General features: G+C 34.7%; 4 protein-coding genes and 2 pseudogenes across 5 annotated transcripts; 2 read left to right on the forward strand and 4 right to left on the reverse strand.

Annotated features, from left to right (window-relative positions):
* Positions 1–23,344: 23,344 nt before the first annotated feature.
* On the reverse strand, positions 23,345–25,901 carry LOC120120364 (60S ribosomal protein L9-like). Of its 2 annotated transcripts, XM_039140025.1 has the most exons (4): positions 25,888–25,901; positions 24,376–24,771; positions 23,692–23,814; positions 23,355–23,565 (listed from the first exon to the last, which is right to left on the reverse strand). In XM_039140025.1, exons 2-4 carry the CDS (start codon positions 24,748–24,750, stop codon positions 23,479–23,481), a joined length of 585 nt encoding a protein of 194 aa, XP_038995956.1. In that variant the 5' UTR covers positions 24,751–24,771; positions 25,888–25,901; the 3' UTR covers positions 23,355–23,478. The 2 variants fall into 2 exon arrangements, with proteins under 2 accessions (XP_038995957.1, XP_038995956.1); XM_039140026.1 differs by lacking the exon at positions 25,888–25,901 and having other exon boundaries at positions 23,345–23,565; positions 24,376–24,784.
* A 2,746-nt stretch (positions 25,902–28,647) lies between these two features.
* On the reverse strand, positions 28,648–29,115 carry LOC120120440. The gene has a single exon (XM_039140078.1). It carries the CDS (start codon positions 29,113–29,115, stop codon positions 28,648–28,650), a length of 468 nt encoding a protein of 155 aa, XP_038996009.1.
* Positions 29,116–35,668: 6,553 nt separating this feature from the next.
* On the reverse strand, positions 35,669–37,942 carry LOC120120441 (annotated as a pseudogene).
* A 1,870-nt stretch (positions 37,943–39,812) lies between these two features.
* Positions 39,813–41,442, forward strand: LOC120120442 (annotated as a pseudogene).
* Positions 41,443–45,304: 3,862 nt separating this feature from the next.
* LOC120120375 (heavy metal-associated isoprenylated plant protein 30-like) lies at positions 45,305–46,614 on the forward strand. The gene is made up of 3 exons (XM_039140040.1): positions 45,305–45,618; positions 46,046–46,121; positions 46,206–46,614. Exons 1-3 carry the CDS (start codon positions 45,466–45,468, stop codon positions 46,526–46,528), a joined length of 552 nt encoding a protein of 183 aa, XP_038995971.1. The 5' UTR covers positions 45,305–45,465; the 3' UTR covers positions 46,529–46,614.
* A 7,878-nt stretch (positions 46,615–54,492) lies between these two features.
* On the reverse strand, positions 54,493–55,871 carry LOC120120373 (B3 domain-containing protein Os03g0120900-like). Its single transcript, XM_039140039.1, has one exon. It carries the CDS (start codon positions 55,854–55,856, stop codon positions 54,618–54,620), a length of 1,239 nt encoding a protein of 412 aa, XP_038995970.1. The 5' UTR covers positions 55,857–55,871; the 3' UTR covers positions 54,493–54,617.
* Between the last annotated feature and the right edge of the window lie 16,218 nt (positions 55,872–72,089).

A 72,089-nucleotide genomic window follows, 5' to 3' on the forward strand; every position in this document is an offset into this window, starting at 1 on the left:
CTAATTGGTTGAATTAAGTATGCTCTGATTGATTTTGGTTATGGTGGTCAGTTTATGTAACTAAACCACTTTTACTTTAATGAAATGTTTAAATTTTCTTTGAATTTTGTCAAGAGTCAAAGTTTGAAAAGTCAATGTGACACCTCATACTCGTATCCGGGTCGGATACGGGTTAGGGGTGTTACAACAAAAATATCAAAAGAAATCCATTTTAAACACTCAAAATGCTAAATTAATTAGCTCTAGTGGTATTGGCAACTCATATATTGAAAATTAATCATGTTCAATCAATCAATTTAATCCTTAAACTACATTTGAACATAAAATTAATTTTCACTAAGAATCATAAACTCCCCCTAACTAATAGCAAAAAATGCAATAAAAAAATATTATTATTATAAGCATTTTTCATTTATTCTTAAAAGAGCTAAAATTAATTTAAACACTAAGTGAGGAAAGTTCAGTTAAACCTAATTCTCTCCTAAGTGTCCAAAAACTTTCTTTGTCTAAAGGTTTTGTAAAGATATCTGCTAATTGGTGTAAAGTATCAAAAAATTCTAGAACTACATATTCCTTAGTGACATGGTCTCTAATGAAGTGATGTATAATTTCAATATGCTTAGTTCTAGAGTGTTGGATGGGATTTTTTGCGAGACAAATAGCACTAGTATTGTCACACTTGATAGGAATGGTACCTACTTCAATTCCATAATCAAAAAGTTGTTGTTTCATCCATAAAACTTGTGCACAACAACTACCGGCTGAAATGTATTTCGCTTCAGTGGTAGATAATGCAACACAATTTTGTTTCTTTGAAAACCAAGAAATCAACATATTTCCAAGGAATTGACAAGTATCGGAGGTGTTTTTCCTATCTAATTTGCAACCTCCATAATCCGCATCAGAGAAGGCATACAAGCTAAAGCTAGAGTCTCTAGGATACCAAATTCCTAAACTAGGAGTGTCCTTAAGGTATCTAAAGATTCTCTTAACAGCTAGAAAATGTGATTCCTTAGGACATGATTGAAATCTAGCACATAAACAAACACTAAACATAATGTCCAGTCTACTTGCGGTTAGATAAAGCAAAGAGCCAATCATTGACCTATATAATTTAACATCCACAAATTTACCTCCTTCATCTATGTCAAGCTTTGTTGATGAGCTCATTGGAGTGTCATGAGGTTTCCCATTTTCCAGTCCAAACTTCTTGAGCATATCTTTGACATACTTAGCTTGATTGATGATGATACCATCTTTTCTTTGCTTGATTTGGTGTCCCAAGAAAAATGAGAGCTCCCCCATCATGCTCATCTCAAATTCACTTTGCATTAGCTTAGAAAATTCTTGGCAAAGAACATCATTAGTAGAACCAAATATTATATCATCAACATAAATTTAAACTACTAATAAATCTTTACCTTTATGCTTTAAAAACAATGTAGTGTCAACCTTCCCTTTTGAAAAACCTTTTTCAATTAAAAAATTTGGCAATCTTTCATACCAAGCTCTAGGAGCTTGTTTTAAACCATAAAGAGCTTTTGTCAATTTAAGAACATGATTTAGAAATTTTGAGTCTTCAAAACCAGGAGGTTGTTCCACATACACTTCTTATTTTATAAAACCATTTAAAAATTCACTTTTAATATCCATTTGATATAATTTAAATTCATTGAAACATGCAAATGCTAATAACATTCTAATTGCTTCCATCCTAGCTACGGGAGCGTTTGTTTCATCATAGTTTATGCCCTCTTCTTGAGTATACCCTTGAGCAAAAAGTCTAGCCTTATTTCTCACTATATTACCACTTCCATCAAGCTTATTGCTAAATACCCATCTAGTGCCTACAGTAGATTTATTACTAGGCCTTTCAACTAATGTTCATACTTTACTTCTCTCAAATTGATTTAACTCTTCTTGCATAGCCATAACCCAATGTTCATCATTTAATGCTTCTTTAATATTCTTAGTCTCTATGCATGAGATAAAAGCAACATAATTACAAATATTTCTAAGAGAAGATCGAGTTGTTACCCCTTTGGATAGATCACCTATTATTTCACCATCTTTGACATAGTTGTATTCCCTTGGGTAAGAGACTTCCCTTTCTTCAATGGTTGGATTCTCGAGAGGATCTTGAGTTTCCTCATCTTTTGTTTCTTCCTTTGATGATGGTTCTCCAACGTCATGTCCAACGTCATTTATGTTTATAATGCCTACATCATCATTCATACAAGAATTCTTCCTCGGAAGGGGATTATCATCGAAAACAACATGTATAGACTCTTCTACAACTAAAGTTCTTTTATTAAATACTCGATAAGCTTTAGAATTTAAGGAATAACCCAGAAAAATTCCTTCATCACTTTTAGCATCAAATTTGCCAAGATTGTCTTTATCGTTGTTTAAAACAAAGCATTTACATCCAAAAGGATGAAAATAACTAATGTTAGGATTTTTATTTTTAAAAAGTTCATATGGAGTTTTCTTCAAAATATGCCTAATCATTACTCGATTAATAACATAACAAGCGGTATTTGTGGTTTCCGCTCAAAAATATTTTGGCAAATTATTTTCACAAAGCATGGTTCTAGCCATTTCTTCTAAAGTTCGATTTTTCCTCTCAACAACTCCATTTTGTTGAGGGGTTCTAGGTACTAAAAAATTATGGCTAATACCATTAGAATTACAAAATTCAGTAAATCCAAGATTTTCAAATTCAGTTCCATGATCACTCCTAACACTAGTTATAGAGTAACCTTTTTCGTTTTGGATTACTTTTGAAAATGTGATGAATTTTTCTAATGCTTCATCTTTAGTACTTAAAAATAGAACCCAAGTATATCTAGAATAGTCATTTACCAAGACAAATGCATAATGTTTTCCACCCAAGCTAGTAGTCCTAGATGGCCCAAAAAGATCTAAATGGATCAATTGTAATACTCTACTAGTGGATACGTCATTAATGGATTTAAAAGAAATTCGCTTTTGTTTTCCTTTATCACAAGCATTACATATTTTGTCATTATCAAATTTAAGTTTAGGCAACCCTCAAACTAAATCTCCTTGAATTACCGTTGCAAAACACTCATACTCTAGTCTCCTATGCCATAACCAACTATCATGCTCATCCTTAGCAACTAGGAATAAATTAGTCATGTCTATGGAATCTAAATGCACCATGTAAATATTTCCTATTCTATGACCAACAAGCATAATCCGATTAGATGAAATGTCAATGACTTTACAACCATTTATATCAAACATGACATTGAATCCTTTATCACACAATTGACTAATACTCAATAGATTATGCTTTAATCCATTCACATATAAAACATTCTTAATTTGTATGGAAGATGTATTACATATAGTGCATATACCTTCAATGTGACCTTTTAAGTTATCACCAAAAGTTACCTCTCCTCCATTTTTGGCATTGAGCTTTATTAAACTGGATTTTGTCACCAATCATGTGTCTTGAGCATCCACTATCAAGGTACCATGAGTTTGAATTTGTTTCCCGTTCCTTGTAGCAATGATTCTTTTCCTATAAACATGATTAATTTTTTATTTTTGGTACCCAAATTCTTTTGGGTCCATGTAACACCCCCAACTCGTACTCGACCTGAATACGAGTCTGAGGTGTCACATTGACTTTTCAAACTTTGACTCTTGACAAAATTCAAAGAAAATTTAAAACTTTCATTAAAATAACAACGTTTTATTTACATAAACTGACCACAATAACCAAAAATCGATCAGAGAATATTTAACTCAATCATTTAGTACATGCCAACTATAATCAATTTAACTAAACACCTTTAAATCATCTATTTTCTGATATGAAATTTTGTAAGGGAGTTGCTAACATGTCTTGCTCTTTTTCGCTTCTCTTCTCGCTTCTTTAACCTACGTGTGAAACAATCACACGCTAAGTCGATGACTTAGTGAGGCATAAACAAACTGACTATAGCATATCATAACTAATTTCTATTATGCACATTTCATGTAATCATGATAAACCATTGTTTCACAAAGAAACACACATATCATCATATAATTCTATTAACATATTTCATATTACAAAGCATATAAAGCGTATGTAATAAATTTCTCATTATCTCTTTAATAATCTTATTTTCATTCTTTATCTTTTAGTCATATGTTCTTGTACCTATTCTTCTTAACCAAGCTATATACACATCTCCATCATATCACATATATCATTTCACACCATAAAGATTACAAACAAAGCACACAATATCATACAAGATTCTTTTATATCATCTTCTTTATTAGCCCATGTACACATGTGAGAACTATAGATATGTGAGTCTATAGAGGTTGTGCACTAATGCTGTCACCACAGCTCGTATAAATGCACCGAAGTGCCACGTAGAATTGCACCTAAGTGCCACGTAGAAATGCATCGAAGTGTCATATAAGATGTCCCTAAGGACCACGTAGAAAATTTCTTAAGAATCATATACATATGCTAAGGACCAAATATGTGTCTCAAAGAACTCATACATGTTCCAAAGAATATATATATATCTCGAAGGACCGCTTAGACCCTCGACTCTTGGCATGCCAACTATACCCCTAGCTCTCATGACACATATCATGGGCATTATCTTTTATATCCTTTTTCATATTCATGTAAACATATCACATATTCATATAAACTCGTAGCTTCATTCACATATACATGTAATCACGTAGTTCATGTAAATTCTCATATCATTTCGTATTCATTGTATCACATGGCATATAACACTTCTCTTGTGTTCCTATAAACAAGTCATATCCTATAACTTATATCTTTTCGTATAGTTTATGCTTTAATCTCTTATATTCACTTGATTTAATATCATTTAACTTGTTTCACTTTCTCATATCACATATACTTTCTCTTTCATATATCTAATGTCTTGTATCATATCTTGTAATCGTGTAAACATGTCTCTATCATATAATTTATTTCATGTTCTTTCATTATTACATTTTAGTGTTTTACACAAATCGTATAGAATATACAAAGCATATCAATATTTTTAGTTATGCATACATACAATTAATGTAAAACATATAATCTTATTCATGACTTCATGCATATTATTCTAGGAAATAGACTCATCGCAAGTCCTATTTCCATTAAACAATATATGTCCCTATTATGCACTCACCTGGCCTCACTAGTCACCGATATGTTATCTTTTCCTTGATCGATCTTACTTGCCAAGTTCCGAAACTTGTTTAAGCTTTGTATCTATATAGTAATTCATTGATACTTATCAGTATACTAATTAATATATTCTAAACTATCATTCCTTGGGCTAAAAGAAAAGTTATTTTCATCTTTTAATGAAGGTATGCATCGATGCACCACACCCTGCATCGATGCATAAATCCTATTCGATGTTTACATTTAAGGGAGTGCATCGATGCACTGATGGCATTCGATGTTCGTATTTTTAAAGAGTGCATCGATGCACTTCAGGTGCATCGATACACCTTGAACAATTTCTGGGATTTATCTTTGATGCATCGGTGCAAATTGAATGTGCATCGATGCACATTGAATGTACATCGATGTACATAGCCCATAAATGTTATTTTAGCACGAAAATCTCTTTATAATCCTCTCAACACTTTATATTTCACCTCCTTTTATATCCCTAACTTGCATACACTTACTTAAACTAATTATTATCTATTCAATATTCTAAAACTTAGAAATCCAATTCTCCATATGGAATTTAAGAATCTCACTCAAATTCCAACATATTCCAATTTTAATTCTAACACTTCCTATTCCTTAATTAGCTTGATGACAAGTCAAATCCCACTTCCAATTCTTATTATGAACTCTAATCCAAGATTTCACTTTTCTACTTCCTTTCTTTAATTCTTCATGTACTCCTCATCTTATTGTTTTAAGATAATCTAAGCTTTCCTTAAGCTTAGTTATCGTCTAATGATCATAACCCAGTCTTAAATTCAGTTAAATATTAACCAACAAGAAATCTTACCTTTGTTCTTGGCTTCCACACGTGAAGAAGAAAGGAGAAGAAGAGAACTCTAGAACTTGAATCTTGTCTCTCTTCATTTCCACGTGTTATCTCCTATGTAAAGGAGGAAAAAAAATCTTCCTTGTGAAATTACTATTATACCCTTCAACAGTTCCATAATTATCATCTAATCCAATAAGGAATTATTCCTATTTAAGTCAATAAACTTTTAACTTGATTCGAAATTGAGCACATAGTTTTCAAAATTTACAATTTAGTCACTTACCCTGATTTTGGGATGTGACAAATCTCCCCTCCTTTAAAGAAAATTCGTCCTCGAATTTTCACTGCATACCTTTATAATATCATGCCTTCTAATATTTTCATGTTGCTTCCTTTCTTAATCTTTCTTGTTACCACTAGCAAACTTACCATTTCCTCATACTCAATTCTTCATATACGTCCATATCTTTATAAGTCCATATAATATTATTTATTATATAGACAGTAACCTCAATCCTTATTCCTCAATATTATGGATCAATTGATCTTTTTCATCATTCTCTATGGGTTTTGCACATAAATCAAGCTTTTGCTCATTTTTGAATCCTTGTCTGCATTACTATACACATAATCTTTTCATATAACCCCATGTATTTGTTCAAAGAATCCTCATTCATTCTCGTCCTTCTAATAATTGAAAACTGTATCATTTCAATATCAAACTTATAATTTATACCTCAATATACCTCTTGTTCTTGTCATATTTGATCTTTTAATCTCCATCTTTGATTTTTCCTATCACTTTATTCTTTCGTTCCTTTAAAATCAAAATCTTCTTATGCACATATCATATATATATATTCATATATTCTTTTCTTATCATTTATACTCATCTCTGATTACCAATCTTTATCACATCTTCATAACTTTGATAATCCATTTTACTTATACAGAACCTCATTCTTTACCATCTCTTGTACTGGTATTTCCTTCCTCAAAGCCCCTCTCTTTAAACATACAAATACTTATTTCCTTGCCTACTTCATATCTATATGATCAAAACCATATCCAAATCCACATCATACTTGATTAACTTAACTTTATCTTTTCTTCAAATCTTATAACTTTACTATCCATACTATTACAATTAATCAGTAATAATTTTCCAATTTAGGGCATAAACCCTAATCAGACTACTCATATTCATCTTCTTAGTTAAAATCTAACCAGTGTAATTTACTCACTTATTCAACCCACTCTTATTCATATACATTACTATTCTCTTGTCTCTTCCATTACCTTACATTTCTGTGATCAAAATACATAATCATGTCGTAATTAACACCATACTTAGTTAATTTACCCTGACGTCATCTTTTGATCCTTTAACTTTAATACACTTATCATCTCATAATTATGTTAGTCAGCACCAATTATTCCAATCTAAAGCATAAACCTTCATCGAACCATTCATATACATTCCTTTCATTCAGAATTATCTCAGCAATAGTTTACTTAACTTATCAAATCCACATTTACTCTCCTACTCCATGAAATTTCCGTTGTTCCAACCCAATATTCTAACTTCCTTTATCTTATAAACTGATCACTGATGCACCCATTCTTAAACTATTCTTATCAATCCTTAGCTTTACTCAAACATATGAATCCTCACCTTCTTCACTATGTCACATTATTATGATCAAAATACAACTGTATCCAGATCCACCTTATCTTTAGTTATCTTATCCTGACAATATCTCAAAATATTAAATTTCTATACCTTTTCCATCACATAATCTGGTTAGCCAACACTAACTCTTTCCATCTAAAATAAAAACCCTTATTCTATCCACATTCTTGCTTATACACAGTACTATTCCTTTATTTCAAACTCATAAACTCTGGCTGTATATATCTTATACGCTTGTAACTGATGCACTTATTCTCGAACTCTCTACAAATTCTAACCACATCCATAGATCTTTTAACTTTCTTATGGTGACACTTGTTCACCATATTCTATCGTATCCATGAAATAATAAGAATACTTCATATCAATTTTTCGATTCAAACCTGTGAAAACTTTCTATCACTATTCTAATATGATTTCAACTTTATAAAATAGTCTTTGGTCTTATGAGGCACTTCCTGAGGTGTCCACCTTTCATCCTACCTGGCCAGGGCAGGTGAATTGCTAATACCATCAGGTTCACCCCTCGCTTTCTTTAAAATTCCCATAATTAGATTTCTACTATATTAAACTAATCTTATTCTATTAGCAAGACAACATACTCCTTACACTATCAGATTAGAAATTTTTTACTCTGTGTTGGCAAGTACACATTTTATGACACTTTGGACTTCGGTTTATGCCAAGAATCGGCTAAACCTTAGCTCTGATACCATTAAATGTAACACCCCCAACCCGTACCCGACCCGAATACGAGTATGAGGTGTCACATTGACTTTTCAAACTTTGACTCTTGACAAAATTCAAAGAAAATTTAAAACTTTCATTAAAATAACAGTGTTTTATTTACATAAACTAACCACAATAACCAAAAATCGATCAGAGAATATTTAACTCAATCATTTAGTACATGCCAACTATAATCAATTTAACCAAACACCTTTAAATCATCTATTTTCTGATCTGAAATTTTGTAAGGGAGTTGCTAACATGTCTTGCTCTTCTTCGCTTCTCTTCTCGCTTCTTTAACCTACGTATGAAACAATCACACGCTAAGTCGATGACTTAGTGAGGCGTAAACAAACTAACTATAACATATCATAACTAATTTCTATTATGCACATTTCATGTAATCATGATAAACCATAAAATGCATCCAAACATATATATATATATATACTTATTGCATTTTGCATATCATATACATACATATTGTTTCACAAAGAAACACACATATCATCATATAATTCTATTAACATATTTCATATTACAAAGCATATAAAGCGTATGTAATAAATTTCTCATTATCTTTTAATAATCTTATTTTCATTCTTTATCTTTTAGTCATATGTTCTTGTGCCTATTCTTCTTAACCAAGCTATATGCACATCTCCATCATATCACATATATCATTTCAAACCATAAAGATTACAAACAAAGCACACAATATCACACAAGGTTCTTCTATATCATCTTCTTTATTAGCCCATGTACACATGCGAGAACTATAGATATGTGAGTCTATAGAGGTTGTGCACTAATGCTGTCACCACAGCTCGTATAAATGCACTAAAGTGCCACATAGAATTTCACCTAAGTGCCGCATAGAAATGCACCGAAGTGCCATATAAGATGTCCCTAAGGACCACATAGAAAATTCCTTGAGGATCATATACATATGCTAAGGACCATATATGTATCTCAAAGACCTCACACATGTTCCAAATAATACACATATATCCCAAAGGACCGCTTAGACCCTCGACTCTTGGCATGCCAACTATACCCCTAGCTCTCATGACACATATCATGGGCATTATCTTTTATATCCTTTTTCATATTCATGTAAACATATCACATATTCATATAAACTCGTAGCTTCATTCACATATACATGTAATCACGTAGTTCATGTAAATTCTCATATCATTTCGTATTCATTGTATCACATGGCATATAACACTTCTCTTGTGTTGCCTATAAACAAGTCATATTCTATGACTTATATCTTTTCGTATAATTTATGCTTTAATCTCTTATATTCACTTGATTCAATATCATTTAACTTGTTTCACTTTCTCATATCACATATACTTTCTCTTTCATATATCTAATGTCTTGTATCATATCTTGTAATCGTGTAAACATGTCTCTATCATATAATTTATTTCATGTTCTTCTATTATTACATTTTTAGTGTTTTACACAAATCCTATAACATATACAAATCATATCAATATTTTTAGTTATGCATACATACAATTAATGTAAAACATATAATCTTATTCACGACTTCATGCATATTATTCTAGGAAATAGACTCATCGCAAGTCCTATTTCCATTAAACAATACATGTCCCTATTATGCACTCACCTGGCCTCACTGGTCAATACCGATATGTTATCTTTTCCTTGATCGATCTTACTTGCCAAGTTCCGAAACTTGTTTAAGCTCTGTATCTATATAGTAAATCATTGATACTTATCAATATACTAATTAATATATTCTAAACTATCATTCCTTGGGCTAAAAGAAAAGTCATTTTTATCTTTTAATGAAGGTATGCATCGAGGCACCACACCCTGCTTCGATGCATAAATCCTATTTGATGTTTACATTTAAGTGGCATTCGATGTTCGTATTTTAAAAAAGTGCATCAATGCACTTCAGGTGCATCGATACACCTTGAATAATTTATGGGATTTATCCTTGATGCATCGATGCACATAGCCCAGAAATGTTATTTTAGCACGAAAATCTCTTTATAATCCTCTTAACACTTTATATTTCACCTCCTTTTATATCCCTAACTTGCATAAACTTACTTAAACTAATTATTATCCATTCAATACTTCTAAAACTTAGAAATCCAATTCTCCATATGGAATTTAAGAATCTCACTCAAATTCTAACATATTCCAATTTTAATTCTAACACTTTCTATTCCTTAATTAGCTTTATGACAAGTCAAATCCCACTTCCAATTCTTATTATGAACTCTAATCCAAGATTTCACTTTTCTACTTCCTTTCTTTAATTCTTCATGTACTCCTCATCTTATTGTTTTAAGATAATCTAAGCTTTCCTTAAGCTTAGTTATCGTCTAATGATCATAACCCAGTCTTAAATTCAGTTAACTATTAACCAACAAGAAATCTTACCTTTGCTCTTGGCTTCCACACGTGAAGAAGAAAGGAGAAGAAGAGAACTTGTAACTAGAACCTTATCTCTCTTCATTTCCACGTGTTATCTCCTATGTAAAGGAGGAAAAAAATCTTCCTTGTGAAATTACTAGTATACCCTTCAAGATTTTCATAATTATCATCTAATCCAATAAGGAATTATTCCTAATTAAGTCATTAAACTTTTAACTTGATTCGAAATCGAGCACATAGTTTTCAAAATTTACAATTTAGTCACTTACCCTGATTTTGGGATTTTACAGTCCATATTCATTAGTTTCCAAAATCCTAGTCCCCTTAGGTATCCATTTGTGCGGGATATCCTTATCTTTAGTAGTAATGAGTTATTTAGGAACCCATATACTTCTAATAATTTTTCCATTAGAGGTTTTTTGGGGACCTCTATGATTGTAGTTTCTAAAACTTTTTCTAACAAAGTTGGTTTTTGAATTTTCTCATTTTTCAAAACGTTTTGATCCAACTTTATCAAAAGAAGCTTTAAGATCATCTATTTCCTTTTGATGATCATCATTAACTCTTTATAGTAAATTTTGTAAATCAGAATTTTTCTTTTCAAACTCTTCTAGTTTGATTTGTAAATCTTTGATTTTACTTTCAAGATAATTGTTGGTCTTGGATATGAGATTATTTTCATTTTTCAATTTTGAAATATCATTTTTGTATTTTAAAAACAATTTCTCATAACCCGAAGCCAACCCATTATATTCCTCTAATAACTTATCATAGGATAAATCATCTAAATCAAATGAGTTAGAGGTTACCTTAGAATCTTCCCCCAATACCATCAAGCACAAGTTTGCTACTTCTTATTCCTTTTCACCGGAACCTTCTTCATCGCTCCATGTAGCCACGTGAACCTTGTGCTTATTCTTTGATTGACCATTTCTCTTCAATTGTGGGCAATCATATTTGACATGCCCCAGTTTTTTGCATTCATAACAAATGATCGAGTCCTTTTCTTTTGGTTCATTCTTGAAGCCTTTATTTTGTTTGAATTTTCTTCCTCGGTTTGGCCTCATCATTTTTCTGAACCGTTTGGCAAACAATGCCATCTCCTCGTCATCGTCATCTTCATCCGAATCACTATCATCTTTTGTGGATTTGAGAGTAACTCAAACGTTCTTATTCTTCTCCTTTGGTGTCTCATCAATCTTATCGAGGTCTACCTCATCTTGAAGCATCATTTCATAAGTGAGGAGTGAGCCGATTAGTTCTTCAAGGGTTAAGGACTTTAAGTTCTTAGCCTCGATAATTGTCTTCTTCTTTGATTGTCATGATTTTGGAAGTGAGTAAACCAACTTTCTCACAAGATTTTTATTTGGAATGATCTCTCCATATGATTTAAGACCATTGACAATCGTTGAAAATCTATCCGTCATAGCTTTGATACCTTCATCTGGTTTCATCCTGAAATTTTCATAGCTATGAGTTAGAAGACTAATTTTAGCTTCTTTTACCTCGTCGGTGCCTTCATGAGTGACTTGTAGTTTGTCCCATATCTTCTTGGCGGTTGTACAAGATGAAACTCTCCCATATTCATCTGGTTCAAGAGCACAAAAGATAATATGGATGGCTTTGGAGTTGAGATGGAACATTCTTGTATCTCCTTCACTCCACAATCTTGGATGAGTGGAAGGTTTGATGTATATGTCTTCTATAATATTACATGCTCCCATATCACTTGCTTGAATGAAATACATCATTTTATTCTTCCAATAAGCATAATTAGCTCTATTGAAGAAATAAGGCTTGTTGACGGGTAATGAATCAAGACTGAAGTCGAAGTTTGAAGTGGAGACCATTGATGACTTGATTATCGATGTAACTCTTCTCGGGTCTACTCAAGAGGCGATTAAACATTCAAATGAGTCAAGCTCTGATACCAATTATTGAGTTAATCGATCGCTGGAATCGACCAAGAGGTGGGTGAATTGGCAATTAAAATTTTGGTGGAAGCTTTTATAGAAAATTAAAAATAATTGCACAACGATTTAGAGTGGTTCGACTTTCTCAACCAAAGTCTACGTCCACTACCTTAGCTATCCACACTAAGGATTTTCCAACAAATTCACTAATTTGTTCTTTCTTTTGAGGCCAAAGAGATAACCTTACAACTCCCTCAAGAATATACCCCAATTCTTAAGAACACTCGTTCTCAAAGAGAAGATTACAAATTTGCAAACTTAATGAAAAATATCACAAGGTAGATTGTTTGCACAATTCTAGAACAAAGAAAGAACACTCACAATAAGTGTTCTTGAAAGAAAAAATGAATATTGAATGAAATAGGCTTGAAAATGCTCAAACTTGAGGTTTGATGCTTTCTCTTTGATTCTCTCTTGATTCTTGATTCTTATTGTTTCTTGTTATTGATCAATGGCTTCTAAGCTTGTTTAAATACTCCTTCAATTGATTCTAAACATTGGGGATGATTAGTGGAGTCAATAGAGCCGTTTAAGTGTGAAAACAATTGATAAAATAGTTGGGAGCGTGTGGTGCATCGATGCATAAGGCTAGTGCATCGATGCATAAGGCTAGTGCATCGGTACACTATGTGTAAAATTCAAATATTTCGACCGTTGGACCCTTAGTGCATCGGTGCACTAAGAGTGCATCGATGCATGAAGTGCATTCGATGTTTCAAACAAGCTCGAGTGCATCGATGCATGGTCTGTGCATCGATGCATAAAATGCATTCGATGTTTTCATAAAACCTGAGTGCATCAATGCATGGTATGTGCATCTATGCATAAAATGCATTCGATGTTCAATTTATTCAATGGTGCATCGATGCATGGATTGGTGCATCAATGCATGGATTGGTGCATCGATGCACTCTTTTGAAAAATTGATTTAGGCTCGTTTTTTGTTCGAAATACTTTGTGAAAATTGTTTCAAAAATATTTTAATATTAAAACACAATTTTACACTTTAGTAAGGATTGAAATTGATCTTTGAAAGACTTGGAGTAATATTTTGATATTCGAGTAATTAAATCGAATATACTAAGAAAATCATTTGTAAAATCTTAAAATTCATTTATACTTAATTTGTTATATCGAAACATCAAAATGTTTTCAACAGATACCTCTTTTGAAATCTGTAAATTTTTCCCAGAAATCACAATTCAAGAATGAACATTCACTATTTCTAGCTTCAATACTTCATGTTCCATTCCCTTTCATGTTCCTAACTCATATATACATGCTTAAACTCATTTATACTCATTTATCTCATCTTTAACCTTAATATCCTCTCCTCTTTATGAACTTCAAGAATCATACCAAATTTTCAACATTTTTAAATCTAATTCTAACACTCCATATTCCTTAATTAGGTTGATGACAAGTCAAATTGAACTTAGAATTCAACTTATCAACTCTTTTCTTAGAAATTCATTTAGAAACTCCTTTCTTTAATCTCTCATAACTTCTTCATCTTTTGATTATAAGATAACTTAAGCTTTCCTTAAGCTTAATTATCATCTAATGATCATAAACCAACCTTAAAATCAATAAATAATCAACTAAATAGAAAACTCACCTTTGCTCTAGCTTGGCACACGGGAGAAGAGATGAGAAGAAGAAGAAGAGAGTTTCCAGATAACTCTCCCCCTCCCAACGTGATTCATTCTTATCAAGGGGAAAAATATCTTTCCTTTCAAATGACCATTTTGCCCTTTAATTCATTTGATAATTACTAATAACTTTCAGGAAATATTTCCAAATAAATCATTGAACTATTCAACTATTCGACTTTTATCACCAAATTCTAAAATTTTACAATTTGGTCACTAACCCGGTATTGAGGATGTTACATATGAGGAATTGTTCCCAACGCTAGTTGAGAAAAACGTTGTGACTTCAGTTCAATCCAAACCAAAAGAGGCCCCATATCCTGAAAACCATGATGGTAACTCCATATGCAACTATCATATTGAGAGCTCAGGGCACACCACTGAGAATTGTAGGGCATTGAAGCTTAAGATCCAAGATCTGATTGATTCAGGGGTATTGACATTCAAAGTGTAATGGGGCATTCAAATCAGGAGTAGGCTGGGGCATCCATCATGAATTTTGTTGCATTTTCATCAAAGCATTCCATCTTGTTTGAACTTGTTTTTCTTCTTAAGTTTGAATGTTTGTAAGTCATTTGAAGTTAGAACATTTCAAATAAAATGCTTCATTTTGAGGAAATGAGAGTAAATTTTAATCTTGAAATTCATTGAATATCATCTTAATTAAAAGCTTTTTAATAATTGAGGTTGTAAATCTTTGACAAATGACAAGATTGAACCCCTACAAAACAAGAATCCCGAATCTTACTCTAGAACACCCATCTCTTGTAGGGACCTAGCTAGTTTTAGCTTCACATGAAGAGTCAATAAAAGGGATTGGCATTCAGGTATATGTTAGGAGAGGACAAAATGGGACATCTGGCACATGAAATTACAAAGTTAATTGGTTTCTACTTTAGTTGATGACGTTCAATGATGATCATGATCTTCACAGATAGAATGGTCGAGTAGGTGAATCTAGTTTATTTAGTTTCTTGGAAAGTGAACTCTAACGATAAGATTTTCTTACCTTTAATAAACACCAAGACTATAACAGGTTCTCCTTGTCGAGCTTAAGAAATGGAATTTGTATACCCAGAATATAATTATATATGTATACAATAAAGCTGAGCTATTTCGCTAAAGTAATTGGTTATAGAGGAAACTTAAAATCCCTAGCTTTATGAATAGACTACATTTAAACCATGACATCGATTGGGAACTTGGTAATTCGGTGTTTGCTCCACTGTGATTGTCAAGTCGAAGACTTTGTGACGACATGAATCCTTCAGCTAGCCAGATAAAGGCAATTTTAAAAAATATATATGTACAATAAAGTTGAATTCAGCTAGCCAAACAATGGAAAATTAAATCAAGTTTACAAATAATGAGTTTCGGTGAATATAGACTAAGGGAGTTGAGGAACACCTGTTATAGTCGAATTCACACGAGCACTTAGAAATCTCATTTTTAGACCGATATTTCTGCACTGCCTTTGCTAGATGAGTCTACGAAGCTTGGATAAATGGAAGATTTCAGAGAACTGAAAAAAAAGTGTTCTAAATAGTCTAGCAATTAACTATGCTAGTTGATTCATTTTGTCCGCCTCTGAATAAAATGTCAAACCAAGAAAGAGGGGCATGTCCTAATTTGCATGATGACCGATAAAAGAAAAAAGGACGAATCAATGAAATAAACCTCAAAATATAGGTACCCAACCTCAAAACCAACCTTTCGATCTTTATATTTTTCAAAGATTTGCAGCTATGAAATATTGAAAGAGCAGTAGATTCTTTTGATATTTTTCAAAAATTTGAAAATAAAAAGAAGAAGAAAAACATTTTCAAACAAGATTAATCTCTATGGAAGCATATCTTGGAATTTAACAAATATCTCTCCGAAGTTTATGTTCGAAGCTAGGGCAAGGGAAACCAAATTTTTGGGGCAAATTCGTTGGGGCAAGGAAAATAATTATCTCAAGTCAAAGTTTTCAAGAGTACACCCTGGTGGAAATGAAGACAACTGAATCAGGGATAGAATGAAGATTGCCCATGCAATCATTCCCACCAAGAAAACATACATCAATACATACATATATTAACACATACATACATTAACACATACATACATGATACATGAAATTTGCATCTTTGCATCAAACATTCATCATCATTTGCAATAAAGACTTTGATTTTCCCCTCTCATGAGGACAAATTCAAAAATTCATCGAATCAAACACATAAATTAAACATCATCTTTACATCTATTATAACATCCAAGATAGTCATCCATAAATGCATCACTTTGATCTTTCAGGAAATCAAGGTTTGGTGATGACCAAATGTATTCAACAGGAAAGAACATATTTGACATCCTGAAGTAAATAATTAAATCTTCTATGGGGAACATTCCTCAACATGCAGGAGCAGACAATCTATAAGCCTTTGAAATTGTTTCTCTTAAAAAATAGTTTTCATCTCGCTCGAGATATTTTTCCCTTGAGATGAAAATGTTAAATTTATTTCACTTGAAACAAAGTTGATCTCACTTGAGATTGTTTTTCTCAAAACAAACTTTATCTCACTTGAGGCAGTCTTCCTTAAGACACAAACATTTGATATTGTTTTTACTCAAAGCAAATTTTGTCTCATTTGAGACATTTTACTTGAAACAAAATTAATCTCACTTGAGATTGTTTCTTTCAAAAAGATTTGTCTCCCTAGAGACAATTTTTCCTAAAAACACAAAATTTGGAAATTGTTTCACTTGAAATATAAACACCTTTGAGATTGTTTCCATCAAACAAATTTTGTCTACCTTGAGATAGTTTCTCTTGAAACAAAAACATTGAGATAGTTTCCCTCGAAACAAGTTTTGTCTCCCTTGAGACAATTTCTCTTGAAACAAAAACAATTGAGATTGTTTCCCTAGAAACAAAATTTTGTCTCTCTTGAGATAATTTATCTTGAAACAAAAATCTTTGAGTATATTTCCCTTGAAACAAAGTTTTGTCTCTCTTGAGACAGTTTCTCTTGAAGAAAAAAATCTTTGAGTATGTTTCCCTTGAAACAACTTTTGTCTCGCTTGAGACAGATTCTATTGAAACCAATTATCCCTAAAGATGGTCAGCCGCCATCATCAGGTAGGAACCGTGTCATCCACCGACCAAATATCCTCATCACGTAAGAGTCACATCAACCTTAGATAACTTGTCGTCCTCATCACATAGGAACCATGTTATCATCATCCTAAAGATGGCCAGTCATCCTCATCACGTAGGAACCGTGTCATCCACCGACCAGATCTCCTCATCACGTAGGAGCAACGTCAACCTTAGATAACCATCTATCCTCATCACGTAGGAACCGTGTTATCATTATCCCTAAAGATGGTCAATCATTCTCATCATGTAGGAATTGTGTCATCCATCGACCAGATCTCCTCATCAAGTTGGAGCCGTGTCACCCTTAGATCGCCAGACTTTCTCGTCATGTAGGAACCATGTTATCTCCCAAATTTACCTAAAAACGACCAGAACTCTTCATCGCGGATGAGCAACGTCATCTTTAATTATCAAATTTCTAAGCAAAAGGAGAACCAAAAAAAAAAACTTATTGTCTTATCGTCTTTGCCCTATTATTGTTAGCACAAGATGTGCAAAGAGGGGCAGTTGTAGACAACCATTTTTGTTCGGGTCTTTATTATTATTATTATTATTAAGTTAATTATTATTATTATTATTACTATTATAATTATTTTAACAATTACATTTTTATAGGCCCAATACTGGAGCCCAATTATAGCTCACCCAGAGCCCAACTACAACAACAACCCGAAGCCCAATTCAAGCCCCAAACCCAACTGACCCAAACCTAGCCGGATCTGACCCGCCTATGGCCTAAACAACCCGAACCCGCTAGGGTTTCTTCATTTCTACCTAGCACCACCCGAGATTCCGGCCATTGGATCAGATTTGATCCAACGGTCTAAGATGACCCAGATTAGGGTTTTAACCCTAATTATCATCCAGTCACCGTCGCCGAGGGGTTTGGACCTTTCGATGGCGCACGTGTGATGCACGCCCCAACCCTTTTACTTCCCAGTCGCGTGAGCCGCCGTTGAGCACACTTGAGCCGCCGTTGAGCACACTCGAGCCGCCGTCGTCAGCAATCTGGTACAACAGTGAACGATTCTGCACCAAATTAATAAAAAAAATAAAGAAAATCCAAGGCAAATCTTGATGGGTTAATCAATAGAGATAGGATGATGATACAAAAAGAAACAACTAGAGAGAGAAATTTCGGAAACTAGATAGAACAATCGTGAAAAAAAGGAAAAACAAAAGAGAGAGGAAACCAAGTGAAACATAGCCATATTCGAGCAAAAAAAAATATCAAAGAGAAGGAGAGCAACGTTCCTTAGTTCGAAGGGTTGGAGTCCAAAGGTCGTTGGTTTCTAAAGCTTTCGAAAGGTATCAAGCCTAGATCTAGGGATTTAGAGGGTTTTTTAAGTTGAACGAGGTTGGGTTTCTAGTTAAAGAGGACGAGAGGGACCTTGTGGGGTCTTTTCACTCTCTCCGGGCACCGTGAACCACCGTGGGCCAAAACGGCGGCGACCCTTCTCTTCTCCGATGAGGGAGTTGAGATAATATGAGATTTTCTCTCCTCCCTTTGCCTCTAAACCGAGCCAAATAAGAGTTTGGTCGAATTTTGGCCTTAAATAACACGCATAGAATGACATCGTTCTGGAAGGGGGGATTCAGCGTGTTTTAGATTAATATCAGCTTTGGTTATTGATGCTTTGTAATCTCACTCGTGCTTTTAATTTCTTTGGGGATATTTATAGTTTAGACCCCCTTGTCTTTGTAATATCATCATATGGTCACTGAATGTAGCTTTACATCATTCATATTTTGTACTTTAAATTTTGTTTTGTTTGAATTTTGGCCATTGTATGCTTAATTCTAGCTTTCAGTTAAATATCTTTTCTGAATGGTTGATTTATGGATTATTACATTTTAGTCCTTAGTTGTAAATTATCTATACATGATTATAGTTAGACTTTAAGCTCTGATTTCTAGCCTTGTTTCCATTATGGTCACTATTTCAGTTTATTTTTTTTTTTACAAAATTTTATGGAGTAATATCCTATATGCCCCTGTGATTTGTTGTTCTTTCCAATGTAATCCTGATTTAATTATTAGGTTACACGTTAATTGTTGCTTATTTCTCTTTAAGTGTTTCCTTTACGAACGTGTTTTTAATTTACTTGTTTATAGAATAATTCTATTGTTCCATAATTTATAATTTATGTAATCTTTTCAATACAGTTTAATCATATACTTATATGCTAATTTTCTTGTATCTTATTCTAGCACACTTACTTGGTTTGGATTCATGAAGTTTTATTAATATTTTGTGTATCTTATTAGATAGTGAAATTTTTATATGGTATTCGAATATTTTCAAGAATAGCATTTGTAGAACGGGCGTGGAAAGTTTCACTTGATCGAAGTGTTACAATCCGATACGAAGTTCCAACGAAATGAGAACTTGAAATAAATTTAGTTTATTTTACAAATTATTTATTTATTTATTTCAAATGATCCAATGCGCTTTTATGTATAGTAATTTATTTATGTAAAGGTCGATAGTTAATTTACATTCGATTCGCGTTTTTATTGAGGAGGGAATATTCTTTTAAAGATAAGAAATAGGCGAGACAACTTTCCCGATGGAGGATTGCTAATCTCGAGATTTTTTTTCAAGTTAAAGAATTTTCCCTAATAATATTAATTCAAAGCAAATCAATTAAACTTTAATAAAGGATCATATTTTAACTTTATATTCTATTCAAATTTCCACCACTACGACAACGTGTAACCGACTAAGTACCAATTTTGGGTGCTGTGGGGGGTGATAATCGTTCCCCACGTGCAACCGACTCTCTGACCCGTAAAATTGAGTTTTTGGTAAACCCATACCAATTTTTGTCTTAAAAAACGATTTTCCTTAAAATTGTTTTAAAATACGTTTTTAGGTATTCGACCTACCTAACTCAAAGGTCGATGAAGAGTCCTATTCAATTTAATTCAAATCAATTAAAAAAAATCTATATCATTAATTTTCCAAATAAAAGTGATAATAATTTTTTAAAAAAAATATTTAATTATTTTTCAAAAAAATGGTTATGACAGATACATTATCAAACACATATATCTACCATTTGACCTATATACACATACACATGTAATGATCATAAATTATACATAACCATTACATCAAAACAAGGTAATAACACAAAATACACATCGCTATCACTACCACAATATCACTTGCACACATGCCACCGACATTTAGAAGTTTAAGATAAAACATCTATAATCAAAATGGAAGATAAAGACTTTTGACAAAATAATGTCGAGATAAGTTCTATGAGTACTTAATATTTATAAAGATAAAAAAATCAATGAAATGAGTTTCGAAAAACTCAATGAGGCAATTGATAACACAATAAAAAAATGGTTGTCCCTATTCCCATATGTAATGGGGTAAAGGGAGGTAAGATAATAGGCTACCCCCAACACTAGGTTGAGAGCAGTTTCCGTAAGAGACATCCAAATTATAAAATGCTTTCCATGGGACTCGATCCCACTACCTCAAGGTTAAAAACTTTATGCTCTACCAACTGAGCTGGATGATCATTTAATTGATAACACAATACATAACCATATATATATATATATATATATATACAAAGCATTTCAATATTTCCTTAAGCTTATCGAGTTAACCATCAGAGTTGTAGCATAATATGGTATTGATACCAAAACTAAATGATCAATACTAACACTGAAGTTTTGATACTTGAACTAAATCTTTATATTTTTTTGTTGTTGGATAAATTGAATTCTCTTATTATTCAAGAGACAGTCAAATTGCTTAAAAAAAACAGCTACAACACTAAACAAAAGGAGACTAAAGCCCCCAAGCAATACAATGTCCCCGGTTAACAGCATCACATCTAATAGTTTTCCTATACTTTTATCCGAACAATGCATTTGATGATATCTACAATCTCACTCACACTCCTCTTAACCCCCTAAATTGCCTATAATTCCTTTCTTCCCATATACAATATATGTGAGCACACCAAGCCACAAGTAGAATGCACACCAAGAGTGATTTACCCTTGAGCCGAGAGAGAGCCCAACCAAGCTCCTCACTCCAGCTTTTCCCAAGCCTGCGAATGCTGCAAAGTCTCAGGACAGACTCCCAAACCTCCCGAGAGAAGACACATTCAAAGAATATATGATCTCGAGAGTTCTTCCCCCTCCATCGCAGATCCTGCAGCCCTCCTCCACATTAATTCCCATTTTTATCAACCGATCAGCAGTAGGCAGCCTGTTAAGAACTGTCATCCAAGCAATAATAGAATGTTTTAGAACATTCATAGAAAGTCATACAAGTCTCTACCATTCAATCTTATCCTTCCTATCCCTAGTCTCACCCCACAACCATCCCGTTGTTAACATAGAATTCTTTTGCTAAGTCATCAATACTAACACTAAAGTTTTGATACTTGAACTAAATTACCAGTACTAACACTAAAATATTAATACATTAGATGAGGCATCAATGCCCATGTACAAATTGATTTTGAAATGGTAGTTGTTTCTCAATCTTTTTGCTGAGATGTTCTTGTACTTCAAATCAATTATAATTTAATCTTTATTTTGAAAGATATTGTTTTCCTGGTTCAGATTTTTATCAAAATTCGTTTGTTATTAAAATGTTACATCACCTACACGACCGAACATATGGATCGAGCAAAAAAAATGTTACAGACCACATGTTGGTATTTAGTAGCCGCTGTTGACGCTTTTTGAAGGGACGCAAGGCATACCGCTTTAGAGAGAATCGAAGAACAGATTGAGTGTTGCTAAAGGTGATATGGTTGGTCTAAACCTGCTGTCTGATTAGCTTCCTAGCAGGAATGAGTTTCTTATAGTTCAAGTAGATACATGTAAGGTTGATATGAATGTTTTACGGTTCAAGTAGACACGTGTGAGGTGGGTACAGTTTGGCGATATTGAATGAACAGTAATTAGTAATAACAACCGTTGCTTTCCCTACTGCAAAATTTTATTAACACAATAGGTCCGTATTCATATTACTATTTCTTTAAAATATATTGATTGATATATGATAATTAAAATCATTTCTATTTTAAATGATATTTAATCTTATAAATACTGATTATTTATCCTTTAATTACTGTAAAAGTTAAAAACAAATAATTTAGTAGTTTGACTTTTAAAGTCATTTTGGTTTAACCAAATATTGAATTATTTTAACTTCATAGCCTTCAATCTTTTATATGTATACACAATATATATCAGATAAGTATACACATTTAATAAATATTAGATAATGATACACATTTAAAATGACACTTATTTATCACAGTGTAACTAACTCTTGTGAAATATTTTAAAACTAGTGCTTTACGAATGGTGGAATGGGTCTTAAAAATGTGACGAGTAAAGGTGAAAGAACAGAGCGCGGGGAGATGATTAAATACTTCATCAATAAACTAGTGGATAATGGATATAGATACGCTCCAAAATTGATTTATAATTTTAGCACAAAAGAAGCACCGACGTGCACCTTCACCCTACGCCTAGGCTCCAACAACTCTCTGCACTTTTGCTCCAAGCCCTAAACAAGTTTCAACTTTATTTCTTTTTAAATTTTAATTATTTTGAAGTGACGAGGTCTCAAAGAGCTCCTACATAGGATCAAATAGTGCCAACAAGCTAGAAATTGTAAATTTCACCCATCTAAGAACATCTAACAGGAAAAAAAATCGAAACAAATTCAGATAACATCCTTGTAGCGGCTATAATCCAAGGAAAGAGGGTAAAACAACAAAAACTAAGGTGCCAACATATTACTGTGAGAGAAAAATAAAGTAGCAACCAAAACTACAACACGAGATAACAATCACTCCTCTTCGGCGATCCTGCCCTTCTCACTAACATAGATACCATCAAGGAACTTTCTAATATCCTTGTTCTTCACATGACATTTCTGTTCAAAATGAAGTTTAGAAACATTATGAAATCCTAGCATGCAATGGGCAAGTGTTTAAAAATCTTAACAATCAATATTTATCTTATTTTTCTATATAAAAAAACTTTGATGAGCCGAGAGTACCTGGTTAATCAAAGCTGCTGAACGTGACACAAGTTCGATATCATTACCATCCAACACGATCTCATCCTTAACCTTCTCAGATCGAATAATGGAAACCCCTTCCAACATATCCACCTTACGGACCTAATGTTCACCAACAGAAGAACGAAGCCAATATATATAACGTCACTAAATCAATAATGGAAAGACAATTCAACAGTAAATATGGTTCCTTAACCCTTGAACAAACACAATTAGGTTGAAAAAGAAAACAATGGTTGTCCATTTCTACACATCAGTAATCAAAGTCAATACGAATTTCAAGTTTCAATACAAGGTGTCGACATTAAGCAAATGATTGACACATTAATGACTTCTATGATAAAATTAGAGCAAGCGTAAACAACATAGATACTAGTTCTTATTTAGTTAAGTTATTAGGTATTCAAAATAACAAGCTTCTAGGGATATTGATGGGAATATTTAATTTCAACAAACCACAATAGAAAACCATACACAAACGTAAGAAACCTTAAACCCTAGAGATGGAGCATCCTCCTACAAGGATTCAAGATATAGATATTGGATTGCATCAAATGAAAAAGCTGATATGAATCCACAGTAATAATCAGAGTTGGATTCATAATAATAATGCAGAAAAATATAATTTTTTAAAAAGGAAGGAATGTGAGATAAATGGGTAACCTTCTTCTCGCCAAGGAAGTTACGGATCTCGATGGACTTGTTGCCGTTAGTGATGGAGGCGTTGATTGGAAAGTGAGCGTAGACGAACCTCATCTTGTAGCGGTAGCCCTTGGTGACGCCGGTGATGAGATTCTCGATGTGGCTGAGGGCGGTTCGGATGGCGGCGCTGGTTTTCCTGGTACCGAACCAAGCCTCGATCCTGAGCTTGCGCTTGCCGGTCTCCTCGTCCTTGGTGAGATGGAAGTCGAGGTTTAGGTGCTTGAAGTTGCGCGTAAGCTTACCCCTGGGGCCCTCAACTTCGATCATCTTGGCCTTGACCTTGATGTCGACCCCATCGGGAATGTCCATTGTCTCCGAGGAAAGTATGGTCTTCATTTTTCTGGCTCTCTCACTCTGCTTCCCTTCAGGCGGCTTCGACTAAATGAAAATCGCTATGTTAAAACCCTAAGCCTTAAATGCCCTCTCTACACCCCGAATTTGGGCTTCCTTTTGGGCTTAAAATAAGGCATACACAACATTTTTTAATTATATAAACTACACTAATTGTCCCTTATGTTTTTAGTCTATTCGATTTCAGTCACCAATTCGAAAAAAAGTTTAGTTCTAATCTCTTATGTTATCAATTTAATATATTTTGGTCATTCAAACATTAACTATAGTTACTCCAGTAAAAATTATGATTTGACATTTAAAAAATAAAACAAAAATCATGAAAGTAATCAACTATAATACATGTGGAGTTGGGGGAATGTTTGATTGTCATATATATATATATATATATATATATATATATATATTAGAATCCACTTACATAATATAATTTTTTTAATTATATACAAATTGAGGACTGTTGGATGAGTGGAAATAAATGGATAAAATTAACTCATTATTTATTTTTTAATGAATATCTTCTCATTTCCTATTATTAATCTCAACCGTCTATTTTTACTCATCCAACTATCTTTAATATATGTAAAACTAAAAAAAAATATAATTAGAACGTGTATGTATATATATATGGGTAAAGTACATAAATGGTCTCCCACTATAAGGTACTGCTTTATTAAGTTCATCGACTATTAAAAGTTACAAAATAGTCCTTCGACTATAGGGTGTTGCATTGTTGAGTCCATCGACTATTAAAAGTTACAAATGATCACCCGACTATTTATTATGTTCCAAGCTTGTCCTTTTCCATAAAAAATTAGCAATTGTCTAAGCTGGATGTTAACATGATGACTGATATATGATAGTCGTTTTAGATTATGAGTCTATATTTTATTATATCACAGTCATCAGATTAACGTTCAACTCAGAATACCGTCAAATTGTTAACGGAAAAGGACAATTTTGAAATATAATGAATAGTCAGGTGATCATTTTGTAACTTTTAATAATAGAGGATTCAACAATGCAATACTCTATAACCGGAATATCATTTTATAATTTTTAATAATCGATGAACTTAATAAAACAGTACATATAGTCAGATGACCATATATATTTCACCCACTCTCCCTCTCTCTCTCTCTCTATACACGAGTAAAATTGAGATTAAACTCGCTGATAAGGCATTATAGGATTCATTTAACTAGCTGATAAGGTGGTGATGTATTAATTATTAATTCATTTATAGAACCACAAACTTAAATTAATTTATAGAATTACATTTAAGAATACGTGTCTTTATTGTTAAGTTGAGAAGTTGTTTGTGAAAAGTTTGTAATGATGACGTTTTCTTTATTTTGAAGTCGATATAAATTAGGCCTGCAATATTTTAAGTACCGGGTTTTGCCATTTTCTTTGTTGTCCACTAATGGCATTCCAAAGATACTCATCCCTTCCAAATCCGCCATTATAAGAAACCTCAACCTCGGCTACTCAGAGGTTCCATAAAACCAAGAATTTAACTATGACAGTTCCTGATGGAGTGACCAGAAAGAAGAAGTCATCGTCCAGAGGACACCACAGATTCGTGGGAGTTAGGCAGAGACCATCAGGGAGATGGGTGGCAGAGATCAAAGACTCTTTGCAAAAGGTCAGGCTTTGGCTTGGTACTTTCGACACTGCCGAAGATGCAGCCCGAGCTTACGACGATGCTGCCCGGGCCTTGCGCGGAGCTAATGCCCGCACCAACTTCGAACCACCTCGGTTACCTTCAAACTCATCTATCAATTGTTTCTCCATTGATAATCTTCAGCCTTTCTCCTTTGAGGAAGCATGTGGGACGGGGACTGATGCTGACGGGTTTCTTGGTGCACTCAAGGCCAAGTTGCTTGATGGTAAAGGGCTTAGAGTCCTTTCACCTGCTAAACTTAGCGTTAATTCTAACTTGAGCAGAGATCAGTCAGGACCGATAACTATAGCTCCTCAAGGAATCGGAACCATGACCCTTGTTCCGGATTCAGTAGAACCAGATTCTAGCAAGCCTGATCTAGTCATAAATCATGATCAAGCACGTGATGGTCAAGTGAGAGCAGGTCAAATTGGGGTTCAATGGCATCAACCTGTTCAAAGCCAAGGGCCATCCATGACAAGCACGATGTGGTCCAATCAACCCTCACTTGAAGCAACGTGGGGTACACAGATGAAACAAGTCCCTCCAGATTGCTTGTTTAATATCTCCAACTCAACCGCTGCTACATCGTCGACATGGCCGCTACCCGGGACAACTGACTCGTCCATGGACTTGACTTTTTCAGGGCAGTGCCCAATAGAGTTGCAAGTGAACATTAGCGGCGGAGCAAATATGGTGAGTATGCCCATTCTCCAAACCGATGGAACAATGATAGAAGGTGTTTGGTCATCCGAGCCGCAGTTTCTTCACAGCGAAAACAGTTTGTGTGGTCCCGTTGGGTATTGTGATCCCTACATGTATGTTTCCTCTGTGCTTGATTGATGTAGGCAAACCACATCAGATTCATCATGCTTAATACTACAATTCATTCATTTTCTATTCTGATAAATTGTACAACATTCAGCAGTCATTCTTTACTTTGCGCTCATTGAATCAATTAAGCTGCTATTGGATTGTTATTTCATGGAAAAGCACCAAGAATATGAATAATCAAATTATAAAACCTGTTTCTTCCAACTCATGTTTTGCGTGACTGTCCTCAAACTCGGTCCCTCTGGATTCAAATCTTGTTTTGGCCTCCCCTTTCGAGTTTCTTCCAAGATGATCTCGAGACTTGGATCCTTTCCAATTTGAAGAACAATTCTACTCTGCTGAGGAATGGAACAATTTGGTCTATGTTTTTTGCCTCTCTGACCTGGCAAATTTGGAAACGAAGAAATGATATGCTGTTCAAAGGTTTCTCTCTGCCGTTACCCGGTGTTCTTCAATGTGCTCATCAATGGGCGAAGTATTACGGCCTTGCGATTTTACCATCATCGTCCGCTTACAAACCGGCTGTGGTCAACCCTATTTGGAAAAAAAAACCTGCTTCAGGTTGGACGTGCCTCAACTCGGATTGTGGAGTTCACCCATCGACTGGTCTCGGATCCTCGGGAGGTGTTATCAGGAATGATGAAGGCTCTTGGATCCATGGCTTCAGCAAAAATGTTGGTCACAACTCAATTCTACAGGCTGAGCTCTGGGGCATTTATGAAGGCCTCCTCCTAGCTCGGAGTCTTGGTATTGAGCGCCTGGAAATTCAAAATGGTTGCCAGCAAGCAGCCAAGCTGCTCGAAGCTATTATGGCAAAGAATAGCTAGTCTCCCTTGTTCGTTCCATCACTGCCTTGCGTAAGCATGATTGAAGCACTCGCCTCTGCTGGATTCCTCGTTCTGCGAATGTTGTAGCCGACAAACTAGCAAAAATGGCTCCGCCCACTGTGACCCAAATGGTGCTTTATGCAACGCCCCCACATGTTTTAGAGCCTCTCTTATTCACTGATGTAAGAGGAGCTTCCTCACTGCCTGTAGTCCAAACCTAACTTTGCATGGCTTCCTTATTATTAAAATAATAATAATAATTATAAAACCTTTTTTTTACTGTATTCAAGTGGAAACACAAATGTATCAAAATTCGGAAAACAATAACGCTGAAAACGGCAAAACCATATACAATCAAAGACATAATTCGGAAAGAAGCATAGTTATACTATGGGAATTGGCGGATTCCCTTAGTTTTTACCTTTTACATGCTGTCATGCAAACATAATCTTGGATCTTAAGTAAAACAATACAGAGATGTATTCCATGCAACGTATACCGACTTGGACATGACTTTGTTTCAGCACTTTTGACTGCAATTTCGTGTTCTTTAACTTAATCGGAATGTTCTATTTTGGCCGAATCCTTCTCTATTTTCTTTCCTCTCCTTTGCTTATCTGCAGACTTCTTGCCTTCATGTTCGGAAACATCCGAGATGTCCAAATGGACACCAGGGTCATTGGTGTTGTAGCTGCTGCCGAACATGATTGAGTTGTTAACAGCTTGGAAATTGTTGTTCACGTAGGTATTCAATGTGTCAGGCTCGCCAAGTGAAATCCCATGTGGGATTCTGGATTTCTCATCCAACTCACTTCGCATTGTGGCCCCGGCATTGCTTCCTGCAAGTGTTATAATTCTCACACCATGCTCATCGCCATCGTCATCTCCACTGCAGTTTGATCCTGGTTCATGAATACCGCAGCGAGTTATGGCGGATATCATGTCTTTGATTTCTTTGTCTAGGACTCTATGCTTATCTCCTTCACCAGAAAAGTAGTCAGGCTTGCTTGATTCCAGAGGCATGATTTAATAACAAAAAAAAAAAAACTAAGTTGGTTTGGGAAGAAGAGGCAGGCAAATGCGACTTGGGGTTGTAGCCGAATCTGAAGAACATTTACATATAAGAATGGCCGTACGGCCAAAACTGCAGAGTTTGGTATGGAATAAAGAAGTGCCTTCCATGGCAATTCAAGGATTTTAATTTATTCCCAGATTAGATAAACTAAAGTTTACACATTATATATATACTTTTGTCACTCTTACGCTCTTTTAACTCTTGTTTTCATTCAAGAGTTTTAAACGGGAAGAATCATACTGGTAACAGACATTGTGAAAGCTGTGATTCCAACCTTTTTCACTTTTAGACATGATTTTGTTCAGGAGTGAAATAATTTATTTTCCATTTAAAATAAATTAAAACTAAAATATCAAATAGAAAAAACTCAATATGCTTGTTTAATCAGTTCTTATAGTTTCTCTTCCACTTTCTTCTTCTTCTTCTTCTCATTGTTGTTGTGTTTGTTCAACTCTCGACTGTCAGCAAAGTCATCAGTGACTCAAAGGAAGTAAACATTCTTCAGGTACAGGCTCCTCACTTTCCTATGAAAGAAATTTTAACGCCTCTTTTACTACTTTTTGTATATGCTTGTTTTTTGTCACTTCATACCGAAATTTTACTTTCTCCGAGGTAATTTTTAGTAGTGCATCTTGTTAGTGGGTTATCTCTGATGGCTTGGTATGTTTTCATAGTTTCTAGTCTAGAATCCAAGTAATAGAACAATGCAATTGTCTGTTGTATTCTGCTTTAAGCACAGTTTGAAGGGTTTAAGCCTGGCGTTCTGCAATTTTTACTTGTTAATTTCCCTATTCATTTCACTTTGCCTAGAGGGTAGTGTTTATATGTTTATATTAATTTCACATAGTTGTGGTCATTGAAGTCCCATTGTTGACGAAAACGGGTAAAGAAAACAAAAGAACACGAGAATTTTACGAGGTTCGGCAATGTGCTTACGTCCTCGGTGCCTAGGCGGCGCTAGAAGTTTTTTTCAATGATATTTTAGGTCTAGGTTACATCTCTATTTATAATAGAAAACCCTGGTACATAATTACAAAATCAACCCTGTACCGTACTGCAGGGGCGCAACCCCCGCACCCCCAATCCACATAATTCGTAACCCCACAACGAGACTTTCTTTGTAAGGACAATTGATGTTCGCTTCGCTCACTCCGCTCCATCTCCTGTCCTCTTTACTGGTATATTTATGAGCCATACCTAACAAATCTCCACCTTGGCGAATATCCTGCCCCTTGGAAACTTCAATGTGGGTTGGGTTATCTTGCTTCTTTAACAACTCGAAACATTCAACAAGTCCAAGCAATGCTTGAACTTGTCTGTCGTAACTGGCTTGGTGAACATATCAGCGGCATTCTCATCAGTATGTACCTTCTGAAACAAAACCTCTCCAGATGCAACCAACTATCTGATCTTGTGGAACCTTACATCAATATGTTTAGTTCTAGCACGATACACCTGATTCTTAGCCAAGTGAATAGCACTTTGATTATCACAAAGCAACTGAACTCCACCTTGTTGAACACCCAACTCCTTCACTAAACCAGTAAGCCATAAAGCTTCTTTTGCAGCTTCAGCCGCTGCCATGTACTCAGCTTCAGTTGTAGATAGAGCCACAACAGATTGAACAGTAGACTTCCAACAAATAGGCCCTCCACCAAGAGTAAAGACATACCCTGTCGTAGATCTTCTATTATCCAAGTCACCTGCATAGTCTGAATCCACATATCCTAATACCAAAGGATTATCCCGCTGACTCCCAAAAACAATTTCATGTCCCACAGTACCCTTTAAGTACCGAAAGATCCACTTGACTGCTTCCCAATGTTGCTTACCAGGTTTAGACATGTACTTACAAACTTGACTAACAGCATGAGCTAAATCAGGACGAGTACATACCATCGCATACATCAAGCAGCCAACAACATTAGAATACGGAACCTTTGCCATATCTTCAGCTTCCTTATCTGTCTTAGGGCACTGTTCTGATGAGAGCTTAAAGTGATTCGCCAATGGAGTGCTAACTAGTTTCGCGCTGCTCATCGCAAACCTTTCTAGCATTTTCTCAACATAACCCCGTTGAGATAGCCGCAGTTTCCTTGAGTCTCTGTCCCTACAAATTTCCATTCCAAGAATTTTCTTTGCAGCACCTAAATCTTTCATATCAAATTCCTGACTCAATAAAGTTTTCAAACCGATAACATCATCCATGTTCTTCGCAACAATCAACATATCATCAACATACAGTAATAGAAAAAATAAAAGAACCATCATCAAGGCTCTTAACATAGACACAACAATCATACTCACATCGGTTGTAGCCAATCTTGATCATATAGGAGTCAAACCATTTATACCACTGTCTCGGATACTGTTTCAACCCGTACAAAGATTTCTTCAATCTGCAAACTAAATGCTCGTTTCTAGGTTGAGTGAAACCTTCAGGTTGCCGCATGTAGATCTTCTCCCCCTCTTTTTCTGTTACTGCTGGTTTCTTCTTATACACCCATTTGCAACCAATCGGCTTCTTACCCTCAGGAAGGGGAACTAACTCCCATGTGCGATTGTAATTCAAAGACTCCATCTCCTCAACCATGACTGCCATCCACTTGTCGTTTTCTTGACTAGTAACGGTATCATGAAAAGTAACCGGATCATCACTGCTAACAATAAGTGCAAAAGATACCAAGTCTTCAAAACCCAATCTGTTCGGAGGCTTTATATTCGTCCGTCTCACCCTGTCTCTGGCAAGACTATAATCCTGCAAATCATCCGTAGTGGAACCACCAGAAGTCGGTTGAGAAGTTCTGGTTTCTCAACTGGAAACTGCTCGAAATCCACCACTGTCGTGTCTTGCTTCTGTTGCAACATGGACTGTTCATCAAAAACGACATCTCTACTAATCACAACTTTCTTCGTAACTGGATCCCAGAACTTGAATCCTTTGACACCTTTCTTGTAACCCAGAAAAATGCACTCCTTCGATTTTGCATCAAGTTTGGATCTCTCATCAGCAGGTACATGCACATAAGCAGGACAACCAAAAATCCGTAAGTTATCAAAACTAACATCATGACCAGTCCATACCTCTTCTGCAACTTTCCCAGCCAGCGATGCCTTGGCGATCTGTTGATAAGGTAACACGCCATGTTAACAGCCTCAGCCCAGAAGTGTTTGGGAAGCCCCACATTCAACCGCAAACATCTAACTCTTTCATTCAATGACATGTTCATTCGTTCCGCAACACCATTCTGTTGTGGTGTCTTGCGCACTATAAAATGTCTATGAATCCCATGCTCCTTACAGAATTGTAGGAACTATGAATCTGTGTACTCCGTACCATTGTCAGACCGCAAACACTTGATTTTTCGTCCTGTTTGATTTTCTACCTCAGCTTTCCACAGCTTGAACTTCTCAAAAACTTCAGATTTCTGTTTCAAAAAATACACCCAAACTTTCCGTGAAAAATCATCAATAAAAGTAACATAGTACCTAGATCCACCCAAAGACGATGTCGTGGAAGGCCCCCATACATCAGAATGCACATAATCAAGAATCCCTTGAGTTGTGTGCTTCGCAGTCTTAAAACGAACTTTAGTCTGTTTACCAAGAACACAATACTTGCAAAAATCGAGCTTACAGCTTTTGACACCATGCAACAAGTTTCTCTTGTGTAATTCTGCCATACCACGTTCACTAAGATGAGCAAGGCGCATATGCCACAATTTTGTCGTATCATCACAGGACTCAACAGAGTGAACTCCACCTGCAACGGTACTCCCTAACAATCTGTAGATATTCCCTGCAGTCACCTTGCCTTTCATCACAGTCAATGCTCCTTTAACAATCCGAATGGTTTCCCTATCCTCGTCAGCCTTAGGGATAAAACCATTCTTGTGCAAAGTGCCCAAGGAAATCAAATTCTTCTTCAAGTCTGGGATATGTCGAACACCACTCAACGTCCGAACGGAGCCATCGTGCATCTTAATTCTGACATCACCAATACCAACAATATTGCAACATCGATCATCACCCAAATAAACCGAACCAGAATTAACCGGCCTTTATGTCGAAAACCATTCCCTATTTGGCGTGATGTGATAAGAACATCCAGAATCAAGAATCCAAGCATCCGTCAATTGTGTCGTTGAAATAGAAAGCATATCACCCTCATTGCAATCAGAATTATCATCCTCGACCACGTTCACAGACTTGGATGAGCCATCACGCTTCTCATCAGTCTGCTTTTTCAACTTCGGACAGTCTCGCTTCATATGTCCCGCCTCCTTGCACTTGTAACAGTGAATCGTCTTCTTATCCCTGGATTTGGATCTGGAATTCCGCTTCCCGGACCCTACCTTCTCTGGCTTCCGTCCACGATCTCGATTACCCTTGACATATAAGCTATCGGCTTGAGAGCTTTCCCCTGCATTCTGCTTCCGCTGGTTGTGAGCCAACAAGGCTGCAGTAATCTCCTCAACGTTGATAGTCTCTTTCCCATATGTAAGAGTAGTCACCATGTGTTCATAAGAGGGAGGCAACGAACACAACAGAATCATCGCTCTGTCTTCATCCTCAATTTTCACATCAAGCCGAGCCAGATCAGAAACGATTTGATTGAAGACATTCACGTGTTGCGCCAAATCGTGATCGTCCTGCATCTTCAGCCCATACAGCCGCTGCTTCAGATACAGTTTTGTCGTTAAGGATTTGGACATAAACTGACTTTCCAACTTCCTCCAAATTTCGTCTGGAGACGATAGATGCATGACGTGATACATGACCTCGTCCGCCAAACATCGTATGGTTCCTGCCGCTCGCTACTGCAATTCTTCCCAATCTTCCTCATCCATCGACGCCGGCTTTGAAGGTCGCAAAGCCTTCAAGATCCCTTGCTGCGCCAATAGATTCTTCACCCTCGTTTGCCATAATCCGAAGTTACCCTGACCATCGAATTTTGTGACTTTGAATTTTGCTCCTGACCTCTGATACCAATTATTGACGAAAACGGGTAAAGAAAACAAAAGAACACGAGAATTTTACGAGGTTCGGCAATGTGCTTACGTCCTCGGTGCCTAGGCGGCGCTAGAAGTTTTTTTCAATGATATTTTAGGTCTAGGTTACATCTCTATTTATAATAGAAAACCCTGGTACATAATTACAAAATCAACCCTGTACCGTACCGCGGGACGCACCCCCCGCACCCCCAACCCACATAATTCGTAACCCCACAACGAGACTTTCTTTGTAAGGACAGTTGATGTTCGCTTCGCTCACTCCGCTCCATCTCCTGTCCTCTTTACTGGTATATTTATGAGCCATACCTAACACCCATGGATGAAATCTTTATCTATTTATGTGTTATGGACTGGATTTAGTAGAGAAGAAATATCAAAGAAGAAATAGGTTTCAGAAGAAGAAATAAGAGAGATTACAGAAAGAAGTTTTCATTCATTCATTTCATAAGCCTCCAATGCTCTACAAGAAGGTAATTTATTTAGTTACACTTGTAGTACTGCGAATCTAGCTATGCCAGCTGGCATTTACAATAACAGACTCATAACAGAATGGTTTTGTTTCGTTTTTTCTCTTCAGCAGGTATTGGCCATCTGGTTTGGCCCTTTCCAGCGTTACTTGAGTCTTCCCAGCCTGCTCCAGCTCTTCGGGTAATATCCTCACCTGACCATCACAATTTCTAATTCCCAATTTACAATTTCTAATCCCTAACCATTTCTTTGATTTCCCCAATTCCTTCACTTCACTTATGAACCCTTCATTTTGTTATTCTCTTTCATTCGTGACAATACCCCGTCCACGAGTAGATCCTTGTCCTCAAGGATCGAAATTTGGAAACCGAGGCCTGAGAATGATATGAGCTTCCCAAGTATCGTGATTTGAGTTCAAGTTCATCCATCGTACAAGTAAATTTTACCAATCTTAGGTATACTTGTTCTCTAATTTGAAATTGTCGTTCACTTCGATTTTTATCAGCATGTTGTTTAATTCTATTCTGCAACATATCTGAGACCTTATGCACTATGAATTTTGAACACCATAGTAGAGTAGGTGGTTTATCGGAATTCACATTCACTTCATACAACCTCATCATCGTTTTGTGAAACTTTGCTCTTCCCTATATATTTTAGCCTCTCATTTCTCCGTTTTAAGGTAACAAGTTTCCCAACTCGAAGACCAATAGAATAAAGAGGTAGAAACCCAATAGCTAGGCATGGGTCGTGGATTGGCAGCTACAAGATTAGAGCACTCCAAAAGATTAAATTCTGACTAGTATTGAAACTAGAACAATAATCGTTCAAAGCTTTGTAGTTCACCAATTTTCCATTATGACCAACCTCAGTAGACCCAAACTTATACCCCACATATTTTTTATATTTTTCCCACACCCACTGTTGGGTTTCAACTATTGGAATCACTTCAACAACATCTAGTATACCACCTTCTATTTCCTTTATGATAATAGCAAGCATCTCTACCATGTGAAGTTTAAGGAAAAAAATTATTTGGTTCAGACAATCTAAGTTCTCCAACAACTGAATCTGATCGAACCGATGTGTATCCAAATAATAAACGACTGTTATAATCTGCATCTGCCCTCATTTCAATAAGTGTGAACATGTTACGAAGGACAACAGTCGTCGAAACTGTCACATTTGCATCGTCACAGCCACTCCCTCTGAGCATCCTCTCCTCAACTTTCTTCAGCTTCTTTTTGTTGTATCTGCGCCAAGCTACTTGTATAAAACAAGCTGCCCAAGACCTCCACTGCAGTGAATAGAACCTAAAAGTGTGGCGCAACTGCTTACAGTGAAGCCGACGGAACTGAGAAACAACAAACTTTAAGTCATCGACCATCAAAGCGAAGGCTTCAACTTCTGTCAGAGCTCGAACAGTTCTAGTCGATATAGGTAGGTTCGACGAAGAATGGGGATCTAATGCCCATGTGAGAAGCTCCTCTCCACAGAAATCCCCAGCCCCCAGATATTCAGAATTAAAGAAACCAGTTCTTCTACCATTTGTTGTCATGGTCAATAGTTTGCCCCTCATGATGAAGAGCATCTCATCAACTGGGTCTCCCTCCCGAACAATGTAGCTCTCCTCTGTGTAGAGAACTGGCTTGAGACGATCACACATTGCATCCAATAATTTCTCATCCATTTTCTCAAACATCGGTACTCTCATGAGCAGAGCCAAACAAAGATGGCGCTTTATATCCCTTCTTAGGTCCTTGGGGAGATTACAAAGTAAATTCTCTTCATCAACTCCTCTAATTTCTTGCCACCTATATTGCTCGTATCGTCTTATCCCCTCCCTTAGACTCTCAGGTAGTAAGCGGTCCATTGCTCTACATCGCGTCGTTTCACTCTCATCTCCTCCAACCTGGTAGTGGTGGACTGCAAATATGTCTGCATATTTCCAATAAGAAATGAAAATAGAACCAAGCCCGAGATTGAAATGAAAACTGCAAAGCAGATCTCGAAGACATAGGTACTAGTTTTAAGATTCTGACCCAGAGAACTTAGATTTTGTAGACCCCACTGGAAACAGTAAAAAAATTTCTCTAGAAAATCTTCCGACTCCACAACACTTGATTGAAGGGCATCAAGGAATATCCCAAAGTTGAAAAGAATCGTGTTGGGTGTTTGTATAGGACACGATTGATTCAGCAACACACTAAAAGAAGAATCACCATCACAATAAAATGAACGGGGGAAGCATTCTGTATTATTCTTACAGGCGTCTTTCCAGCATGTGTATTCTCTTTCAATGGAAAACAAGTACCAAAAAACCCCAACAACTTGAGCATTCTCTGAAATGGTTTGTTCTTGTTCCTCGATGTCCACTGGATTTTCAAGAACACGAGATGTTACACCTTCACGTAGCAATCCAAGAAGAATATGCTCGGATTCAATATAATTATGGCCAAGTTGGCGGTTTTCTTCCAACGAGAGTTTCAAAATACATTTGGCAGGAGGAGTAAATGGAATCTCTACAGCAACAAAATCACTGCCCTTTCTAATTATTTTCTCAACCTCTACTAGCGCATCTTTAAGATTAATTCCCATTAGCAATAATCTAAACTTGTAAGGGTCATCATATTCTTCTGCTGTACCATCTGCATCATAATTAGGAAATATGTGGGCTTCTTTGAACCTATATGGGTAAACCAGGGAATCTTGAGACTGTCTGGAAATCACTTGACATTGACCATCATGAAACTCAGATTTGACATCTTGAATCGATTCTGACAAAATATCCAATCCTACCAACTTGGGAGCAGTAAAACATTGAGTAAGATTATCTTTTGTCAGTATCAAGCTCACTTCTTCTTTACTATCCTTTTGATTTGTAAAGGATGAGGCCTGATCACTACCAGCTTGAAGACACTCTTCCATAGTTAAACCTTTACCTAAGAAAACATCATCATTGCATGGGATCTCAGGATCCTCGCTGTTCAATATGCAACAAATCACTTCATCATGAAGTTCAAGAGAATGAGGATTTGACAAAGGCGCAGATGAAGGCAAATTGATTTCTGGATTCACAAAATGCAATTGTTCAGCATGCCTAGATTATGAATGTTGGTCTGGAACTTCATCCAACTTTGCAGGACAAGCAGTTTCCGAAGTATTAGGACACACATCTGAAACTAATGTCTCAGATTCTTTAGTCTTTGGTGTTGGTAATTTATCGAACACCTCGGAATCATCATGTTTTTCCTCACTTTTTACCAGTCAGCAACTGTAAAATGTGCTCCATATCTCTCTGCTACGACGTTATTTTGGATTCCAACATAGTCAACCGACTGTCCTGCTTCTGCCACCAATTAGGAAGGTTATTTCCCTCTATAGTTTGCTTCACCAGATTTGTAAGTTCTGCAATCTGCTGCTGGATTGAAGAAAGATTAGGATTTTCGACCAACAAAGTAAATTCTCTTCATCAACTCCTCTAATTTCTTGCCACCTATATTGCTCGTATCGTCTTATCCCCTCCCTTAGACTCTCAGGTAGTAAGCGGTCCATTGCTCTACATCGCGTCGTTTCACTCTCATCTCCTCCAACCTGGTAGTGGTGGACTGCAAATATGTCTGCATATTTCCAATAAGAAATGAAAATAGAACCAAGCCCGAGATTGAAATGAAAACTGCAAAGCAGATCTCGAAGACATAGGTACTAGTTTTAAGATTCTGACCCAGAGAACTTAGATTTTGCAGACCCCACTGGAAACAGTAAAAAAATTTCTCTAGAAAATCTTCCGACTCCACAACACTTGATTGAAGGGCATCAAGGAATATCCCAAAGTTGAAAAGAGTCGTGTTGGGTGTTTGTATAGGACACGATTGATTCAGCAACACACTAAAAGAAGAATCACCATCACAATAAAATGAACGGGGGAAGCATTCTGTATTATTCTTACAGGCGTCTTTCCAGCATGTGTATTCTCTTTCAATGGAAAACAAGTACCAAAAAACCCCAACAACTTGAGCATTCTCTGAAATGGTTTGTTCTTGTTCCTCGATGTCCACTGGATTTTCAAGAACACGAGATGTTACACCTTCACGTAGCAATCCAAGAAGAATATGCTCGGATTCAATATAATTATGGCCAAGTTGGCGGTTTTCTTCCAACGAGAGTTTCAAAATACATTTAGCAGGAGGAGTAAATGGAATCTCCACAGCAACAAAATCACTGCCCTTTCTAATTATTTTCTCAACCTCTACTAGCGCATCTTTAAGATTAATTCCCATTAGCAATAATCTAAACTTGTAAGGGTCATCATATTCTTCTGCTGTACCATCTGCATCATAATTAGGAAATATGTGGGCTTCTTTGAACCTATATGGGTAAACCAGGGAATCTTGAGACTGTCTGGAAATCACTTGACATTGACCATCATGAAACTCAGATTTGATATCTTGAATCGATTCTGACAAAATATCCAATCCTACCAACTTGGGAGCAGTAAAACATTGAGTAAGATTATCTTTTGTCAGTATCAAGCTCACTTCTTCTTTACTATCCTTTTGATTTGTAAAGGATGAGGCCTGATCACTACCAGCTTGAAGACACTCTTCCATAGGTAAACCTTTACCTAAGAAAACATCATCATTGCATGGGATCTCAGGATCCTCGCTGTTCAATATGCAACAAATCACTTCATCATGAAGTTCAAGAGAATGAGGATTTGACAAAGGCGCAGATGAAGGCAAATTGATTTCTGGATTCACAAAATGCAATTGTTCAGCATGCCTAGATTATGAATGTTGGTCTGGAACTTCATCCAACTTTGCAGGACAAGCAGTTTCCGAAGTATTAGGACACACATCTGAAACTAATGTCTCAGATTCTTTAGTCTTTGGTGTTGGTAATTTATCGAACACCTCGGAATCATCATGTTTTTCCTCACTTTTTACCAGTCAACAACTGTAAAATGTGCTCCATATCTCTCTGCTACGACGTTATTTTGGATTCCAACATAGTCAACCGACTGTCCTGCTTCTGCCACCAATTAGGAAGGTTATTTCCCTCTATAGTTTGCTTCACCAGATTTGTAAGTTCTGCAATCTGCTGCTGGATTGAAGAAAGATTAGGATTTTCGACCATGGTTTGGTATTTTTCTGGGTATAGCAATGAACAAGTTGCCAAGAAGAGTGGCTCTGAATACCAATTGCTATGGACTGGATTTAGTAGAGAAGAAATATCGAAGAAGAAATATGTTTCAGAAGAAGAAATAAGATAGATTACAGAAAGAAGTTTTCATTCATTCATTTCATAAGCCTCCAATGCTCTACAAGCAGGTAATTTATTTAGTTACACTTGTAGTACTGCGAATCTAGCTATGCCAGCTGGCATTTACAATAACATACTCATAACAGAATGGTTTTGTTTTGTTTCTTCTCTTCAGCAGGTATTGGCCATCTGATCTGGCCCTTTCCAACGTTACTTGAGTCTTCCCAGTCTGCTCCAGCTCTTCGGGTAATATCCCCACCTGACCATCACAATTTCTAATTCCCAATTTACAATTTCTAATCCCTAACCATTTCTTTGATTTCCCCAATTCCTTTGCTTCACTTATGAACCCTTCGTTTTGTTCTTCTCCTTCATTCGTGACATTGTGTTAATTACTATCTGTATGTTTCTTTAGAGTTTGTCAACAGAAGAAGGAAGAAGGTCTTGTGGATCTTGGGTGTCAATGTAAAGGTGCTATTGCGAAAGCACATCGATCTTGGATCGACACTTGGTTTCATACAAAAGGATCCAATGCGAAATATGCCAAAAATTATTCGAAATTTGATTCCATGCATTACTATTAACTTATTTGTAACGGATACATGATTTTATTTGCTTTTGTCATGCAGAGAAGTAGCAGTAAATGTTTCAGCTCCCGAGTCCCAGCCCAGTGCAAGTATTCTGTGCTTAAGTGATAGGGCTAGAAATATAAACCTGTGGATGATTTTGCTAGTTTTATTTGGTTTAGCCTACAAGATACTACTAGACATTCAATAATATCCTGAAGTTTCGTTAACCAAATTTAAATCTGGAAAAGAAAACAAAGTTGAGTAAATAATTTGATGGTGTTTAATTGGTGATACTGAGATTTTGTCCAAGCAAACATAGAACAATGGTGCTGCAGTTTTTATTATGTTTTGTGGTTTATTTGTAACATCTTGTAGTCATGCCGAGATTGGTTCTCAAATGTGTTCATGATGCAGACAAATTACAGGGTTTGGAGGGCTGGTCCAAGCTTTACACCACATGAACGTCAAAGGGTAAGCGGATAACTGTGCCTGTCTACTGGGGTCAATCTTGCTCTTAGAGAAAATTCTTCCTGTTTGTGTTAATTCTGTATCAAATCAGTTTTTTTATGACAGGATTGTTTTAGTCCACTATGTGTGGCATTCTCAATCCTCATTGGTGGTTTATTGTTGGATGTTCTAGTATCCATTACTCGTGGTGTCTTTGCACTGCCTGTTAACATCATAGTCGGTATGTACACCTCACTCGAATTCTTCCCATGCCTGTTTATAAGAAATACCGTTCTTAGGAAGTAGCTTTGTCATTTATGCTTGATGTCGGAACTGGGAGAGACATTGTACAGGTGTTATTGTTGTACTAGGACTTGTAACTGCCCTTCGACTTGGCCTTTAATTCTGCCATGAGTGCAGTATTAGGAGAACCGTGCAAAGGGTAGAAGCAAATGCGACTCTTGGGTATCATCTTGCTTTGTAAGTAAATCTGTACATAGTAAAATTTGAGTGTACAAGCCAATTACGTGGTTTACATTCTCTACCAGTTGATACAGAGGTTGGAGCTCAGAGGTGGCTTAGTGGGCATATTGATAGCAAGCAATCACTGAAATGCAAGTTTCCTTTGAATCTACCCATAAACAACACTTCATAACCAAGAGTTTAGAACCAGCAATATTGGTGGTCTTGGTAATTATTCTGTCGGACAAGGAACTTCAGTTACTGATTCTGCAATGGGTAATATTAATAATTTGCAACAATTGACCAGTCTGAAGAACTATGTGAATAGTGGTGGTGATCTTGGTGTTGGTTTTGGTATGAACACTGGAACTCGTGGAGCTGGAATCAAGACCAGAACCTGTGGTTCTCGGCAACAAACAAATTCAGAGATTGTAAATCAAGGCACAGCTTCAAGAAGAATACTCTTGCATATTAGACTTTCTAATAGGCCAACGAAAGGTTCTGTTGGCTGTGTGAATGATGAGAAAATAACAAGTGCTGGCTTTGCTGAAGAAGAAGAAGTTCAATCTGCTCTAACAGAGGTAGAGTAACAAGGAAAAGCTAATCTTGAGCGCTGTTGATTTATTGCTGATCTTACTTTTCATTTTCTTTGCCAAAGGCCAAGGTATAATATTAGTATACTAAAAACCAAGGCTGAAGGTAGATTAACTAGGAAAAGTTTATTTTTAGTGTTGTATCCTTGCATTTTGTTTTCTCAGAGGTCAGTATAATATTAGCATGCTCAAGTATATTTCAGAAACTGAACAACATCTTTCAATGCTTTGAATGCAGGTCACAGAAGCTGAAGCTACAGGCCAAACTTCAATCTCTTATGAGACTTCTAGCCCTGATGAGCCAGAGAACAAGTTACTCAAGTTTGATGGCAGCAGCGATATTGATGATGAATCTAGCACAAAACCAAGGCAGAATGTAGATTAACTAGGTAAAGCTAATTTCTGAAAGTGAACAATATCTTTCAATGCTATGAATGCAGGTCGCTGAAGCTGAAGCTACAGAGCAAACTTGTAGCTCTGATGACTCGGAGAAAGAGAACAAGTTGCTCAAGTTCGATGGCAGAAGCGATATTGCTGATGAATCTTGTACAAAGCCAAGGCAGAGGGTGAAGCAGGCTGGTGAGCATCATAGCAGCAGCCAAAAGGGTCCATCGGTGAATTTGAAGGCAGCAATTTAATTCTTTTCCCCGCTATACTTGTTGGAAGAAACATATTTATATAAATTTCATAAATTTATTTTATTAAAAATTTACATTCAATCTTAAAACACTAGCCTAATAAAATTTGAATTTCATTAAACAAGTATGACCATTTCAATGCTACAAAGTGCTAAGGTGACCTTTTATGTAAAATCATTTGGGAAAAGTACAGTATCATTAAATTATGTTTAAATGATCATTTTGATAACTGAATTTTTAAAAATTATAAAATAATCATTGCAACGTTATAATAAATATAAAAGTTTGATAAATTCAATGATATTTTATAATTTTTAAAAATTCAATAAGCAAAACGATACCCAAAAACACTTGTAAATTGTAAGCGAATCAATCTCTGCTAAGCTTTCCGGATAAAGAACTGTTGCATCGGGATATTGAAAAAGGTGGTGGGAAAGACAAGATTTAGGAATATATGTTCACTTTGTATCAAAACCTGGCTTGACCCACTTTTCAAGCATTGGCAAGAGACCTCGATACCATTCCTCCCAAAAGGGTTTATTTTATAAATTTTTCATACATATGATATGTGTAATCACCATTTTTACCTTCCCTATCCAGCAACCAACGACAGCAGCCCCTCCACGTGCATTTCCAGCACCTTCCAGCAACCAACGATAGCATCCCCTCCACCACAACAGCTTTCCAACAGCTTCCACTAAACCAGCTGTCCCTCCACGTTTCAGCAAGTAACCCAGCTGTCCCTCCTACAGCTTACCACCAAACAAACAACAATCATTACTTTTGTTTTAAGCATGTAAATGGGTTAATATATAACCCATAAAAATTACAGTGTAAAGAGGAGAGAGGACACACAGAGATTATAAAAAAAACCAGGAGATCAAGCATCAATACAAAGAAAAAAAAATCAGAAAACAACAAAGGTTTTTATTTTTCAGATTTGTATTTTACTTTTATTTGTATTTTATTTTTTTCGAAATAAAAAACAGTAGGTTAATAAATTAAAAAAATAGTAAAGAAGAGTGAGTTGTACCGGTGCCAAGGGTTCATCGTCGGAGTCTAGGTTGCCGGAGAAACGCCGATTGAAGCATTGGGAAATAAAGCTTGAGTTGTTAGGCCTGGATTTTGGTAGTTTAAATCCCAAATCGGGATTTAAAATTTTTTAGGGATAAATTTTAATTTCGAGTTTTGTGTAAGGGATGAGTATTTGGCCTCCGATTTACGGTGGCCGGCGACGAGGTGTGGGGGTTTTATGGCTATCGGCCGGTTATGAAAGAGGAAGAAGGAGAAGATTGAGCTTCTCTCTTTGAGAGAAAAGATGAAGAAGAGTGGCTAGGTTAGCCAAATAGAGAAAAATATATATATATATATATAGCTTAGGTTTTGGGTTATTTACTTTTAAGTCACTCTAGTTTATACCACGTTTTACATTTTGGTCACTGTTTTTAAGGTTAAATTATGTTTAAGTTCCTATGTTTTCTGCGTCCTGCGTTTTGGTCACTAAGGAGTTTAGTTTAATTTGTGGGGTAAATCACGCTAAAATCCCTGTACTTTAAGCATTTTTTTATTTAAATCACAAATTAGTGGGTTAATCACCCATAAACCATTCTAGTTTACGCATTTTTTTATTTTGGTCACCAATGTTATTTCTTTATTTTATTTCGATTTTTTGCATGCTAATTTATATTTTATTTCATTTTAGTCATTAATTAATTCTGTTATTATTTTATTTATGAATATGATATTATAGTTTTAATTTTTTTATTTCAGTCACTATTTAATTGCAATTTAATTTATATTATTATTATTATTTCAATTCCAATAAGTTTAAATTATTACTTTAATTATTATGTTATTATTAGTTAGTCATATAAATATATAATAAGTAGTATTTATTTATTTATTTTATTTTTTTTCTTCTATTAAAATCCTATTTATAAATTTAATTTTATAAATTACTTTTAATAAAAATAATCATATTTTAATATATATTTATCAATATTAAGAAAGGACAGTCTTAAAACAACTGGATGTCCATTTTCTGATATTTTTAAATAAAAAAATAAATATTTTAATATATAAATATGTTTTTATATTATTTTCTATTAAAATTTATTCAAAATTAAGAAAGGAGCTGTTTTAAAGCACCTAGAAGCCCTTTTCTGATATTTCTAAATAAATAAATATCTTGTTTAATAAAATATATATATATTAATATATTATCTTAAAATTATATTAATAAACTTAACAGAATTATGGAATAAATATATTTTTAAACTTTTAAATTTTCAATAATAGAGACAATTTATAATTAATAAGTATCAATTTTGGGCGTTGTAGGGGTGCTAATCATTCTCTAAACGTAACCGACCACGAATCCCTTTTTATTTCTAAAAAGAACGAATTTTTGGTTAAACGCAGATCAGTTGATCAGTTTATCTTTTAACTGATGTTTTCTTAGAAAACTCTTTTAAAAGGTAATTTTTAGGTATTCGACCTACCTGACCCAGCCGATGGCAAATCCCAAACCATTTTTTTAATTATTTTGTATCCACATTATTTTTCCCGCCAAGTAAAAATTCGTGCCCGGATGAAAACCGGTTACGACAATATGTGTGAGCTCCAATGGAAATATATTATAGTAAATTAAATTATTCATCTTTTCAACAGTATTGGGATTGCTTTGGAATATATTACCAAAGGGATTACAACTTAAGGGAGGCGATCTGCAAATGCAATTGAGGGAATATCTTCTGGTGCTGGGAAACCATTAGATTTGTCTTCTTTCTTCAGTTTCCTCTATTTTTTACCTTCTCTTTATAAACTTGAGCAGACTTGTTTCTAATGGCTAACATATTAGCTAAAACATTTGGCTCTATTGTATCTGCCATCGCTTACTGTTTCTTTGGCTATCGAGACGACGACAACAACAAAAGCGCCATCAACATCAATTACTGCAACATGCCTAAGGCTAAGGGTCGACCACTTTCTTTGCAGGTTTTCCTTGGACCCCATACTTTTTTTTTCCTTTTATCCATCTAGGTAGCTTAAATCCTGTTCATCCTATGTTTCATGTTATTGACTCTACGCCTATTAAGTCATGTAATGTGTTAGTATCTATGGAGATATCTGTCGAATACGTCCTTCAAAAATAGTATCTTTATTCACTACTCATCCTAAGTCTTATACTTTCTTAAATGGCGATTCCCATAATTGGACCTCTTACAGTCTCACGTGATTTATTAAAACAAACTTGACATCTATCACCATCATAGGTATGACACCAACTGCCTATAACAGGGGTATTTATACTGGGAGAAAACTTGAAGACAAGATCCCTATCTCTTCCAGAGCTCATTTACACCATGTATCTTCTTCTAAACATTCATTAACGTTAAACTCATAAGCTTAGCTTAATTTACAGACCGTGGACCTCAAAGTCAAGATGTGCTGCACCGGTTGCGAGAGAGTAGTCAAAAACGCCATTTACAAGCTTAGAGGTATACTGATTAATTCTTGTATCCTATGGCCATCATTGTTTCATAGGATCATTATTAATGGTTGAGAATGTTAATGCATGTTAGGGATCGATTCGGTTGAAGTGGACGTAGAAATGGAGAAGGTAACGGTGACCGGTTATGTCGATCGGAATAAGGTGTTGAAACAAGTGAGGAGGGTAGGGAAGAGAGCTGAGTTCTGGCCGTACCCTAATCCTCCTTTGTACTTCACCACAACCGCCGAATACTTCAAAGACACGACCAACGAGTTCAGGGAGAGTTACAACTATTACAGGCATGGGTACAACCTCGGACACAGGCATGGTAACATTCCTGTTACTATTCGGGGAGACGAAAAAGTCAGTAACTTGTTCAACGATGACAATTTCAATGCCTGCTCTCTCATGTAAAATAGAAATTAAATCGGTATACCATCCATTCACCGTGATGATCGTGCATGTAAAATGTTATTTGCAGAATGAGTCCTCCGGTGTGAAAAGAATTTCATTAACGTGTAATTTATTAATTTATTAATTTATTCTTTCTTCGAAGTAATATTTCATGTTGTGGGGATTGTAAGAGAGAATAATTCAATTGGAATCAGCCCCCTTGCCTTACCTGTGTGCATTCTCTTTGTAATTTAGTTTTACCCGCACGACTTTTATAAATTTATTTTTTATTAGAGATATAGATGTGTTTGGACACTGCGATATAAATATAATTAGTAAAAAATAATAGAGTGTTTTTATTATTATTACTAATTATAATTCATTGTATATGTTTGTTTGGTAATGTGCTATATGCAAATGAATGGAATTCATTAATTAAAAATAAATGAAAAAGATTTAAAAACTATTATGACATGTAATTAATTCAATTTAATAGAGTTCACTGATTACATTAATTATTCAAACATACAAAATTTGTAATTATAACTAATTACAATAAAATTCAATTATTTTAATAATTTTTCAAACACACCTTTAATTTTCATATCAAAAACAAGTTCTTTTTGCACGTGAAACCATTGAATTTCGTAGATAAATTTATAAGGGTTAAATAATGATCTGGCCACTCAATTATAACTTGTTTCAATACTATGTTATTTCAAGAATTTTCTTTTTGTTAATTTGATCACTCAATTATAGCTTTATCTAATGATGTAGTACATTAAGAATTTATATTATCAATGTCACCTCCACTATTTAACCATCTTATATATTATTCATTATGGTTACAGATGAGTAAAGTTAACTGATGAACAATTTTTAAACGAATGATATATTATATACATGATTTTAAAAAATTATTTTAATGTTGATTTTTCACGTCACTTTAAAAATAAATTTTAAAAAAATATGTGATGCGGAAATTCTTTGTCAAAAACTATTTGAATAAAAAAAATTTATCATTTAACACGAGTCGCTTATTTAATGGTACATCAGCTTCAAAAGATGATCATGTGAAAATATCATGTTAAAAATATATTATTTATAATTTTTTCATGACACATTACTTGAAATAATTACAGTTAATTATATGTGAGACGATGAAATAATTGAGGTGTCAAATTAATAATATAAAGTATAATTAAGTGATTAAATTGATAAAAAAAATCTTAAAATATCATATTATTAGATAAAAGTATAGTCAGTAAAATTGATTAAAAATTATTTAAATATTATATTAGTGGGTAAAGCATTGATTAAAAATATCCTAGCAAGTTTTTTAACATACGTAAGATCTTGGTTCTTTGTTAATACACTCAAGTAGAGAGCTAAATGCCTAGTTTTGCCTTTAATAAGTCATAACCATTTTCACTATCGGTCAGGCCCAGAATATAAGTAGTTTCAGCTAACAATCTGAATAATCTGAATATAAACATGGGCATGTTTCGTGTAGTGATAAGGCCAATAACTGCAAAATGAATGTAGTTGGAACTCATTATGTCTGGCATTTCAGAGCTGAAATATAAGCAACCTTCATGATCTATTGTTGTCAGCTTTCAGTTCGACAACCGTACTTAATATTTCCACAATTGATTGATCAGATCAGTGACAGCTTAGAATCAGGAACTGTAGCAGCAGCAAATTCATTGTTTCCATTTCAATCATAATAGTGGGTGAATCTTCATTAACACCCCCCATCGCTATAATGGTTGATGTTTAGTCTTTACGGCTGTTATGAAAGTTGTGTCCCATTGAGTAGTTACTGTCAGTCACCTCTCTCTTCCTCTATAACCGCGGTTGTTTTATGGGATTGGGATCGGCTGCCACCCCCTTTTCACTGTCACGGTTAATGCTTTGTCATGAATATGATAAAGAGAATGCTATTTATGAAATGGAAGCAGTAGTTGTTAGCTCTTAAGTAGTTACGTGCAAACAAGATATGCCAACCCAAACCTGTAACTAGTTTACTAAAGCTGTTTTTAAGTGGTGGGACAGAGACTCTCCTTCTGTAAACGAGCATCCAATGAATGGTTGCAGGGAAAGGCAGCAAATGAGTAAGTACAAAAGGAGAAGGAAAGAAAAAAATAATATCCCTTAAACCCAGTGAGTTGATTTCAAGAAAAAGATATAGCATAAAGCAAAAGATAAATGAGGCATTTACCCTAGAGACCATGATGGATGTCTTGTGTGTCTTGTTCATCAGCAACATCCAAAACAGCCGCAGCAGCACTTAAACATGGACACTTGCAAAAGATATAGCATAACGCCAGTCATTGAAGGGTCACTTTTTCCCTTGTGTGTTGTGTCTGTTGGATGGCCACTTGCAAATTCTTGATCCTATATTTTTTTTCTATGGTTGTTTTGCATTCACAGACTCAGGAAAGGGGCTCATTCTAACATGGACACGTAAACATGTGACTAATAGATGTCTGTGTTGTCTCAAGCATGTGAAAGAAACAACTGTTATATGTCCAGAAAGGATAAAAAGACCTTGTTATCTTTTGTGTTTTGGCATATGTATTTTCTTTCCTTGCCCTTGCATTCAAAATGCATTACTATAGCGTTTCCCTCCCGAACATGTTATTAATGGTTAAGTCTCCCAATGCAGACGGCTGTCATTAATTTCATTTGACATCTTTTAAGATGGAAGAAAACTAAGCGTCGGAGAAGGGTGGTTTTCTGTAAACAAGTATTTAAAAGGGACTGAGTTTATGAGGATACTAAGGATAGATTCTTTGTCATTATCAACGAAAGCATAACCATTGTAGAATTTGAGAATAGACGGGGTTAGTTTATCATTAAATATGACTTGGAAGGGAATGAATTGTTGTACAAGTTGTTTGACGAAACGAAATCTTGGCTACATCTTTATCTTATACATCTCTTTCTGGTTGGACTTATCAATTTAAAGAAGTGGAAGGATGGACGGACCGACGTAGGACGGTAAAAATACCCGAACTCGATGATCCCAACCCAATCCGATACTATAGGTGATTTTTTTATTATTATTTCGGGCTGGAGCGGGTTATATAAAAGATAGGGACAGAGTTGGACGAGATCGAGTTTAAGGTGAAAAATATCGATCTGACCCGATCTGATATAAATTATTAAATTATCCTTATAGATATAATATATTTAAGGTTTTATACATTTTTATTTTTATAGAGTTAAAATATGTTCTTTAATTTTTAAAAATATAATAAATTATTATAAAATATATTATTTTAATATTTTAAAATATACTATTTTAATATTTTAAAATATAATAAATGGTTATAAATATATTACTATAAAATACATTATTTTAATTATTTTAAAATATTAATATATTCAGACCGAGTTGGGATTTTAATCTAAAATTCAAAACGAGTTTGGGGCGAAAGAAAAACTAGCCACATCAGGCGAGGTGGAATCGGATATAAGTAATATATTTTTGAGTCGAGGTCGGAGCAGTCGAAAACCAACCCATCTTGCCCCGTGTCCATCCCTAGACGAATGTATATAGAGAATGGAAGTAACTTTTATCCCTCCCAAAATTTTTAGTCTAACAGTATTTTAGATTTTTATCAATTTAAATTTAAGTAAATTTAAACTTTTGACCCTCTTTAATTTTTTAATTAAATACGTAATAAGTCTACAATGTTTTGAACGTACATTATCCCCCAATATTTAATCTTTATTTATATTTGAATTTCTTTTATCTCTCTTGTGAACACTAGTTTATTCTTATTGTATCTCATTTTTCAAGTGTTATTATTGGGTTTGAATTAAAAGAGTGCAAGATTTTTTTTAAGTTTATTATTTATAATTTTTCTTTGAGAGAGAGTATACCTAAAGTTTTAGTGCATAAACCTTGAGAGAGTTATAAGGTTATAACTTATTCTTAAAAATTAAATAAATTAGTTAATTTAAAAAAAAATTAATGTCGATAGTTAAGGTAATCGATGTAAATTTTATTGAAGAAGTTAAATTATTTTTAAATTTTATTTCTTACAAAGCTTCCATAAAAAATTTAAATGATCAATCTATTCTTTCTTGATTATCTTCATTTAATCGATTGTCGAAATAGGCTTAATCGATTGAGTTGTTTAGAAGTATTCGTGAGGTTCTACCTCAATATATACGACTCTTGTTGCATCTTAGTTCAAGACATGATAATTAAGAGAATCGTCCCAATAATAAACTTCTGCAATATCTTATTTTAGATTGGTTGATCAGGTACAAGATGGTTATAACAAAAACAAATAAATAAGCTTTGGATAAACTTTTACCACATTTCTTTTTAATCACTCAACTATCAAAACTTTTAATTTAATCACCAATGTTTATGTTGTTTTAATCATTATACGGTTAATTCCTTAACATCTTGATGACATGATATTTCTTTTTCAAACATGGGAGCAAACAAATCGTTAGTATTTAAACTCATTTTCCACCTAATAATTTCTTTTATAATAAAAACTCCTTACCATTGAATCCTCTGTCCACTACCACCGCCATCATACAACAAGTTTCCCTCTCGACTTGAATTCAAAGTCCAAAACAGCACAAAAAGAAGCCCACCACTTTCTTCAACTCTTGGGGGGAACCAACTCATTCCTGCATTCTCTTCTCAAAATTATGACATGGATTTTTATTATAAAGCTTAGTCAATGAAATTTTTGAATTAATTAAGATATTCAATATATGAGTTAATTGATTTTTTAAAATATATATCAAAATAACTTCATTCCTATTCTTCCTTCATACCTAAGAAAACCACAAATAGGGTCTCAAATTAACAAACAGTAAAGGAATATTTTGTTTTTATAATCATTGCTTTGGTCGACAGACAGAGCATACTCTTGACTAAAATTAAAGGGAATGTTGCTTAGTATTCTTTTTATGTTATTCAAATTTTTTATTTTTATTTTTTTACCAATAAGGGTTGATTCAAGTGGTAAGCAGTTTAATATTGTTTATACAAGGTCTCAAGTTTGAGTTCTTGTGTATGCAAAAAATTCTTTTTGAAAGGCTTACTCACCAAAACCAGGTGTGCGACACTGTTCGGTCTGCCTTAATAAAGGCAAAACCTTAGAATCAAGAGGGCAACAAAAAGAAAATCTTTTTTAAATAAATAATTAGAATCATTCATTTTTTTCAATCCTCTATTTTATTTTCAAGCGCATACTTAATTAATAGCATATGTAAATATTCTAAAACATTGAAATCGGGATGGATCAAGGGAGAAGTGAGTGGGGACGGTCATATCCTAAAATTTCAAATTCTTATATAATTTAATTTTTTTTATTTTTCAATTATAAATCTATTTCGTCCATTAGAATTTTATAATTTTACCCTATAACCGTTCATCTTTGATTGAAATTGTCTTTGTAAATCGAGAAACAATGAATGGGATTGAAGGTTGAACTTAACCAAACACTCAATTTTTATTCCATTTGTATCGATTGAATCCATCATTAGTCGCCATGCACTTGAAAGTAGATAAAAAGCAAAAGAAGGGTGCATCCCCCAAACAAGCAAAGAAGACCTAGCCATTGTTTTTGACTCGAAATTTAGCTTATTTCTCCTATTATACATATGTAATATATGTCCAACAGTTTGAGGATCACACACTCCGAGAAAGTACATTATCAAGATTTTCATTCCCTCGTGACCATTCTATAGGCAATCAGCTGGCTCATAAAACATAGAATAATACGGAATGACTGTATCTGATATCAAATGTAGGTCTTTAACTAGAAATGCTTTTACCGGTATATATACAGATGACGAACTGGAGGCGGCAAAATTAGATATGAGAATTTTCATTTCAACTACATTTGACATTACTCCTGCTATACTATTTCAAACAAAATTCCTTTGTGCTTCAACAGACAGACTGACATTTCTTTCCATTTTCAGTCGAGAGATAACAGCAAAAGCATGCATTATCAGAATGCTCATACGTATATGAAAGGCTATTCACAAGAGGGAAACGTATAATATATAACAAGATAATCCAACATGTAGAATGGTGTATGTTATAGATCAAATTGAAATTAAGAAGCCATTTATAGAAGTATTCTCTGCTTGTTGTTTAAACATAATCAAAGAATGCAGCTGTTATCCAATAATGTTGTCATCTAGGGCTAGCTGAAACAAAAAATTTCTACTTTTATATGTGTGTGTAATAATAATGAACACTTAAAAGTCACTATGAAAAAGTTTGAATAAAGGAGTTGCAGAAGTATTATATAGAGCTTGACACATTTAATAGCCATTTGATGCATGCTCTGGCTAGGTATATGCAGCTTGATAAAAAGAAAAAGAAAAAATGATGCAAATGAAATTTGATCAAGGAGGGAACAAAGTTGTAGCCAAATCAGGTGACCAGTGAACAGAAAGTGTGATATAAGGTACAAATCATGAATTGCTAACTTATTCATCTACATTTTTTGTGGGTGTGTTTATGTGATTAGTAATACTGCAAGTTTCATCTAGGGTTTTGATGTTGAGAAACTGCAAAGAGAAAATAGATGAATTGAGAAAGTGGAGCGATATGTGCTAGCAACAGACCAACTTCTTGCATGTTCTTTCTAAAATTATTTTGAGAAAACTGAACTCCAAAAGTTTATAATAAGGTTCATAATCAACTCAAATATTCAATTTAAATTGTTCACCAGTTTAGCATATATGAGCACCGACGATATTGAATTTTGAAAAACTATATAGGATAAAAAAGTATATTTTATTCCTTTGCTACTATACCTGCACGAGATTTGATTCACGGATCTTATATTTTGGTCTTTTGGGTCTAAGATTTCAATCTAAATATAGTAAACAAAGTAGGAAACTATTCATTCAATTATTACTGCCAATATGCAAGTTGCAGTCGTAATTAATATGTGTGATTATATATATACATACAAAGATGTTTGACATCTTTTCGATTACTGGGGATTATGGAAGCTAATCAAATAAAGCAAAAGATGAGTAAATATTTAGAGGAAGAAAATGGAGAACATGCAGTGAAAGCTAACCAGATAACTGTAGTACAAAAAAATTGTATTTATGATGGCATCTGTATTATCCAAGAGAGTCAATAAAGTAAATTTCGTTAAGGGAAAACATTCAAACATGAAATGAACAATATAGAAACAAATTAATGCGTAAAAGAATAAACAAGTGAGGAAGAATTTAATGAACAGAAAAAGGGTCCAAGAAAACTGATGGAATGCCTATACCTTTTAAAAGCCCCTTGCTAAGTTTCTCTGCAAAACCTGCGGGCGTGCCCAACGAAGCAGTGACAAGAACAACAACCTACTCAAGTAAAAACAAAAGAGAGCAAAAAGAAAAAACTTTTGGATTACATCAGATAGGTAGCTAGCACTCTGCTCACTTACTGAGGAATCAGGAAAGGTTGTTATTAAAAAAAACAACAGTGGGGGGAGGGAGGGAGGGAGAACAGTTAAGAGCCAAAGGGAATAAAGATACTGGGGATCTCATTCAGTGTAAACAATGGGTTGGATGGATACATTCAGTCGAGACCAGACCCTACAAAAAGCAAACATGAAATCTCGGGATCCATGGATCTATTATCTATGTATAATATATTATACTTTTATTTTATACATAAAGGTAAAAGGACTCTTGGGGTTATGGTTGTCATCATCTCTTATCTCTTCCTAGATCTTCACAGACACCCAAACCTGTAAGTAAAACGACATTGAAATCTGAGTACTTGTCCACCCCCCCCCCCCCGCCCCCCCCACCCCGGCACTTCCAAAATACTCATAATATTCTTCCATCTCTTTTTATTAAGCTTTGATAAGGAAATGATCATAAAGCAGCATTGTATATTTCAGAATCTGGGTCTTCTTCCTAATAAGAATCAACAAGTGGTAAATTAAACAAAGAATGAAAAAGCGGATTTGCAGCTAGCACTGTAATTCTAGTCTTATCTCCAGGCATTTTGTTGTTGTTTGTTGGTGGTGTACTGTTGATTGTGGAAAAGGTAATTGAACTGGGGGATTGAAGAAACATTATGCCAAGTCAATTTGTTGTGGCGTCAGATATCTAAATCCAAGGACATGGAAGCCTTCCCTTTGTTTGGGTTAAGGAACTCAGTGGGGGACAGTGGAGTGCCATTGTAGAGCCTTAATTGGAGAGGATGCTGAGATGATGAAGAGCGTTGAAGAGGCTGCGATGCCATCGTAGTTGTTGATATCACATCATACTCATCGTACTCCGATATGGGGCAATCCATGTTCACCCCGAAAAGCCTTAACCTCTTGGCTGCTGCCTTGCCTTGGACCACCGGTACCGAATCAAACGCAACAGGCTCTACAACTCCACCTTTCTGTTGCCACTCCATCATTCCCATTCCCATTTGTGGGGGTGCTGAAACCACTGCTGATCTCAAATAAAATACTGAACCCATCGTACCACCTGGATTCACCACGTTGTTCCCAGAAGGATAGCCTCCGTAGTAGTTATTTCGGCTAAGAGGGTTTATCTGTGGCGGGTGCAAGTGATCTCTTCCTGTTGGTGGCGGTCGCATGAGCAATGGATTCCATGGGATCGAGCGGTGCAAGGGGAAATGGTGTTGCTGATGATGGGGATGGAAAGAAACCTGCGTCTCCGATGCATCAGGTCTCCGCCTCCAATCAATAAAAAGACGACCTTTACCCAAATCACCGACCCCTCTCTGGAAAGAAACAATATCGCCAGCATCGAGTTTCTTATCCTTGACAAAACGGCTCCACCCTTTGGTCATAACATAGCTTTGGCTGCTACTCCAATAACAGTACCTGAATCTCCACGGCTTCCCATTCCTGTCCTCGAAATTCAAAAGAAGACCTTTCTCGTTTGAAGAAGAATCCAATGAGAAATACTTCTCAGCGTGTTGTTTTGGGATAACAAGCCGGTTGAGTTTCCCCACATCGCTTGGAGTGACTACTTTGTCGAACATGTGTTCTTTCTCGATGTTGTCACTTGCACTACTCCTGAGCTCAAGGGTTGAATCTGAGTCTACGCGTGTAGAATTAGCTTCGCTTACAGTAGTTGTGACTGTTGTTTCCTTATCTTCTACCAGTTCGTCCCTATTGCCTAACCAGCTGGGACTCATTTGATGGTGGGTGTCGTGAATCTGATGAGGCTCCCATCGAGAGTTGCCTTGAGGAGGCAGCTGGGTTTTGTACTGAGGAGAAGATGAAGTAGAAGAAGAGGAACAGTATGAAAAAGGGCGCTTACCTCTACCACCCATCTCTTCTTTAAACCCTTTTCTGTCAGATGACTCAAAATACATGGTCCACTCTACCAATTCTGGTTTTTCTTCTTCTGAGGAATCTAGACGGTAAACAATGAAGAAGAAGAAGAAAAATCAATCAAAGAAACGTAACAGGAAAGGAAGAAAAATGGGGAAACTAATCAAAAGCTAGTTGAGGTTGAGAAAAATTAAACAAACAGACAAAGAAAGAAGACCAGAAAGTGTGGCATGCTTTATTGGTTTTTGCTAGGGTTGAAGAACAGTGCGAAAAGTCGGTGCTTGGACGAAACCCAAACACGAAAACAAGAGTTGAACAACAGATGAAACCCCCCACTAGACGCTTCAATAGAGATATTTTGCAACTTCAGCTACTTGTTGTCGACCTTTGGAAGAGGAGAGTGAAAGACAAATAAAATGAAAGAAATGAGGTTTATTTGGTGTTATTGTATTTACCAAAGGTTTGAGCCCTTCACATGTTAGGAAATCCACTATATTTCCTTTCTTTTAATAATTTCTCAATCTATGATGTTTCTCATGCTTATGAATGAATGTTTCTAAACCCCAAACATGTAATTATTATCATGTTTAGATGATTAAGGGTAAAGTATATAAATTTTTCCTGACTATAGGATGTTATTTTGTTAACTCCTCCGACGATTAAAAGTTACAGAATGATCATCTGATCATTCATATATTTCAAACTTGTCATTTTTCATAAAAAAAGTAATGTTCGTCTGAGCCAAAGGTTAACATGTTGATTGGAGTATGATAAAAATCTTATTTTAACGTTGTCTACTAACACTTTCGTTGCTTTTAAGAAATGGTTTGATGATATAATGTTTTAAGCATTAGCTTGACGACATAATATAAATAGAGAATCAATCCATAAAATACAACAAAAACGATTTTGGGATCAGATTTTATTATATCTTAGTTAATATTTTAAGTCTAGCTCAAACGAACGAAAATGTTTTTACAAAAAAAATGAATTTGAAACATATAAATAGTTGAGTGATCATTTTCTAACTTTTAATAATTGAAATACTAAACAAAATAATACTTATAATCGATGAACCATCATGTAATTTTTAATAATCAAAGAAACATTTTATAACTTTTAATAATTATAGTCGTAAAATTACTAACAATGAAATCATAATATCATTTTGTAACTTCTTTTATACTAAATTAGATATACACTTTCGAAAATTATGCAATTAATTAACGATAATAACTTTAAAAAGAAATATCCATTCTTTTAATTTGTGTAACCTACTGAACCTAGTTTAATTTTAGGCTGTAAACCAATAGATACAGAGAATTATAATTCATTAGTAATTATAAGAGTATATTTTTTTATAGAGAAAATAACCTCAGTGGCAAAAAATGTCTTATAATATACGAATTTAACCTACTTTTTTTGGATTTGTCAAAATGACCAACAAATTCGCAACGCGAACTTCAATTTCGCAACCCAGTTTCCAATTTCGCAACGCGAATATGTAAATCGCAACACAGAAGTCAAATTCGTAACGCGATAGTCAAATTCGTAACACAGAAGTCAAATTCATAACGCGAAAGTCAAATGTTTTTACGCGAAACACAATATTAATTTCGCTACACAAATGTAAATAGTATTATCGCAAATCATCTCTAACCTAAAATCCTAAATCACAACTCAGTCTCATCTCCATCTCTCTCTCTCTCTCTACGGCGACATCTGTCCACATCTCCGACGAAATCCATCTATATTCATCTCTCAGAGCAACATTCACAACCATTCACGGTCAGAAATGGAAAATCAACCACCGAGGGTTAGTTTTTTAATTTCTTATTTTTATTTTGAAATTTTTGTATTATTATTAGATTTTTCTTATATTGATGATAAATTTACTGGTAATTTCAATATATATAGATTAACCATTTCACTGAGATTGCTTAGTAAATTCATTCGGTTGCTGCCAATACTGCTAAACTGTTTAGTCTTTAACCCTGTGAAGTTAGTATTTGTCTTTGTTTTGTCTTTTTGTTGAAGAAACCCTAAATCAAAACACCAAATTCGTAACGCGAAAATGAAAATCGCAACGCGATTTTTGTTTCGTGTTACGATTTTCATTTTTGCCTTGCGAATTTAAGTTTCAGAAACTTCTTTTATTCTGCAAATTTAAACTTGAATGAATTGCATTACTTGAACCAAAAAACAAAGACAAATACTAACTTCACAGTGTTGTTAATTTAAGTTTCAAGAATAAACTACTACTCTTTATGTTGTCTTTGAACCTGCACTAAACCTATATGTTGTCCTTTTAAATGTTTATATAAGTGCTTACTTCTGGAATGTTATATGATGCATTTTGTGAACTATGATGGAATAATGACTTGGGTGAATACCGTGCTAGTTTGAAACATATTTGGCTTTTTTTTCACTGTTTAATATCATGTTTGTTTATATTGTATAATTTGTAGTTTTTGGTATATCTAACTGTATGTTTATTGTTTTTGTAGAAATTTTTTCGGCTGCATTAACCTTAAGGAATAAATTAAACCTAGCCACTAAAATTGCGTCGACGCTTACACCTCTACAAAGAAAATTATTTGAGGATACTTGCTTCGGGCCATGGCTGAAAGTACAACATACGGGTGGAGATGCTATGTTGACACATTTGTTTCTTCAGACCATGACTAACGATCTACCCGAGGGGATACAACGTGGTAATGAGGAGATATGGTTTCATTTTCCTCCGGCACATACTTGTTTTGGGCGGGAGGAGTTTTGCTTAATCACTGGTCTACGCTTCAGACACGATGATGTAGGTCGGTACACTAGTCATATCGCCCGCCCATCATGGTTATCTCGGGTTTTTCCTAAGCTGGCAAAGTCGAAGCCGAGTTTACACGTCGATGACTTGAAGAGATTATTTGATAAAGATGGTTTTACTCGGATGAATGACCTTGATGTTGTCTGAGTATGCCATTTATTACTTTTGCATGCTGGTTTTTTAGGCAAAGAGGGCAGACAACCTATCTCCGATGACCTAATATTATTAGTAGAGGACCTAAATGCATGGAACATGTTTCCGTGGGGTTCATATCTATGGAAAGCTATCTGGAAGAAGTTGTTGTATGCCTTTGAGGATCGAAAAAGTTTGCGGGGCGATGGTTCTAAATACACTTTGACAGGCTTTACTTGGGCCTTTAAGGTAAGAATTTATATATAATGTTTCTAAAATTATAATTAATTATTTAACAACTACTAAAGTTTGTGTATTATATTGTTTGTAGATTTGGATATTTGAGGCTTTCCCCAGCGTGCGGACATATACGATAAAAAGATCAAATGATATTCCTAGGGCTATTACCTGGAAGAGGATCCGCATGTTGGATTGGGAAGAGTTACTCCCATATACGACGATGAATGATGTAAGTTAACAAACAAATAATACCATATATAAACAAGTTATTACTAGTACAAGTTTAACTTTGTTTGAGCTTTTATACTGTTAGGAGGCCAATTATCCATTACAGAGGCTGACACCCACAAAGGCTGAGCTTTCCACTGATTGGTGGCAAGCTAGTAAGCGGTTTTTTGATGGGACGGATAATGAGCACCCCCCACCTCGAGAGCCATCACCTGATCGGGCCGATTCTATAGCTTGACACCCGGAGCCATCACCTGATCGAGCCTCTTATCCACCTCCACCATCACATATTCCATCACATCATCGAGCCTCTTCTCCACCATCACCTCATGATAGGCGACCGACAAAGAGGCCACGACATTTATCTCCCTGTTCTCCACCTCCACGGGATGAGTTAGGGGAATTACGTGATGAGGTCGATGCTTTGCGTCATGAAGTCGGTACTTTACGTGAAGATAATGGTGCATGGCGTGATAAGATTCAATCTTTATATGGTGAGGTGGATTTTTTACGCGATGACAATGGTGCACTACGCGATGAGGTATCTACTTTACGTGATGAGGTTGCCGCTCTACGCGAGATTGTTTCGTTGTTGCAAAATGAGGTTCATACTCTACGCAATGAGGTAAATTTGTTTAATACTATACTAAAAATACAAATAACCTTTTTTCGGCATTATTTATTTATTTACTAATTTATGTATTAATTTATTTTCAGCGGTCCGATAAGGTAGATGCTTTACGTCGGGTTTTTCTTGCACGACGGGGTTCACGCATCAGACGTCTTGCACGTGCCATTACGTCTCCGTTCACCCCCACTAGTGCCAAGACTCCGTAAGAATAAGCCCGATGCACCTATCATCATTCAAGAGGCCCCCTCTCATTATCAAAGAAGCCCCTCCCACCGTTCAAGAGGCCCCTATCATTGTTCAAGAGGTCTCACCCACCGTTCAAGAGCCCGATTCACATGACGTTATATGTTGACATATTGATAAACCCCCTCTCGTGCCCGATATGATGGATGCGAGTTGGCTTTCGTATGTGTTACCAGCCAGTACCATTCCTCAGCAGGAGAGGGAAACACTACCAGACATAATTACGGATAATACCCTTTGGGCTAAGACCGCAGTTGATTTTTATCTACATGAGCGGAGCAAGGGGTGTTATTCTGACCTATGCCAAATCGACGATGCTATTAATTTGTTTCTTGATCGGTCTTGGTGGGGTATTTTATTAGGGGTTAAAGATAATGACTATCTCGAAGGGGTGGTAAGTCTTATATTCTTCTTATATTACATTTTGATTAATTTTTTTTAAATTATTAATAAATTCACTAATATATATTTTTTTTTTATAAAACATCATATTGATGCATGGGTGTCACGTCTTCTAATAATAAGGAAATTGAGGAAAAGAAATACTCGATGGACTATTATGACTACGTCTTTTCACGCAGCTCACTTGAAGGATCAGAGAGATGCTTCATATACGTTGGGTAATGGAAAAGCTAAACTTTATCCTGCGTGGTGGGAGGTCGATAAGGTTAGTATTTATTTTTTTGAATATTTTAAAGGTTTTCATAAATTTTATTTGATGTACACAATTATTTATGATTACATGTGTTTATCCTTGTTTTGGAACGTCGTCATTGGCTTCTCGTCGAGCTTCAGCTCCCATCCCTGAAGACAATGGTATATGATAGCATGTTTAATTACATACCATTATATGATTTGAGAGATATTATTACAAAGGGATGGAGCGATCATTTGGCTAAATACTTGTATCCGATTGATTATTGGACAAATTCTGGAAACAAGAAGCCAAAGAAGTTCAAAATTACAATGATCAGAGACAAGACTGTGCCACAACAAACGCAGGGAGCCAGAGGGGATTGTGGTCCTCTCGTATGCTTGTGCTTGGAACGTTTGACGACAGGAAGTAAACAGTATCTACCTCCCACAAATAGAGATAGAGGTGCAGTAGGCTTGTGGTTTCGGCATTATATGGCCAGATCGATATATACGAGACGCTGCCTACCTGTATCCGTGTGCTGAAAGTGTGCATAAACAATTGGTAAGTTTGAGCAAGTGTCGTTAACATATATACTCTTTAATTGGTTTGAAAATATTTGGTTAAGTACATAGAATTCAGTAATTTGATGTTTGTTGGTTTTAGATATGTAGAAAGTATTGTTTGAGCAATTGTTTAGTTTCTGCAGGTTAATCCTGAAGTGAGCTGTGTGAAATTGATGTATTTGTGCATAAACAATAGTCTGGGGTACACTTTTTTTTGCTTTGTTTAATTGAATTTTACATTGAAAGTTGATTTGTTTAATTGATGAGGAAATAAGATTTATTTTTTTGATTAATTGATTTGTAAAAGTTGATTTGTTTAATTTGATGTGTAAATAAGAATTATTTTTTTGCTTGTTTAATTGATTTGTAAAAGTTGATTTGTTGTTTCTAAAAAATTCAATCTGTATTATGTTTGAAGGCAAAAAAGACCCGTTGAAGGTACAAATTCGCAACGCGAAAGTCAATTTCGCAACGCGATTTTCGGTTTGCGAATTTGACTTTTGCGTTGCGAATTTGACTTTCGCGTTGATCGCAACATACAACATCAAGGTATATACAACATCAAACACATTCCAAGCTATAAATACAAGCTAAGGACACTTGAAGAAGCAAGAGAACAACTATCCAGGCAATCAAACACAAGAGAAAATCCCAACATGATAATAACTGAACAGATCATAGCAATGTTCAAACTCAAGTTGTAGATTTTGATTTCCTTTTGCTTGGCACCATATGAGCTTTGGATTTTGATGAGCATCGGAAGCATTTCGGACTTATGATTTGGGTGGTACTCAGAAGCATTTCGGACTTATTATTTTTGTTATTATTACAAGTTGTAGCCCTCAATTATCGGGATTTTTAGTTTCCATTTATTGTATTTCTCGTATACCACCCATATCATACGCCCGAAACGTTTTTGACGCTTTAAAGTTGACCAAAAATTACGATGGCCGGGATTTCCCTCGAGTTTAAAGTTGAAAAAAAACAATGGAAATTAGGAATAATTAATGATAACATGCATATTGGCTTGGGCTAATATTTATAGTGGAGCCAAAATTTATATTGAAATTTAAATTCAAATTCCAATTACATATGAAATGAATTTGAAATGCAGTGTTAAATTGAACATGAAAATTGCATAATTGATTCATACTGTTCAAGTAACATGCTTTATTAACCATCAAGCTAAAAGACAATATTGATTGAGTTCAAAGCTGAGTTGTGAGTTGATGGGGTTGTCACACTTGTCACATGGTTGGAATAAAGTACTCACATGGAAGAGAAAGATTGTTTTGTTATACATTACCCATCTCATCTAAATGAAAATATACATACAATATAATCAAACCAAAACATACATACACAAATAATGTACCCATAACAATGTTCAAATAATGTACAACGCGATAGTCAAATTCGCAACGCGAAATAAGTGTTGCGATAGTCAAATTCGCAACGCGAAAGTCAAATTCAATTTGCAATTTCGCATTGCGAATTTGACTTTCGCATTGTGAATTTGACTATCACAACGCTTATTTCGCGTTGCGAATTTGACTTTTGCGTTACGAATTTGACTTTCGCGTTGATCGCAACATCAAGTTATATACAATATCAAACACATTCCAAGCTATAAATACAAGCTAAGGACACTTGAAGAAGCAAGAGAACAACTATCCAAGCAATCAAACACAAGAGAAAATCCCAACATGATAACAACTGAACAGATCATAGCAATGTTCAAACTCAAGTTACTAATGAATGTCTAACTGAAAATGTATGCATTCACACATAAAATACACATAATACAACGTTTGCATTTAAAAATCACCTAAGTTAATAAGTCCCAAAAGGTGAAGCCGGTTGTGATTGGGATTTTGATTTTGATTGCGATTTTGATTTCCTTTTGCTTGGCACCATATGAGCTTTGGATTTTGATGAGGATCCATTTTTTGGTTGAGGAAAAGATGATTGTGATGGCACTGGTGATCCACAGGTCAACCTTGTATGACCACTTTCCTTGCACCGACTACATGTCGATATCCTCTTCTCTTTACCCTTAGACGGTATACGATCGTGATTTTTTGGTCGGCCAGGTAGCCTGCTGTCCATGACTGTGGCAAAACTATTTGTAAGTCATCTAGTATGTCCCACTCAGAAGGATGTAGACATGGGTAGACAATCTCGGCATAAGTCTGTCGATATACTTCTGTAGTGTAGCAATCCATAGCGTATGCGCTTGAATCATCTTGGTTTAGATGAAGAACAAATTTTATAACATGGTCACACGGATAACTAGATGTTTGCCATTTCTTACAACTACACGTCTTTGCATTTAGATTGACAACCCCATTTAAGTTATTATCCAATACTTCAAACAAAGTGTTTGAACATGGTTCAACTCTCCATGACGTTGACTTCACAACACGTTTCGTTATCTTTTTTTCAGTCCATGGTGTAACACGACGTTCCAATGTTCCTGTAAATTTAAATAAATAATACTTAGTAAAATATATGATAAGTTAAGAATTTAAAGAAATAATATCTGCATGGTTTCTTTTCTTGTAGTACCACTGTTGGATAGAGGCTCGAAAAAACTCCATTAATATAGTAATGGGTAATTTCCGGGAATGGCGACTTAGAGCGTTGATTGATTCTGCACTATTAGACGTCATGAAATCATATCTTGCTCCAAGTTGATGTACTCTTGACCATATTTCAAACCCGACATCTTCTAGTGTTTGAGCACATTGAGGCAAAACACGTCTTAAACAATTTATATGTTTATTAAAATCTATTTCTCGATAAGCTTTTACAGCCTTCCAGTATGTCCATTTGTGATTTTTTATACAAGCAGACCTTGATTTTAGATTTCTGTACAAATGAACACCACAAAGTCCATAAAAAGCATATGGGAAACACCTTCTAACAGTGTTGTCAATTGAGTTTGCCCTATCAGATATGATTGTCAGATTGCTAATAGGACCTATGCAATCCCTAAGATGCCCCACAAACCATGTCCATGAATCAGAGGTTTCAGATTTGCCAACCCCGTAAGCTATTGGTAGTATCCCATTGTTAGCATCCATGGCTACTGCTAATAAGTTTACTCCAAGGTATCGACCTTTCAAATGTGCTCCGTCAACTATAATAACTGGGTGCATGCAAGTAATAAATGAACGAATCTAAAAAATCATATACACAAGAAATATAATCATTTAAATGTGAAATGCATGCAACTAACAAAAATGAGTCAACAAAATTATAATTATTTACTAACCGTAGCACCAATGGCGATAAACAGTAACTCAAATCGTCCATCTCTATCTGTTTTGATATGAGTTACTGACCCAGGATTTTTTAGCTTTAAATTGTGACAATAAGCCGACAGTTGGGCAAACGATGCTTCTGTCGATCCCCTCAACAATTCCAAGGCATAACATTTGGATCTCCAAGATTGAGAATATGAGATACTAATATTGAACCGAGCATTCATGTCAGTCATAATTTCATGTCCCCGATATACCCTTCCATTCAAAAACATTAACTCAGCCAGAAAACCACCCAACACTTTTTTGTTTGCCTGTCTATGGTGAGGAAAAACTTGGGTTCTTGAACATGTATGTTTATCAATAAAATTCCTAACTTGAAACATTTCGCAATCTTTTATCCTCTTTGCAATCATACGCCACGTACAGTTTTTGTCAATCATACACATTGTTTCGAAACGATCTTTGCTTGATTTGTTAACTTTTAGTTGATAGCCATCTTCCACACATTTCGTATACAAAGCTATCTTCAAGTCTTCCTTTGTATCAAAACAATCATCTTTCTTGATACGAATAACTTTTGTGTAACAATCAACTACTATCTTTACCAACTCTTCTTCCGGTATCTGAAGTAATTCTGGCATATTCCAGTTATACTCCCGTGGCATTTTCTTATTTTTCCTTTCTTTGGGGACTTCTTCTTCTTCTTCTTCTTCTTCTTCAGGGTTATATGAATTACATAATGGATGTTCAACATGTTCATTCACAGTCGTAACTTCCTTCTCATTATCATTAACAAAATCTTCCTCGGCAGCGGCTGTTTCATCATCAAAAATTCAGGTATTGACCAATATCAAAATCATTATATGCAGGGTCTGTTTCTTCTTCCATCACATCATCAAAATCCGAGTATTGACCAAGATAAAAGTCCGGGTATTGACCCAGATAAAATTTTGAATACTGACTAGTACTCACAATTTTTTCTGTTGGCTCATAATCGTATAACTGGTCAATACGAAAATCAGAATTTGGTGCTGAAAGTTTATTGGGATTTGGATTAGGAAAAGGTTATGGGATTTAAGATTGTGTTTGATATTGTGTTTGGTATTGAAAATGTGGTGAAACAAAATTTGCTTGGTGATGAAATTCTGGTGGAACCATTAAATTTTGGGTTGAAGAACCATTAAATTTTGGGTTGAAGAACTTACTTGATTCCTACCCGCTACTGACCCAACTTCACTACTTCTAGGTTCAACAACATACAATGTAACATCATCTTCTTGTGAAACACTAATGTAAGCAATGAATCGTTCAACATCTTCATTGTCGGTTAACAAATAAATTTTACCTTTTCTCTGATAAGATAGCCTAAATCCACTTAGAGACTCTAAATTTAATTTCTTTGCAACACGTAACATTAGAGTTTCATAAGTTAACTTTTTTAATGACAGTTTTAGTTGAAGATTCATGGGTAAAGACACATATTGCAAAACACCATGAACATTCTCCCATGACCCTCCAAAACACAAATCTATCCAAACATGATCAACATTAGATGATTTCATTCTACAAATTGTAAATTAATTTACTAAACAAACGAGCTATAAACTAGATATCATCACTAACTTAGAGAAAAACATACCTTTATTAAGTTGATAGTTGATAATTTGGGAGAGAAATCATTGAAAAATTATATAGAAATAAAATTATGTAAAAAAAAAATTAGAGATGGGGAAGGATGTCGTTGGATATATGAACAAATGTCACCGGAGAGAGTGATAGATGGAGAGAAAATGAGTTGCGATTTAGGGATTTAGGTTATGAGTTGTTGCTGCTACGTTGTTATATACCCAAAACATTTGTGTTGCGAAACTAAAACCTGATGCGAAATTAAATTCGCATTGCGAATTTGACTTTTGTGTTGCGAATTTGACTATCGCATTGCGAATTGCGTTGCGAAATTGGAAACTGGGTTGCGAAATTGGAGTTCGCGTTACGAATTTGTTGGTCATTTTAGCAAATCCAAAAAAAGTTAGTTATATTCGTATATTATAAGACATTTTCGGTCACTGAATTATTTTCTCTTTTTTATAAGTATTTTATGATGTGTTTGACTTACTTAAAATATTATGCGTTAATAATAATATTTTTTATTTTACTGTTAGACATAAATATTTTCTTATATGAATAATTATATTATATTATATTATGTTTACATAAATATTCATAAAAATATTATTATTTTAATAACAATTTTAACAACTGCAATAAGTTCCTTATATTTTTTGAATTTGAATTGTATAAATATTTTTAATGTTTTAATAATAAAAGAATATTATTTTTATTCCACTGGAAATCATGTTTTAATAATACAATTTTAAATATTCCATAACTAATTTTTTATAGCAATGGTCTTATCAAATCACTTAACTATTAAAAGAAATTCAAAATATTTTGAAAATCAAATTATGGACCCTAAAAGTAGATTAAAGGCATAAAACAAAACAAACATAAATACATAGAAATGCATTTTCTTTCTCAAATGAAACCTAAAGTTCCCTCCATATATAATGATGTTATTTAGTTAAGAAAGAGGACCCCATGTATTATCTGGTTGGGTTCATGTGAGCTTGTCACTGTCATAATCCTGGGTGGTATCGTATGCATAGTTTTTTAGAACATAAAGCCAGCTGTTTTTAAGAGAACGAGCTCATATAAGTCTAACATAATTAATTCTATCATTTTTTTCTTATTAAAAAAACCAAAAATAATATTTATACTATATTGTCCCATTTCTTTCGTGGTTGTGAGTTTGTATTTTATATTGTCTCTCTTTCTTGATTCCCTTTTAGAATTGTGCGCTAAAAGTCTGATTAATAGCGTTAAAAAAACTGTTGATATTAATAGTAACCGTTAAAGGGAGCATTCTTCTTCTTACATGTTATGAGTTGAAGCAGTTTTATTTGTAGGGTACACATACATTGTTGATAGTTAAAAAATTCTGAATATATATTATTTTGTAATTGTTTCAGACTATCTAAAAAAATTGATCATAAAAAAACCCCAATAATAAAATAAAGTACTATTCTTTTTAAAAGTTTTGGTTTCGAGTAAGGGAGGGAGGGCTATTGGGGCCAAAGGACCTCAATCCTTGTTGTGAATTATAAATTCAATTTTTTTTTTAATTTTTACACTAGTATAAGAATAGGTAAACCATAAGTTTAGTACCTAATCTATTATTTTTTTCCATTTTGGTACCTGTTAGGATTTAAGAAGAAGCTCGATTGACAACCGATGATATTTGTCAAGAGGAGGTGAAATGGCTTTTTGATATTTTTTAGGGAGTAAGGAGTAAAACAAGGATAGAAAAATGTTGCACAATAATTTATATTGATTCAACTTTCTCAACCAAAGTCTACATCCACTACCTAAGCTCCCCACTTAGGATTTTTCAACAAATCCACTAATTTGTTCTTTCTTTTTCAAGGACAAAGAGATAACATTTACAAACTCCCTAACTTTTCAAAGGCTCAGCTAGAACCAAAACCCCTTTACAAGAAAAAAGATGTAAACAAAGAAAACCTCTAAAAAGGAAAGTGTTTACAAAGATTAAGCACAAACAAACACACTATTTCCAAGAGAGAGGACAATAAGAGCGAAAAGCTCTTCTCTTGATGATAAATGCTTGGATAGGTGTTCTAACACTTCTTTAAGTGTTCTAACACTTTTTAAAGTGTTCTAACACTTCTTTAAGTGTTCTAACATTTCTTTAAGTGTCCTCAACTTGTATTTATATGTTGGAATATGTTTATGGTCATTTCTAGTCGTTGGGGATGATTTGGAGCCGTTGGGGATGAAGTTTCATGCAAAATAAAATTGCCCAAAACATAGGGTATCGGTACTCCTATAGGGAGTGTCGGTACTACCTTTGTAATATTTAAATAAAACCTATGGTATCGATACCTATTTTGCATTTTGGAATTTTGAGCAAGCTGGTAGTATCCATACTACCTATAGAGTATCGATACTTCTCTTACCTTTGGTATCGGTACCACATGAACAATATCGATAATGTTCATATAGTATCGATACTGTAAGAACAGTACCGGTACTACTTGTTCAGAAAAACATTTTTGCTCAAATTCTAAGTTAATTGGACTTTGAATTATTTTTGAAAAACTTTGAATAAATTCAATCAAGTCTAAAAACATTTTGCCTTAATTTGTTAAATCAAAATATTATAAAACATAGTTTAACAATCTCCCCTTTTTGATATAACAAAACATTTGAAAAAATAATTTTTTTTTGCAAAACTCCCATTTAATAAAACATTTAATGAAAAAGAGACATATTTTGGAAACTATTAAAACTCCCCCTTTTTCATTCTTGAAATTGAATTTTTCAAACCATACTTCTCCCCCTTTTTATTATATCAAAAAATAATTCAACTTGAAAGTTCAAAAATAACAATGGAGAGTAAGTGGTAAATTTTATAATTAAAACGTTTGAAAAATCAAAAGCTCCCCTTAATAAAAATATTCCAAACAAAATTTGACTTTTAAAAGCTTGGAACTTAAAAAAAATTGAATTTCAACAAAGATGAACAAACATGTTAGTAACACATGAAATTCAATATATCCAAGTCTAATAAACTTTATGCAATATCAATTGATAAAATTAAGAGCATGTGCATAAAGTTATCCAAAAATGTTATGCACTTGAAAAATTGATATCAATTGTTAGAGAGATATCATTTGCACTAAATCACATGCATAAACATTTAAATTAAGGTCAAAAATTAAAAATTTGTAAAAGTAAAGCATTTGAAAATTGATATCAATTGTTAGATAGATATCATTTACATTTAAAACAATTTTGACCAAAATTCATTATGATGAACTAAAAATTATGAAAAATCATTAAAACTTTAAAATGTTCATCATAAAACACTTTTCAACATACATGAGATAGAAAACATAAAATCATTTAAAATCAAAACTCATGCATGCTTAAGCTAAATGAGAAACCAATTAATCAAAATAAAAGCATTAAGCTTAGAGGTTACCCATTCCTTTTCAAGTGTGGCTAGAGCATTTGAATATCTTCACTTTCATCACCATTGCTCCCACAAACTTAAAAGAGACATTTAAGTAGATTTTGATATCCAAATTGCTTTAGATCCTTGAACGTTAGTTTTAATGCACCTTGTTCATTTCGGAACCCATACTTATCTAATTTTAAAAGATTTTTTTCTTATTGGGACAAGTATGTTCCATATGACCATGAAAATGGCAATGTGAACATTTTGCCATTTTTAAACATAACGAGTTGTTTTTAAAAATTAATTCTTTTTCTTTTGTGAAGGTTTTAAGCTTAACTTTCAAATCAAAATTTTCTTTTTCTAAATCAATGATTTTGGTTTTTGAAAGCTTTAAATTATTTTTCAAAATTTCATTTTGTTTTTCAAAACCAAACTTTTTCTTTCAAAATCAAATCATTTTCAACTTTAAATTTGAAATTAATGTCTTATATTTGGAAATAATGGTCTCAAATTCCAAATATAACTCATCATAATCAACTTGTAACTCATTAAACGAATAAGAATTTAATTCACTAGAGTTCGAAGTTACCATTGAATCTTCATTGATGGCCATAAGACATAGGTTGGCTACTTCATCTTCATCACTCCTAACTTCCACAAATTCCTTCTTCTTACTTGATCCCTTCTTCTTTAGGAGGGGACGTTCATATTTGACATGTCCCGTTCTTTGACATTCGAAGCACACCGGGGGACTCTTTTTTTTGCTTGATTCATACTTTACTTCTTTGGAAGTCATGAATCTCTTGAATCTTTTGAAGATCTTGGCCATCTCTTTTTCTTTATCATATTCTTCATCCACCTCTTTATTTGTATCTTGATTGCTCTCATTAGTGGATTTGAAGGCAATGCTTACCTCCTTCTTCTTGATATTTTCTTCATCATATTCTTCTTCCTTTACCATCAACTCATGAGTGAGAAGAGACCCGATAAGCTCATCAAGAGTGATTGACTTGAGGTTCTTAGCTTTGATAATTGATGTCTTCTTTGATTGTCAAGACTTTGGAAGAGAGTATATCATATTCCTCACAAGCTTTTCATTAGGGATCACTTCTCCAAATCCCTTGAGACCGTTGACAATCACGGAAAATCTATCCGTCATAGCTTTGATGTTTTCATCCGGTTTCATCTTGAAATTCTCATAACTATATATGATTGAGAATACTGATTTTGGTTTCCCTCACTTCATTGGTTCCTTCATGAGTGATTTGGAACTTATCCCAAATCTCATTGGCATTAGAACAAGAGTCTCCTTGTACACAAAAGAGGATGTGCATTAGAAATAAATCTCATTGTCCCATATTCATCTAGGCCTAATGCCCAAAAGAGGATGTGTATAGCCTTTACGTTGAGTTTGAACTTCTTATTCTCTATATCACTCCAATCGTCTATCTCACCGGTTGGAATGAAGTATCTTTTCATGATTGAGTTCCAAGCTCCTAGATCGTTGGCTTGAATGAAGAGCGTCATCATATTCTTCCAATAGGCATAATTTTCCCCATTGAAATAGGGTGGCTTGTTGACCGGTTGAGAATCTTCAATATAGTAAGAGCCGGAGGTCGAATCCATCTTCTTAGTTGCGTAGGGAATTGATAGAACTTCTTCAAGGATCATCTCAAGGTAGTTAAACCTTCTAATGAGTTAAGTTTTGATACCAATTGTTAAGATTTAAGAAAAAGCTCAAATGACAACCGAAGATATTTGCCAAGAGGGGTGAATTGGCTTTTTGATATTTTTAAGGAGTAAGGAGTAAAACAATGATAGAAAAAAGTTACACAATGATTTATAGTGGTTCAACTTTCTCAACCAAATTATACATCCACTACTTAAGCTCATCACTTAGGATTTTCAAACAAATCCACAAATTTGTTATTTCTTTTTCAAAGACAAAGAGATAACCTTTATAAACTCCCTAGTTTTTCAAAGGCTCAGATAGAACCAAAACCCCTTTACAAGGAAAAAGATGTAAACAAATAAAACCTCTAAAAAAGAAAATGTTTACAAAGATTAAGCACAAAAAACACACTATTTACAAGAGAGAGAAAAATAAGAGTGAAAAGCTCTTCTCTTGATGATCAATGCTTGGATAGGTGTTCTAACCCTTCTTCAAGTGTACTCAACTTGTATTAATATGTTGAAATGTGTTTGGGGATGATTTATAGTCGTTGGGGATGAAATTTTGTGCAAAATAAAACTGCTCAGAACAGAGGGTATCGGTACTCTTACAGGGAGTATCGGTACTACCTTTTTAATATTTAAATAAAACTAGCCGTTACTAGTCGTTGGGCCTGACAGTATCAATATGATGCATATGGTATCTATATCTATTTTTCATTCTGGAATTTTGAGCAAGCTGGTAGTATCTATACTACCTATAGAGTATCGATACTTCTCTTATATTTGGTATCGATACCT

This window comes from Hibiscus syriacus, unplaced genomic scaffold (genome assembly GCF_006381635.1).
Source record: "Hibiscus syriacus cultivar Baekdansim isolate YM2019G1 unplaced genomic scaffold, ASM638163v2 tig00110338_pilon, whole genome shotgun sequence".
Classification (NCBI taxonomy): Eukaryota; Viridiplantae; Streptophyta; class Magnoliopsida; order Malvales; family Malvaceae; genus Hibiscus; species Hibiscus syriacus.

Excerpts from the sequence above, each read along its gene's own strand:
- LOC120120364 (XM_039140026.1), bottom strand. The coding sequence starts at position 24,750 with ATGAAGACCATACTTTCCTCGGAGACAATGGACATTCCCGATGGGGTC. Across the intron at positions 23,815-24,375 it reads ACTTCCTTGGCGAGAAGAAG|GTCCGTAAGGTGGATATGTT; the intron begins GTTACCCATTTA and ends GGTGAACATTAG. Across the intron at positions 23,566-23,691 it reads CAGCAGCTTTGATTAACCAG|AAATGTCATGTGAAGAACAA; the intron begins GTACTCTCGGCT and ends CATTTTGAACAG.
- LOC120120440 (XM_039140078.1), bottom strand. The coding sequence starts at position 29,115 with ATGCCTCTGGAATCAAGCAAGCCTGACTACTTTTCTGGTGAAGGAGAT.
- LOC120120375 (XM_039140040.1), top strand. The coding sequence starts at position 45,466 with ATGGCTAACATATTAGCTAAAACATTTGGCTCTATTGTATCTGCCATC. Across the intron at positions 45,619-46,045 it reads GTCGACCACTTTCTTTGCAG|ACCGTGGACCTCAAAGTCAA; the intron begins GTTTTCCTTGGA and ends CTTAATTTACAG. Across the intron at positions 46,122-46,205 it reads CGCCATTTACAAGCTTAGAG|GGATCGATTCGGTTGAAGTG; the intron begins GTATACTGATTA and ends AATGCATGTTAG.
- LOC120120373 (XM_039140039.1), bottom strand. The coding sequence starts at position 55,856 with ATGTATTTTGAGTCATCTGACAGAAAAGGGTTTAAAGAAGAGATGGGT.